At 40.8% G+C, this 72089-nt stretch overlaps 1 protein-coding gene across 2 annotated transcripts; it reads right to left on the bottom strand.

The window, feature by feature from the left end:
• Positions 1 to 22452: 22452 nt before the first annotated feature.
• On the bottom strand, positions 22453 to 57708 carry rhbdd2 (rhomboid domain containing 2). 2 transcript variants are annotated; one of them, XM_059972988.1, is made up of 4 exons: positions 57331 to 57708; positions 54351 to 54749; positions 50577 to 50733; positions 22453 to 30232 (listed from the first exon to the last, which is right to left on the bottom strand). In XM_059972988.1, the coding sequence occupies exons 1-4, from the start codon at positions 57539 to 57541 to the stop codon at positions 29635 to 29637; spliced, it is 1365 nt and encodes a 454-aa protein (XP_059828971.1). In that variant the 5' UTR covers positions 57542 to 57708; the 3' UTR covers positions 22453 to 29634. The 2 variants fall into 2 exon arrangements, with proteins under 2 accessions (XP_059828971.1, XP_059828972.1); XM_059972989.1 differs by lacking the exon at positions 22453 to 30232 and adding an exon at positions 47212 to 48607.
• Between the last annotated feature and the right edge of the window lie 14381 nt (positions 57709 to 72089).

The raw sequence follows: 72089 nt of genomic DNA, 5'->3' as shown, positions 1-72089 counted from the left end.
TACCTTCAGAGGCTGGTAACCCCATTACGACGTGGAGCTGCTGGTTTATATGTGTGACCTGTACAAATAAAACCTTACAGGAAGGTTTCGTAGTAAGCAGCAAACACTAGAATGTCTGCAGATGTTAGAAATCTAAAGCAACACACACAAAGTACTGGAGGAATGCAACCTCTGCGGAAAAGAGTAAACAGTCGACATTTTGGGTAACTAGACGTTGACCGTCTACTCTTTTGCATAGGTGAGGCCTGGCCTGCTGAAGTCCTCCTGCATATTTTGTGTATTGCTTCTGCAGTAACCAGCTTCTATAACCAATCCTAAGGAGCAGCTTTGTGTTGGTACAAGTTGAAAATTGGCCTTTTTATGCCATCATTTCCCATTGAATATTTTGGTGAAAATACAATGGCTGATGGAACTTCCCTTTTCCCAAATTTTTCTGCCACTTCAGGAAGATTAAGCAATCAGCCTGTAATGTCCCTACAGCATAGGGATGATAAGGTGGATGGGGGTGGGGGGTGGGGAATGGGAAGGCATCAGAGACTGGAGCTTAGCTTCTCGTTTAAGTGAAGTGACCTTCCCTCACCCCCCTGCATTCCAGAGGCTAACTAACTGCACTGGGAAGGGGCTCGTCAAATCATTGGGGATGTTTTCTCCTCTTAGGCTGTCCCTCTGTTTCAATCGGTTTATTACTGTCATGTCTTAGAGGCACTGAGTGACACAGGCCTTTCGGCCCATCTTGTCCATGCCAACCATGATACCCACCAAGCTAGTTCCACTTCCCAGTAGCTCATATCCCTTTAACCACCTCTTATCCATGTGGTATTCCCAATCTCTATTAACAAAACGTGTCCTGTGATGCAGTGAAAAATATTTGTGAGCATGCCAGCCAGAAAGATCACATCATGAGCATATCCAGGCAGAAAAAAAAGAGAATGGAAAGCAGAATATGGTGCTGCAGAGAAAATACAGTACAGGGAAATAAAGTGCCTAACAATAGCAGCAAGGAGAGGGTATGACTCATTTGGTTGCAATCCTTGATGATTGGAGTTGCCTTCTTGAGGCAATGCCTCCTATAGATGCCATCAATGGTGAGGAATGCTGTGCTTTATCCACTACACTTTGCAGCATCTTGCATTCTTGTCTGTTTGAATAGCTGTACTAGGTCAAGTTCAAACTAATCAGGGTATTTTCAGTATAGCATATGTCAAACTTAAGCATAATTGGTGACATGCCAGATCTCCTGGATGACATCCACGACCAACATGAATTGTTCACTTGACCAAGACATTCACAATATGCACACCATTTTGCACAGCTTCATAGCAGCTGGGAGTCCATAAACTTCTTGCATGGATGGATGTTTCCACCCTCTGGAGCTTTTCGTGGTTTAGGAGACTGTAGACATTCCCTTATTAGCTACTTTTTAACTAGGAGACTGATACAAGATTTCAAGCATTTACCATAGATAGTCTTAACCCAGTTCCAAAGTAAAGCATCTATTTTCAGTGAAGATTACTGCAACAGATGACACTTCATCTAACTATTCCTGGTAATTAAATTAATTGCTGAACATAGTCTTTGGTTAATCAGTGTAACGGAGTCGTGGGCACTCTATTCAAGACAGTCACCTTGATGTAATTGGTTGGGCAGTGAGAAATGTAATCACATCATACTCACCTCTGCTTGAATCTAGTGAACATTCTGAAGATGACACAATCAGATACAACAAAGGCAATGCTAGCTCTGTAAAGGGCCTGGTTCATTAATTTCACTCCCCACTCTACAAATATTCACATTATTCCCCTTTTAAAAGTCGTTCTTAAATTTGCTTCCTGCAAACTTTCATTTGCAAACAATAAAAAAAATCAATGGTAAAAATGTTCCATTATCCCCCACAGTGGTCTGACTTGAAAACTGAATTGAATTTCTGACCTGTTGTTACTGACCCAGAAGGAACAAATACTCCCTTGTTTGAAACTCCACTCTTGGCACAACTAAAACAAGGCAATGACTTCCCGTGGTGCTTCAATTCTGTACGATGTAAAGATTGATTCCCTGTCTGCCCAAAGAGGATCACAGAGCTATACAGCATCAAAGAAGCCCTTCAGCACAGTACATTCATGCCAGCAATCAAATCCTCACCCAGCCCAATCCCATTCACATTTGTCCCTCCACTCCAGTTCGCTGACTCTCCTGCCACCCACCTACCAAGCCTTGCGATGTCCAGGTCACCATGTAGTCACAGGGCAAATGTGCTAACTCCACAGAGGTGGCACCGCTGAACCTGGATCGCTGGAGCTGGGAGATGGCAGCACACACAATCACACTATTATACCAAAATCTAGCTGTCCTAATACTGCACACTCATAAGCAGTATTAATATAATTGAATATTTGGAGGGAGACTGTTTAGGATGTTTTAAGTTTCTTCTATCTTCATTGTCTCGTAGACATTCTTCCAGCAGAAGCTACTGGAAAGTTGCCTTCCTGGACCCTCACCATTACCAGGATGGGGGGATGCAGCAATCTCCCTGTCTGGGCTACATAAGGTGACTTACACTGGGCCAGGCCTCCAATGCAACAACTACTACTCAACATAGAAAACCCAACCTTTAGCAGAAGTAACAGTTGCAAAACGTTCTGTTGGACTGACAGAAGAACATAAACCATTGCAGAAACTGACAGAAAGCACAGATCTATTACACAACTGGCTGGGAAGCTGAGCTCTAATCCCAGAGAGCTCATGTCACACTGCCTCAGCAGGCCAATGGCTTGAAAATGGCAAAACCCCAAACAAACTTCAGCAAAGCAATGAGCATGGTGAACAACAATGTCAATAACCACTCCATGACCAGAAAAGTTTCTGCTCCCTCAATGTACGGGTTGAAGTAAATCATGCTGTGAATTCCTGCGTAGTTGATCCCACACTTCCAGAAAGATTCAAGATTGGTTATTGTTCTTCTTCAGTACACTAGTGTAAAGGACTGTTACACTGGGTCTCTCTATGTTCTTTGTTTAATCCATGGTAACCCAGTTCAGAGAAGGATGCTACCGTATCCACCCTTCTCAAAACCATGCAGCAAATTGTCCGGGGATCAGTGAGGTTCGAGCCGGAATGACACTGACCCTGTTTCAGCAAATCGTCCGGGGATCAGTGAGGTCCCAGCCGGGATCACATTGATCCTGTTGCAGCAAATCGTCCGGGGATCAGTGAGGTTCGAGCCGGGATCACATTGATCCTGTTTCAGCAAATCGTCCGGGGATCAGTGAGGTTCGAGCCGGGATCACATTGATCCTGTTTCAGCAAATCGTCCGGGGATCAGTGAGGTCCCAGCCGGGATCACATTGATTCTGTTTCAGCAAATTGTCCGGGGATCAGTGAGGTCCCAGCCGGGATCACATTGATTCTGTTTCAGCAAATTGTCCGGGGATCAGTGAGGTCCCAGCCGGGATCACATTGATTCTGTTTCAGCAAATTGTCCGGGGATCAGTGAGGTCCCAGCCGGGATCACATTGATTCTGTTTCAGCAAATTGTCCGGGGATCAGTGAGGTTCGAGCCGGGATCACATTGATCCTGTTTCAGCAAATCGTCCGGGGATCAGTGAGGTCCCAGCCGGGATCACATTGATCCTGTTTCAGCAAATTGTCCGGGGATCAGTGAGGTCCCAGCCGGGATCACATTGATCCTGTTTCAGCAAATTGTCCGGGGATCAGTGAGGTTCGAGCTGGAATCACACTGACCCTGTTTCAGCAAATCGTCCGGGGATCAGTGAGGTCCCAGCCGGGATCACATTGATCCTGTTTCAGTGCTGCTTTCAGGGGTAAACCATCCTCAAGTCCTCCCAGTCTAAAGCTTGGCCAATATCATTAATTTTCACCAGCCAGCTGGCTCTGCTTTCATCCTGAGCAGAGCCATTCTTCAGGGCACAAGAAACGAGTGCAATCCAACCCGTAGACTTTGGAGAGCTGCTGCCAGACAATGAAAAGAAAAGTGGAAGATGCCACACACGTCTGTGTGCTCAAGTCACTGCATTCTTGCCTACACGAGGTCCATATCCCTTCATCATCTGCACATTCATGTGCTTATCTAAGAGCTTCTTAAATATATCTAATTTGTTTCCATTACCATCGTAGGCAGTGTATCTCATCAGTCTCTGTGTAAAAAACTGGCCCTCCACATCTCCTTTGAAAATACCCCCTCTCATCTTAAATGCATGCCCCCATATCAGAAATTTCAACCCTGAGAAAAAGATACTGCTGTCTATTCTAGCCATGACTCTCAAAATCTTACGAACTCCTATCAGATTTCCCCTCAGCCTCTGCAAGTCAAGAGCAAACAACCAAGTTTGTCCAACCACTCCCACAAGACTTCTAATCCATACACCACCCTGGCAAATCCCTTCTGCACTCTCCAAAACCTCCACCTCCTTCCTATAATGGAGTGACCAGAACTGCATAAACTATCCTCCAGATGTAGTCTAACCAGAGTTTTATAAAAACTAGCATAGCCTACTGATTCTTGAACACAATTGGCCAACTAATAAAGGAATGTGCTGTGTGCCTTCTTTACCATAGGGTAAAGAAAGGGTATCAGCCAGTGCAGCCACTTCCAGGGAGCTATAGACTTGGACCCCAAAAATCCCTCTGTACATCAGTGCTGTTAAGGGTCCTGCCATCAAAAGTGAACTGCCCTTTTCACTTTTGTGAACAAAGTGAGCAAAAGTTTTCACAAAGTTTTTCAAAACAATGCCCTTTATAACCAGGTTCCTGAAAAGATATGAAGCACAGTGTGGCTGGGTTTGATTGGCTTGGTATGACTGGCTCCTCAGGGAAAGCTTGTTAATTTACATTTAAGATTAGCACCTTACAAAGGGGACAAGTGTTTATGTGGTGACAGATCATCTTTAGCCTTATCAACATACGCTCTCATTTGTCAGCTTAACATGGAGAGTCAGGCTTCCTCTCATTCAGAGTGACCGGACTCCATCCATCAGAGAGTGAGTAACAAAACAATGCATGCTTGGAGCAGCTGACCTCCATACCTAAAGGGTGTCCTTGTCCTACTGAAAGGCTTTACGTGATAACTTTCATTGTAGGTAGACTGGCCTGGATGTGGAGAAACATCACCATTTTATTCCCCACATCTGCTTAAAGGCCCGTTACAGAGCTGGGGGAAGCCGGCTGTGGGGACTCACCCCGAAAAGAGGTAGCTGCCATACGCACTTACCTACTTTCACAGTGAGAAGTCCTGTAGGCAGAGTACCCCTGTCCAAAAGTCTCTCTCTTCACAATGGCACCAACTGACCATGTTACAACAGACTGTGTGAGCTTTTCACTGCCAGCTTTCCAAAGGAGATTTGAGTGATGTCCTCATACTGCAGTGAGCTGTCTATCTTATATCCAGAAGTCTGTAGATAATCCTATTACTCAGTTAGGGAGTTTCACCCTGTCTGGTAGATATTAGACTCTCACCACTCATTGGGCATTGTTCGTCACACCAGGACAACAACACTTCTGGCTGAGTTGCTGCTGTGCTCCAAAACTTGTCTCCTTTCACCATAGACATCTCACTATCCTACTCTTATTGTACCGCAGTGTTTGCTCTACTCTCTGCCCCATGGTGCATCTCTCACTGGTGGACCTTTGAACAGTCAGCACTGCAAATCTTTGGCTTTCAGTAAACACGCAATTCTTTGTCGCTGAAGCTATGTTCTCGGGCACACTATGGTTCTTGATTTCACAGCTTATCTCATCATGGCCCTTGTGCTTTATTTTCTACCTACACTGCACCTTCTCTGTCACTCCAACACTCTATCATTCTATCACTTCCTCTATCTCTCAACATTCTATCACTTTATCACTATGACACTCTATCACTCACTTCCTCTAAAACTCCAACACTCTATCATTCTATCACTATCTCTCAACACTCTATCACTTTATCACTATGACACTATCATTCACTTCCTCTATCACTCCAACACTCTATCATTCTATCACTTCCTCTATCTCTCCAACACTATCACTCTATCACTTCCTCTATCTCTCAACACTCTATCACTTTATCACTATGACACTCTATCACTCACTTCCTCTGTCACTCCAACACTCTATCACTCTACCACTTCCTCTATCTCTCAACACTCTATCACTTTATCACTATGACACACTATCATTCACTTCCTCTATCACTCCAACACTCTATCATTCTATCACTTCCTCTATCTCTCAACACTCTATCACTTTATCACTATGACACTCTATCACTCACTTCCTCTATCACTCCAACACTCTATCATTCTATCTCTTCCTCTATCACTCTATCACTTCTTCTATCATTCTTCCACTTCCTCTATCACTCCAACACTGCATTCTTCAGCCTGGTTTTTGTATTTTGATACCACTTCGATCTATCTAAGAATTGAAAGATCTGTCTGGATGGCACGCAGATAAAAATCTTTCCAGTGCATCTCAGTACATGTCACAATAATAAACCAACTACAAATTACCTCTGATAGTATAGAGTTTTGTACAATTTCCCTGAAGCCCTTGACACCACCATTCAATCTCCTAGCAATCTCTTATACACATAACCTTTACACACACTGATCCAAATTCTGATCTTCCTACTCTTGAAAAACTCTTTTGTTAGCTCATTTGTTTATTTTCCTTTCAAGCTGTCCCAAACTAGCCTCACCACTTTAGGGGGATGGGGGAGATCTTAGATCTGTTCACTGCCACCTGTACTGCTGCCTGTTCATCACCGCCCATACTCTTCACTTACTCCCATCCCTGCTTTCCTTCCCAATACACATTTACTTGCCTTGCTGAACTACATTGGAATGAAAGCTAGGGCAGGTTTGGAGAATTGTTGCTGCAGGAGAAACTTTGTGAACTGTTTTCTTTGGAAGTGCAGAGACTGAAGGGAGACATGAGGGACCTAGATAGGATAAATGGACGGCATGCTTTTCTCTTTATAGAAGAGTCTAAAAGCAAGGCACATGATTCAAAGTTATTGATAGGAGAGATGAGGAGAGTTCTTTCCACTCAGATGGCAGAAGGACACTGCCTTAGGAAAAAATCTACAGTAAATTACATGGATCAGCATTGAAGAAGTGTTTCTGCATGTTCTGGCTTGGACAGTGGCTAAATGGCCTCCTTCCATGTGATGAGTATTCTATAATTCTAGGTTCTGTAATGACCCTGAGCTTTCAGTTTCTGTGCAGCAACTGTAGCTGTTTATTCTGATTTGGCCTTGTCTGTGAGTTCCACTCTTCTTGATGCCTCTATGGAAAGGTCAAGAACCGGAAATCACGGATTTGAGGTGATTTATATTGAAGCGATAGGCAGGTTTCCCGTCTTTGTCAGTACTATTTTCCTGCTAAAACCTTGCATAGAATTTATGTGACTCAGTCTCATAGTGGGCAAAGCCACCATTACCATTTCCTTTGTTTGCTCCATGCCTGTCCTTCAGAGTTAAGAATTAAATTAAACAATTTACATACCTTTGACTCTTCTGCACACTTACTCAAATGTCAGAACTAATGGGCCAATTAACATCAACACACACAAAATGCTGGTGGAACACAGCAGGCCAGGCAGCATCTATAGGGAGAAGCACTGTCGACATTTCGGGCCAAGACCCTTCGTCAGGACTAACTGAAAGGAAAGATAGTAAGAGATTTGAAAGTAGTGGGGGAAGGGGGAAATGCGAAATGATAGGAGAAGACCGGAGGGGATGAAGCTAAGAGCTGGAAAGGTGATTGGCGAAAGTGATACTGAGCTGGAGAAGGGAAAGGATCATGGGACGGGAGGCCTTGGGAGAAAGAAAGGTGGGGGGGGGGGGGAAGCACCAGAGGGAGATGGAGAACAGGCAAACAACTAAATATATCAGGGATGGGGTAAGAAGGGGAGGAGGGGCATTAACGGAAGTTAGAGAAGTCAGTGTTCATGCCATCAGGTTGGAGGCTACCCAACCTGATATATAAGGTGTTGTTCCTCCAACCTGAGTTTGGATTCATTTTGACAGTAGAGGAGGCCATGGATAGACATATCAGAATGGGAATGGGACGTTGGAATTAAAATGTGTGGCCACTGGGAGATCCTGCTTTCTCTGGTAGACCGAGCCTCTTAACATTACTTGATTCCACTCGTTTGACATCTGAAATGTCAAATTATGCAAAAAGATCCAAACATTGCACCTGCTAAGCATTATCCTCAGCTAGTGCTGATCCGTGTTGGAACCATACAGGATATACCCAAGGTTACTATGGGAAACGAGGGAAGAGATTGTTGCATCATTGATCCATTGGTGATGATCACTGGCCATAGTAGTAGTATCAGAAAACTGGAAGATGCCAAATGTTATTCCTTTGTTCAAGAAAGGTATTAAGGATAATTCTGGTAATTATAGACCAGTGGTGGGCAAACTATTTCAGAAGATTCTTAGAAAAAGGATTTATGAGCATTTGGAGAAGCATAGTCAAAGTGGCTTTTTGAGTGGCAAGTCATGCCTCATGAGGTTGAATTTTTTTGAGAAAGTGACAAAATAACTTGATTAAAGTAGAGTGGTAGATGTGGTGTATATGGATTTTAGCAAGGCATTCAACAAGGTTCCCCCTCCTAGGCTCATTCAGAAAGTCAGGAGGCATAGGATCTCAGAAAACCTGGCTGCATGGATTCAGATTTGGCTTTCCCAAAGAAGGCAGAGGGTGAGTGCAGATGCAACGTATTCTGCCTAGGGGTCCGTGATGTTCCGCAGTGATCTGTTCTGGGATCCCTGCTCCTTGTGATTTTTATAAATGTCTCACGTAAAGAAGCGGAAGGATGGGTGAATAAGTTTGCTGATGATGCAAAGATTAGTGGCATAGTGCATGATACTGAAGGTTGTCGTAGGTTACAACAGGGCACTGACAGGATGCAGAACTAGACTGAGAAGTGGGAGATGGTGTTCAATCAGCAGACTGTGTATGATACATTTTGGAATGTCAAGCTTGACAGCAGAGTACAAAAATAATGGCAGGATTCTGGTAGTGTGGAGGCACAGAGGTATCTTGAGGTCCAAGTCCTCAAAGTTGCTTTGCAAATTGACTGAGTGGTTAAGAAGGTATATGGTATGTTGCCCTTCATTATCTGGGGATTAAATTCAAGAGCCATGAGGTGATACTGTAACTCTCTAAAACTCTGCTTGGACCACTCTTGGAGTATTGTATTCAGTTCTAGTTGTCTCATTATGGGAACAAGATGGAAGCTACAAAGACAGTGCAGCAGAGATTTACCACGATGCTGCCTGGATTAGAGAAAATAACTCATGAGGAAAGGTTGAGCGAGGTAGAACTATTATCATTAGAGCAAAGGAGGATGAGAGACTTGATAGAGGTGTATAAGATTATAAGAGGCATAGATAGAGGGGTCATCCAAAACCTTTTATCCCAAGGGAAGTATAGGGGAGGGATGTCAGAAGTAGGATTTGTTACACAGAGAGTGGTAAGTGGATGGAATGCGCTGCTGGGGCTGGTGGTAGAGGCAGATACATTAGGGATATTTAAGAGACTCAGATGAGCACATGGATGAAAGGAAAACGGAGTGCTCTGTGGGAAGGAAGAGTGAGAATGACTTGAAGAAGTTTAAAAGGTCGGCACAACATTGTAGGCTGAAGGGCCTGTACTGTGCCATATGGTCTATTTCTATCTGTGCCACTCCCTGCATACCATATGTGCACCACTGAAAATTCTTTGCTGGCAAGGTTAAAAGGTCCCATTAAAATATGTACAATGTTCTTTGAGGATAAATTTTCTCTGCATTCATGGGGTTAATCAATGTATTAGAATTAAAGTTTCTAATTTAACTGATTTAAGAATTTAACTGAGATTAAGAATCTCAGTTCTCCTCTTGTCCTAGTCACCTTCCTCTTTAGAAACACCAAAGGCCTCGAATGGAAAATCTTTTGAAAAGTAGTGGGTACGGCTCAGTCCATTATGGGTGAAGCCCTCCCTACCATTGAGCACATCTACCTGAAGCGCTGTTGCGAGAAAGCAGGATCATTCACCACGGACCCCCACCACCCTGCTCTCTTCTCGCTTCTGCCATCAGGAAGAAGGTACAAGAGCCTCAGGACCCACACCACTAGCTTCAGGAACAGTTATTACACTTCATCAGGGTCTTGAACCAAATGGGATAACTTCACTCAATTTTATTTGCCCATAATTGAAATATTCCCACAGTTTCAATTATGGACACACTTTGAAGGATTCTTCATCTCACGTTCTCAATATTATTTATTTATTTGTTTGTTTGTTTGTTTGTTGTTGTTTTTTCTTTTTGCCATTTCCACAGTTTGTTGTCTTCTGCACTCTGGTTGAACATCTAGTTGGGTGGTCTTTCAGTGATTCCATTATAGTGATTATTATTTGATGTGTTAAGTATGCCCACAAGAAAATGAATCTCAGGTTGACATGTATGTACTTTGATTATAAAATTTACTTTGCACTTTGAACTTTTTCCGTGTAATGCCATGCTGCTCTGTTTATCTTTCCCCAGTCCTTTACATAGAAACATAGAAAACCTACAGCACAATACAGGTCCTTCAGCCCACAAAGCTGTGCCAAACACATCCTACCTTAGAACTACCTAGGCTTTACCCACAGCCCTCTATTTTTCTAAGCTCTATGTAGCTATCCAGGAGTCTCTTAAAAGACTCTATCATTTCAACCTCCACCACCATCGCCTGCAGCCCATTCCACACACTCACCACTCTCTGCGTAAAAAAACTTACCCCTGACATCTCCTCTGTACCTACTTCCAAGCACCTTAGATGGTCTCCTTTTCTCTCTGGAACATCTCCATCCATTCCATCCATTGAACAAGCAGCTGTAGGCTCTCATAACTCTCCACAACTCACCAACATATCCATCACATACACTGCTTGCCCCCAATGCTGTTCTGTCCAGAGAAATCTGTTTTCTCTCCTTTGTATTTGATCGCTGCCTTATTACTTCCTCAGTTATGATATCCCAAACTTGTGGCCAATGGAGTATCCACAGATACTTCTTAATGTTAGCATTTAGGAAGGGAAATAACAAGAATAGCGCATCTAGCCAAATGTTCTTTATTGGTGGTAAACAACTTTCAAATGACAGCTCTGGCTCATACTACCATGTATTTAGAGTCATTCCATATGGAATGCATAAATCTTTAGGGCGTATACATACTGAGTATATCATGGTAAACAGTTGAATGAAAATTTAAAAACTAAAAGCACAAATCAGATCCACTGGTGCTATGTAATAACGTCAGACATCTCCAACAGAAAACAATTCTAAACTCGTTTTGCAGCACAGATTATTTTTACTTGTCTAGCAATGGTAAACACATTTTTTGGGAATGGGGGAAGATGTTTAGTGATATTTCATCAGGATTGCTTCTGGGAAAACTGCTTCTCCCGATATTTATTCACACCATAGGTTGGGGTGTTAGTGGAATATTTTAAAATCTGCAGTCGACTTAAAACTCAAAAATGTAAACGACCGGCATCCTGTCGCACTCACCTCAATAATAAGCAAATGCTTTGAGAGGCTGGTCAAGGACTAGGTCAGCAGCATGCTACCACCCAAACTAGACCCCCTGTAATTTGCCTACTGACACAACCGATTGACAGATGATGCACTGGCCACTGTTCTGCATACTGTCTTTACATACCTAGGGAAGAAGGATGCTTATGTGAGAATGCTGTTCTTGGACTACAGTTTAGCATTCAACACCATAATTCCCTCCAGGCTCGACAAGAAGCTGAGAGACCTCGGCCTTCACCCTGCCTGTGCAACTGGATCCTGGACTTCCTGTCAGATCACCAGCAGGTGGTAAGAGTGGGCTCCCTCACCTCCACCCCTCTGACTCCCAACACAGGAGCTCCTCAGGACTGTGTACTAAGTCTCCTTTACTCCCTGTATACTCATGACTGAGTCACCACTCACAGCTCCAATCTGCTAATTAAAACTGCCGACGACACTACATTGATTGGCCTCATCTCAAATAATAACGAGGTGGCCCACAGAGAAGAAGTCATCACCCTGACACAGTGGTGTCAAGAAAACAACCTCTCCTTCAATGTTGCAAAAACAAAGGTGTTCGTTGTGAATTACAGGAGGAATGGAGACAGGCTAGCCCCTATTGACATCAATGGATCTGGGGTTGAGAGGGTAAAAAGCTTTAAGTTCTTCGGCATCCACATCACCGAGGACCTCACATAGTCTTTACACACCAGCTGTGTGGTGAAAAAGGCACAACAGCACCTCTTTCACCTCAAACAGTTGAGGAAATTTTGTATAGGCCCCCAAATCCTAAGAACTTTCTACAGGGACATAATTGAGAGCATCTGACTGGCCGCATCACTGCCTGGTATGGGAACTGTACTACCCTCAATCGCAGGACTCTGCAGAGAGTGGTGCGGACAGCCCAGCGCATCTGTAATTGTGGACTTCCCATGACTCAGGACATTTACAAAAACAGGTGTGTAAAAAGGGCCTGAAGGATCATTGGGGACCTGAGTCACCCCAACCACAATCTATTCCAGCTAATTGCAAAGTGGGGTGAGAAACTTAGAGAGCTGGTTGCAGAGGTTCTGAAGTGGCAAGGCAGGCTGATAAAGAATTGAAAACAAACCATATGGAATCTTGAGCTTCTTGAATGGAGCATCGAATATAGAACAAATAAGTAATGTCAAAGTTCAAACTAAATTTATTATCAAAGTACATATACAACCCTGAGATACATTTTCTTGTGGGCATACTCAAGAAATCCATAATAGAATAATCATAATAGGATCAATGAAAGACCACACCAACTTGGTCATTCAACCAAAGTGCAAAGGACACAAACTGAAAATGCAAAATGAAAGAAATAATAATAATAAATATATAAACAATTAAATATTGAGAACATGAGATGAAGGATCTTTGAAGTTCAAGAGCCTGATGGTTGAGGGGCAATAACTGCTCCTGAACCTGGTGGTGAGAGTCCTGAGGCTCCTGTGCCTTCTTCCTGAAGGCAGCAGTGAGAAGAGAACATGGCCTGGGTGACGGGGATCCGTGATGACAGATACTGCTTTCCTGTGACAGCGTTTCACGTAGATGTGCTCAGTGGTGTTGAGGACTTTACCCGTGATGGATCCATCACTTTTTGTAGGATTTTCTGTTCAAGGACATTGGTGTTTTCATACCAGTCAATATACTCTCCACTACACACCTACAGAAGTTTATCAAAGTTTTAGACATCATGCCAAATCTTTGCAAACTCCTAAAGAAGTCAAGGTGCTGCTGTGCTTTCTTCGTAAATGCGCTTACATGCTGGGCTCAGGACAGGTCCTCTGAAATGATAACACCAAGGAATTTAAAGTCATTGACCCTCTTCATCTCTGATTTGATGAGGACTGGTTCATAGACCTCTAGTTTCCTTGCCCTGAAGTCAATAAGTATTTTCTCAGGTTGCATTTAGTTCCCTTGTTGATGCCCATAACTCACTGTGTCCCTTGGTTCTTGGTCCTCCCAGTTTCCACTGGTCTTGCTGACATTGAGTCTTTATAAAAATTGGTAGTATTGTGTCCAATTCTATTCTCATTTCCCAGGGATGTGAAGCCTTTGGGGAAGATGTGGAAGAAGATTTGCTGGAACTGTTCCAGATGCTGGAAACAGGAAAAGACCAAAGAAACAAGGCAGATTGTACTCCAGGGAAATATGAGTTATTCAGAAAACATATTCAAAAATTAGAGACAGTGCAAAATGTGTGAGAGGACAAAGAACCGAGGGACACAGTGAATTATGGTCATTAACAAAGGAACTAAATGCAACCTGAGAGAATACTTTTTAACAGGCTAAGTGAATCAGCATCTGGAATGCATTGCCTGACAGGTAATGGGGAGTGGATTCAATCACTGCCTTCCGATTGGAATTTCACACATGCCTTAGAATGGATTTTCATCCATATGTCTTTGATTTTCTGTTCTTTAAACACTTCTGTTTTGAGGCTTTGGAAATATTGGAGTTGGGAAGAAGGCTGTTTGACAGAATGAAGCTGTTAAGGAGGGGGGTCATGTGATGGACCTGCAGAATGTGTAGCAGCTGTGGTAACTCTAAATCATTCTGAATTGCACCTAACTTGATCCAGGTGATCTATTATTCCAGACACAAATCACTCGTTGGAGGGAGGATTTCACTTAAACTTACTGGATACTGAAAGGTCTGGATAAAGTAGATGTGGAGAGGATGTTTCCATTAGTAGGAGAGTCTAAGATCTGAGGGCACAGCCTCAGGATAAAGGGGTGTCCCTTTAAAACCGAGATGAGGAAGAATTCCTTCAGCCAGAGAGCGGTGAATCTACTATAAGGGAGCTGTCGAGTCTAAATCACTGGCTGTATTTAAGGCAGAGGTTAAAATTAAGATGGGGGAGAAAAGCATGAAAAAATCAGCTTTGACTGAATGACAAAGCAGATTTGATGGACAGAATGGCCTGATATTTTGTTCCTATATCTTATGATCGTATCAGATTCTACTTATTGAAATCAGGTTGTGTCTCCAGTGAGGTAGTTTGTACTGGATGTGGTGGTAACAGAGACTGAGACAGTTATAATGCCTGTCTCTGGTGATTACTCTACCCAGACTGCTGAGGCTCATCTTGAGTACTCCAAAACAAAGAGGATGTAAGTTTCGTCTCCATGATGAGAATGGGGAAATACTTCAGAAATCTTCGTACTGGATGGGATGTTTCAGCACACAACAGACCCTCAGGGTCAACTGAGGCTTTCCCTGATCACTTCCGTTAGCCTGACAATCTTCATGGTGCTTACCGTTGATGGAAGAAGTCAAGCTGCTTAGGTGCCAGTAGTGGGTCAGGTGTGGCACTATGCCTCTGAGCTCATCGGCTCATGGGTTCAGGACGTGCTGTGAGTCTTGAACAGAAAGGTCTGCACTGATTCTCTGTGGCGAACTGCACTATCAGGGGTTCAGTCATTTACGTGAGGCATTAAGCTTGAGACCCGGGCATACGTCTCGGGCGTACGCAACTGTGTTGAAGCCCACATGGTGGCACAGAAGGTTACGCCGCAGCATATCCTGGTGCAGTGGTAACTTCCAGAGCTGGCTACGCTTCCCGGTGTGAACACATGGATCTCCTCCGGCTGCTCCAGTTTCCTCCCACATCCCACAGACAGGCCTGGAGTGGGAATTGACCCTTACTGCAGGCTAATGGTAAAGGAAATCTAAGGGGCATAGATGAGCCTATATGGGAGAAGTTGCAGAGCTACAGGGGGATGAGGGGGAATTGGGCTGAGGGGAGATACCTGCTTGGAGCTGGCATGGACTTGATGAGCCAAATGCAGTCCTTTTACATCCTAATGAACCTGTTTATTTCCTAAACACTGTTTATCCCTCACTTAACAGCATTATCTGCTGTTTGTTGGAACTGCTGAACACGTTCTGCTGTTATCTACCTTACAGTTGAATAGTAATTTTAAAGCACTTTCTAAGATGGGGATTGGGAAAGACATCAGCCAAGCACCCCTCTGTGTTAGGGACCCCTGTACACTTGCTCATTTATGCAAATATCTAATCAGCCAATCATCTGGCAGCAACTCAATGCACCAACGCATGCAGAGGTTCGATTGCTGTTCAGACTAAGTACTGTATCACAATGGGGAAGGAGTGTTATCTAATTGACTTTGACTGTGTAATGATTGTTGGTGCCAGATGAGGTGATTTAAGTACAGTATATCAGGAGCTGCTGATCTCCTGGGATTTTCATGCACAACAGTCTCTAGAATTTACGGAGAATGGTGCGGGAAAAAAAACATTCAGTGCATGGGCAATTCTATGGGTGAAAATGCCTTGTTAATGAGAGAGGTCAGAGGAGAATGGCCACACTGGTTCAAGCTGACAGGAAAGTGATAGGAGCTCAAATAACTATGTGCTACAACAGTGCAAAGAGCACCTCTGAATGCACAACACATCGAACCTTGAAGTGGATGGGCTACAGCAGCAGTTGAGCATGAACACTGAGTGGCCACTTTATCAGGTACATGAGATATCTAACAAAGGCTAACAAAAGATATCTAACACCTAGGCTACTGGGTGTATGTCTATCTTCTATCTTTTAACTTGGTCTCCAGAGCTCAATGTTAATGCATGAAAGTTCCCAGGGTCTGAACAGTGACATTAACAGAATGCAACAATTTAAAATAAGATGAGACAGCAGGGTAAAGCAGCGGTCAACGGAACTCAGAATGGCATCAGAGCAGGGAGTGGCACAAGGAGCACAGAGAGAGGCAGACAAGGGAAATCCTGGGCCAGACTCAGGATAATCCTGAATCCTGTGTCTTCTGGTCTTAATCCATGGGTCTTTGCAGATGGATGTCCATGAATGGGGGCCTGCACAATTTTTAACTGCACTGCGAACAGCTACTGTATCACAGCTATTGGGTGCTCAATAGGCCTTGAAGATTGGCACACATTTTTGGAAGCTACTTTGCCATGGAAGTTGTAACTATGTAGATCAAAACAAAGCTACGTTCTAGCTTGGGTCTCTTGACTTCAGCTGTAAGGTACAATTAGAATCAGCATCCTACAATCTGAGGGGTTTGGCAGGAAGCTAGGAACAAGTTGGCTAGTGCTCCTATGATTTAGCTCATTGCTGGTTGATATAACTGCACCCAGGTAGACACCAGGTAAGATGAGGCTCTGCCCTGATCCTAGGATCAAAACACCACCTAATGGTGATTCTAGACAGCCAAGGGGAGGACAGGGTTGACTACATCTGTGAGCTCCTCTCTAACTTCCACAGCTACTATGTTTCAGTTCAGCTTATTGTCATAAGCACAAATACAGCGAGGTATGGTACAATGGAAAACTTGCTTGCAGCAGCAAAGAAACATGGATCCAGACAATACACAGAATATAAATTATACATAAACTATACAAGACAGTGAAGAGAGATAGTGAAGGTGTGCAAAAACAGACATTAGTGCAAAAAACAAGACCCCACAAATGATAATACAATTGCAAACACAATGAACTCATTTTACCTCAGCTTGGCATTACTGAAATTTGGTTTTGCCAGCATTGCTCTGAATCATCACAAAACCCACTGAAATGTAAATGTGACTCCTGCCCCTTCTGCTCAACTCACAGTGAGCAAATGGTTCACTTTGAACTCTCTCTACACTCTCAAAGTGACAATGTTTGTGACAAGGTCATTGAAGGAAAAAGTAATGTGGACACAAATGCAGGAAGTCCATTCCTGCCCTGACTGGTCTGCTTTCTGTTTTCGACAGACACCCTCCCCCGACTCTTGACAGCAGAAATTAAGCCACTTTGAGCCTGATGATATGCCTCAGAGGCAACAGCCTGACAGGAAGACAGGGCAAGGCAGATGAGACTGGTTCTAATAAGTCAGCTGAGTGCGATGAGACTTCAGGGATATTTCCTAATGGATGATTACTTATGAGCTTGTTGGGGCAAGGCAGGGGATGACAAGACAATTACACATAAAGCATATGTTCTGAAAGCCCAATAACTGAGACAAACCTGTCAGTACAGGAGGTGATCACCTACATCTGTCTGAATGCAGCTCTTTACTTCTCTCATTTAGAAGCAAAGTCCCCACCCATCAGCTTGTGACTCAGGTGTCTATTAGAAGGCACCCATTACACAAAACAAACAGATTTCAAAACAAAATCACCACCTATGCTGCACCTAGGACAAGTATTGTTCTTGCATAATAACATAGTCATGCTGAAGTCTTGAGTCAGCGCTGTGGCAGGTGTGTAATTGATGTGACTGGGGAACTGACTCACAGAGGTGGGCCGTGACTTCATACGTTGCAAAAACAAGCTGCTGGGGGAACTCAGCAAGTTGAGCAACTTTCACAGAAACAAAGCGGTGGTTAATGATTTGGGTCTGAGTGGATGGAAGGAAGATAGCCAGTAGGGAGAGGTGAGAGGGAGGGGTGAGTCTGGAGCTGGTAAGTGAGTGGTGGAAGAAGGTGAGAGGGTTGGAGGTGGTGGGCAGGGGTAGGGGATAGAAAAAAAGTAGAAGCCAAGGTAAATCTGTGTGTGGGTGATGGCAGATGGAGCCAGGTGGAGGGAGGAGATAGGAAGTAGAAAGGTAGGTCTGTTTGTGAGTGATGGCAGATGGAGCCAGATGGGGAGGTTACAAATCTAGGGATTGGTGGTGGGGAAATGGTAAAGGTAAACAAAGTGACAACGAATCTGGGTGGACCAGTAAAAGTGGGAATGGAATTGATGGGGGCAAAATTAGAAAATTCAATGCTATGGGTGAAACAGCTGCAGCATGAGGTGTCATTTTCCTAGTCCGTATTTGTCCTCTCTGTTGCAGGGGAGAAGGCTAAGGACAGCCAGGTTATTGTGTAACAAACCGTCTGCTAAGAAACCCAGTGGGCATGTTGATGGGGCAATTGTTTGTTGCTCTGGGTTCCAGCATTTGCAGTCTCCTGTATCTTTACATTGGTGTAGGAATGGGGAGAAGATTTGAAATGACAGGCAGATGGAGGATCAAGACAACCATTGCAGATAGAGAGCTGGCACTCCACAAGATAGTACCTATCCTATACTTTCTCTCACCAATGTAGGAGAGCATATTGAGAGTACTGAACACAATAAATTAGGTTAGGGGGATACATGTGAATCTCTTGTCCCTCATTTGGTTCCACCTCCCCAATATTCTTGCTTATCTATTTTACCTGACACCTGAGCGCCCATCTCTTACCTGGCTTCATCTGCCCATCACACCACAACTCACCTACTTCCATCCAACCCACCAGCTTCTTTCAACCCTTTTACTGGCTATCTTCTCCCTCCACTGTCAGTTCTGATGCAGGTTCTTGACTCAGTATGTCAGCCATCCTTTTGCCTCCACTGATGCTGCATGACCTTCTGTGTTCCTCCAGTAGTTTGGTTTTTCTCTGAATTCCAGCATTTGTTGTCCCTTGTGTCTCCATCCAGAACAATTTCCAACACAACCGTACTGATATCTATGGTATTGTGGTCTTTCAGAGCAGTTGCACATACTGTGTCCTTGGTTACCAACCTCCCTGCCCTTCTCAAATTGTCACGAAAATACTGGCATGCACTTGAAAACATGATTGACCCAGAGAACATGTTGTACCCAATTCTGGACCTTGGTGCCCAGCAGGCATTTCACCCTTGACTTGCCTGTGAGCTTTTGTGCACTTGGAATATTGTGAACAATTTTGAGGCCCATATCTAAGAAGTGATGTGCTGGCTTTAGAGAGGGTCCAGAGAGGATTTACAGGAATGATCCCAAGAATGAAAAGGGTAAACATTGGTGGAGCATTTAATGGCTCTGGGCTTGTACCGACTGGAGTTTAGAAAAAATGGTGGTGGGGGGGGGGGGGTGGAATCTCATTAAAAGCTATCAAATATTGAACGGTCTAGATAGAATGGACGTGGGTGGAGAGGATGTTTCTATTAGTGGGAGAGCCTATGACCAGAGGGCACTGCCTCAGAATAGAAGAATGTTTCTTTAGAAACAGATGAGGAGGAATTTCTTCAGTGGTGGATCGGTGGAATTCCCTGCCACGGACAGTTGTGGAGACCAAGTCATCAAGCATATTTAAAGCGGAGGTTTATAAGTTCTTGATTAGTGAAGTCATCAACAGTTACAGGGAGAAGGCAGTAGAATGGGGTTGAGTGGGAAAATAAATCAGCCATCATCAAATGGCAGACCATACTTGATAGGCCAAATGGTCTAATTCTGCTCCTATGTCTTATAATCTTACGGGTTTTTGTCAATATTAGAAACATGTTTTTCAATACACAACTCTCTTGAATGATGTCAATGAAAGTACCAAGCAAAAATAATTTCCAGGGTGTTACTTGACCTCACATGCCTGAAGCAATTTTTGTGTATTAACAAAACAACCAGTTTATACCAATATGCTTCTACTGAAACCATGCTATTGGATCATTGAATCACAAAAAGCAATGGAAAGGGGTCAATTTTTGGATCATGCCTGTAGTGATCTAACCCACCTTCCAGAATGGGCCTGAAGCCTTGCAGATCATACCTCTGCATAATCACATCAAGCACTGTTGAATGTGATGACGGACTCTGCCCCTGGCGCCCTTTCCAGCAGCAAGTTTCAGACCTCATGAACCTTAGAATAAAAAAAATCCTTTGAACTCTTCCACCGTTTATTTTACTCTCTGCCCCTGGTTTCTGTTCCCTCTACTAAGGCAAACGGTTTCTTCCTATTTATTTTACCTAGCCTTTAAAATTTTATATACAGTTGGTTCTCTCAGACTATTTGTGCATCGCAGCCTGAACATTTTTGTCCTTGCTACAAGTCTGGCAACATCCTCATAAAACTTCCCAGCACTCACTCCAGTCCAGGTGCATCCTCCTTGTAATGTGGTATCTAGAACTCTAAACCACATTGGAGCTGCGGAATGGTTAGTGTTGTATACAGGTTTAACAGAAGCTGCCTGCTCTTATATTCTATGTCTCAGCTAAAAGAAATGGAAAGCATCCAGATGCCTTTTTAACCAATTTATTAACTAGTCTTGTTACCTTTAATTATACGTTGTCATGCATTCCATTGCACCAGTCAATATCCTCGCACTTACTGAAAATTCTTTCAGCTTGCTGAGACTCCTGAAGTACATTTCTTTCCTTCACCTTATTAACTTCCAGTAGCCAACATACTACCCATCTAATCAAATGATCTATATTTTCCTAGTCTAAAACCTTATTATTATTATTATTATTTAATTATTTATAGTTTTATATTGCTATAACTCTACATTATTCTTGGTTGGTGCGACTGTAACAAAACCCAATTTCCCTCGGGATCAATAAAGTATGTCTGTCTATCTGTTTTGCCTTACTGTCAAACCTACAACCAATTTCTGCACCTTCTGCAAATGTCTTTATCACATCCCTTACATTAGGCCTAAGGACACTCAACAACCACTTTATTAGATATACCTGCTCACTAATGTAAATATCTCATCAACCAATGCATAAACACATGCAGACATGCTCAAGAGCTTCAGATGTTGTTCAAACCAAACATCAGAATGGGCAAAAAATGTGCCCAAGTGACTTTAACCATGGAATGATTGTTGTGCCATACAGAGTGGTTTGAGTATCTCAGAAACTGGTGATCTCCTGGGATTTTCTCGCACGATAACAAGGAAAATGCCTTGTTAATGAGGGGTCAGAGAGGAACAGTCAGACTGGTTCAAGGTGACCTTAAATCAAAAATTCACACATTATAACAGTGGTGTGCAGAGGAGCATCACATAACACACAACATATTGAACCTTGAAGTGGATGGGTTATAACAGCAGATGATCATGAACATAGAGAAATATGATCAGTGACCACTTTATTAGGTACAGGAGATGGCTGATGCACAATATTAGATTTACTCCACACATACCACTTAGTGTTGAGACTAAAAAATTCCACTTTAGTCTCATCTGACCACAAGACCTTCTTCTACATCTTTACAGTATAGTTTAAGTGATGCTTTGCAAAGTCTTTATGGGCAAGAATATGTTTTTTTAGGCCAAGGTTTCTTCCTTGCTACGCTTCCATAAATATCCTTTGTTATGCAAAACCTTGAGAGATTGTGGAGCCATGAACTTCACCTCCAGTTGCAGCCACTGACTTTTGCATCTCACTCAGAGTGACTGTTGGCATCACAGTAGTCTCTCTTACAAGTGCCATTCTTTTAGATTTTAAATTCAGTTTAGAGGGGTGGCCTGACCTAGGCAGTGCGGGCACTTTTTTCGATGGACTACATTGAGCTCCCAGGTATGTTCAGTACCATTGAAATGGTCTTGTAATCTTCCCCAGATCTGTGCTTCTCTGTTATAATTTTCCTGACTTGCCCTGAATGTTCTTTTGTCTTCATTTTGATTTGATCTGTTGCATATCAACCATACACAGAGAAGGATATTCATTCTTCTGAATTCATTGAAAACAGTTGATCTCCAATTTTGTACATCAACAAATGTGAGTTAGTAAGGAGGGAAAATTAGCACAGTAGAAAGGGGATGAATTTTTTTCAGTCTCAATTTTCTTTTTTAATTTTTAGTAAATTGTTAACAGGATTTGGATTTTTTTCTTTTGCCTTGACATGATGCACAATGTTGTGTAGATTAGCTCAAAAATCCTACTTCAATATATGCTAAATTTAGAAAATGAGACAATAAAATGTTAAAACAGTTGTGGGGATGCAACACTATTTTCTAGGCACTGTACATTGCAAATTCAATTGCAATGTCTTTTTCTAACAGCACATTTCATTATTAGAGAAACTGATCTTGTAAAATCCAATAGTACAATAACAAAACCAAGACAAAGGCAAGAAATGCATGATTTTATTACAAATTCAAGTATTTGTAGAATAAAGCAATTACTGAAATAACAGTTTGAAAAGTGTTCCATTTTATTTTAATTGATTAATAGTTGAATGACAAAATGCTTCCAAATGTAGATAAACTCTTTCAGGCTATTTGATTGAAAACCATTGATTATTCATTACAGCAATGTTCTGCATATTTTATTTTGCAGTAATTGTTCATCACTCTCATTTTGCCTTTTTAAAAATTGATCTGAAATTATAGATGCGACTGTTAAGGCCACATAATCACTTCCATCAAAATGTCAATGGCGCTTCTAGACTAACCCTGGGTAGATAATTCCACTCCTCCACTGACAGTAAAGTAATAGTTGACTTAGTGTGATAGTGTAGCATAGCTGATAATTTTCATCACTCCCATTAAATTTAAATGGAAACTAAAACAAGTGATGAAAAGCAAACTGACTGCAGTGTATAATATATGACACTTAATGATCAAAAATAATTGTCTTCTGAAAAAAAAGTACAGTCAACTGTACTTTATTTCCATAGATGCTGCCTGGCCTGCTGAATTCCTCCAGCATCTTGTGTGTGCTGCTTGCATTTCCAGCATCTGCAGATTTTTTCTTGTTAATGATACTCTTCCCTCTGGTTTGTGGCTTGTAATTGTTGAGGACTATTTGGGGATCACAGACTCTTCTATTGATGGACAAGTGCCCCATGATGTAAGTGGCTGAGTAGTTTGAGAGGCAGTGTACTCTTACCCTTTATGTCCAGCTTCTGTGTGTTTCCATGTATTGCCTCGAGATTAATACTATCCCAATTGCTTTTCCACCACTTTGAGTAATCATAAGCCAGGGACTGCCCACTGACTGGGGGAATGTTGCATTCTTTTTAAGGAGGCTTTGAATACTTTCTTGAATCAGAATAGAGCACCTGCTCTGGGAATCTGATGTAGCCCAATAATGAAATGGCAATATGTGCCCACATTAGGTAGTGTATGCCTTGAGAATGTCTAGAATTCCACAATTCCACTGCTTATCTTTGTTTTAGGAGCAGAAGACAGAGTATAAGCCATGACTAATGGTCCTCCACAAAGATCATTGTTTTTATTAATGATTTAACTGATTTGGTAGAAAGCTACACATGCTGAACTGTTGACTCTGCAAAGACAAAATAGTTAGAAACATCTGACAGGCAAAATTACAAAATGGATTTCAAATTAATCAAGCGAAATTATCCAACATGGTCCTAAAATGGCACATCAGAGAATTTTCTAATAGGGAAAAAATACTAGCAGTGATGTTCTAAAATACTTGATGTGGACCATGTTAGTTTTACGCCCTGCGATTTCAGAATATTAATATGGGTTTTTTGCAAGGACCACTTTGTGTGCCTAAAAGGACAAAGTTTTCAAAATAGGTAGAGAGGAACTACTTCTATTGGTTGGAAATCTAAGGTGAGATTTAGAATATTGCCTAAAAAATTAGAGGCAGGCATTTTAAGATCCAATTGAAAAGCACAGATGGAAGAGATCTAAAACTCTTACACAAATGGCAACACACAAAATACTGGAGAAACTCAGCAGATCAGGCAACATGAAAATGGACAGTTAGCATTTTGGTTTGAGACCTATGCAGGATCTTGATCTGGATCGTTGACTGTCCAGTTCTCTCCACAGACGCTGCCTGGTCCACTTAAATCCTGCAGGATTTGCTCCAGATTACAGCATCTGCTGTCTCTTGTGTTTCCATAAATGGTAATTGTGGGCCAAGAGCTCGTTTTTAATTTGCCATTGATTTCTATTAGCCAAAGGTAATTAAGTGCAATACCGAAAAAGGAATATATGGAGTGAGATTGCATTTCAACTGGATGGCAAAAGAACAGCAAAATTAATTACTTCCAATCACAAGTTCTATGATGATAGAGATCATGGAGTGCAGAGGCAGCAGTTAATCACTGCTCTAAACTGTTCATACATCTAAAAATTGAGCCCATTGCCATCTTTGTCCAGAATCATGTCAAGCCTCTTATGTACTGGAGAGACTGACTTCCCATTTTGCAAAGGGGTAGTAGTAGGTATGTAAAGAAGTTTTGCTACAATCTACATATGTTACAGTGACAGTGACCCAGGTTCAATTCAGCCATAGTCTGTTCAAAGCTTGTATGTTCACCCCATTGCTGCATGGGTTTCCTCCCACATTCCAAAGATGTATGGGCTAGTAGGTTATCTGGTCACATGGATGTGATTGAGCCAGAAGGGCCCATTACCGTGCTAAATCTCCAAATTAAAAAAAATAAAATGCTTCTTACTTGCTAACCGAATTCAACTCATTTCTTGAAAACAATTGGGCTTGGGAACTGTACTCAAGACCTTCAAGTCAATAAGGTTCAGATTCTCAATGAGAAACTATAGGGGAGTCTGAAAGCTATTTTATCTGCTGTTGTCTACTGCTTGGGAGTCAGTTCCAAAAATCACCAGCTTATGTTCAAAAAAGGCTTCTTCAGAAAGCTTCATTTTTCCTGGATCCTGTTTTTCTGTAAAAACTCTTGTTTTAAATATTCTGTTCAGCATGTAGTAAATAACCTATGCATATAAAAAAATCCTCCATGTAATCAAAATGTTCTCTATTACTTCATGATCAATATTCCTCAAACACCAATATAACAATGGCCAGGTTATTACTGTTAAAGCAAAAGTAGGTGAAACATTAAGATTGATCAGGACACTGGGAAAAACACATTAGCTCTGTGTCTACATTTTGTTCAGTGGGACAGATGGAGCACTAATTTAATCTTATCTCCAAGATAGTACTTCTGACTGTGCAAACTTCTTGAGTATTGCATAGGACTGACAGCCTAGATTATGCAAACAAGTTTCCAGAGTTTGATTCTGATTCAATTAAAAAAATCCAGAGAAAAATATTAGGATAAGCAAGTCCCTGCAGCCAAACAGGATATACTCCGGGTTATTTTAGGAAGTAAGGGAAGAGATTGGTTCACTTTTAGCAGATATCCTTGAGTCCTCACTGGCTACAGGAGTACTGCCAGTGGGTTGGAGAAGATCAAATGTTACTCCTTTGTTCAAGCAAAATAATAGGAATAACCCCGGGAATAATAAACTAGTCTTATGTCAGTGGTGGGAAAACTATTGGGAGAAGAATCTTAGATATTATTTATGATCATTTAGAGAAGCATAGTCTGATTAGTACTGGACAACATGGCTTTGTAAGGAGCAGGTCATGGCTCTCAAGCATGACTGAATTATTTGAGGAACTGACAAAACATTTTGATGAGGGAGAAGCAGTGGATGTGGTGTATATGAATTTCTGTAAGGCATTTAACAAAGTCAAGAGGCACGGGATCCTGAGAAATTTGGCTGTGTGGATTCAGAGTTAGCTTGCCAACAGAAGGCAGAGTGGTAGTAGATCAAGTGTATTCACCCTACTGGTTAGAGACCAGTGGTGTTCCACAGTGATCACTGCTCTTTGTGATTTTTTAAAAAATGACTAGGATGAGGAAGTGGAAGAATGGGTGATTACGATTGCCACTGCACAAAAGTTGGTGGACAGTGTAGAAGGTTGCTGTAGGTTGCAACAGAACATTGATAGGATCCAGAACTAGGCTGAGAAGTGGCAGCAAAATATTATCAAAGTGTATCAAGTTCAATCTTCACTTTGGAAGGTCAAACTTGATGACAATACACGGTTAATGGCAAAATTTTAAACGATGTGGAAGAAAAGGGTTTTTGGGGTTCATGTTAGTAACTCCTTCAAAGCTGCATCACAAGTTGATTGAGTGGTTAAGATGGTGTATGGTGTGTTGGCTTTTATTAGTCAGGGCATTGAGTTCTAGCATTGCAAAGTGATGTTGCAACTCTAGTTAGACCACACTTGGAATATTGTGTTCATTTCTGATCTCCACATTACAAGGAGGATGCATTTAGAAGTTTAGAGAAGGTGCAGAGATTTACCAGGAAGATGCCTGTATTAGAAAGTGCATCTTATGAGGGTATGTTGAACAAGCTGGGGCTCTTCTCTTTGGAGAGGATGGGAGGTGACTTGATGAAGGTGTAAAAGATGATAAAAAGAGCGTAATTCAAATGAACATTCAGAGTTTTTCCCGTGGTAGAAATGTCTAATACAAGGAAGCATAACATTAAGGTGCTGGGAGGAAAGTATAGGAGAGGATGTCAGAGGCAGATGCATTAAGGACATTTAAGAGAGTCTTAAAAAGACACCTGGATGAAAACAAAATAGTGGGTTTTCTGGGTGGGAAGGGTTAGACTGACCTTGTTATAAGTTAAAGGGGCCCACAATGCCGTGGGCCGATGGGCCTGTTCTATGTTGTACTGTTCTACATTCTTAAAAATGTTACAAAATTAATATAAATATCAGGCAATTTAAATATATACTTTGAAACAATAGACGTGAAGTAGTAAGTGATGCAATTAAAGAGGATAGTAACTACTGATGAGATTTAACCTGTCCTTGGCAACTTCTGTACTTTTCAGAAAAAAAATAAAGAATTGAAGACAACAATGGCAATCTGTGTTTTTACTGCTCTTCTAATATTGTAACAGAACCAAAAAATAGATTCCGAAACCACATCAGGAAATGTTGCATCAGAATTAGAGGTCAGAGGTAGACTGACAATTCACCATCAGTCTGAAAGAAAGTTCTCGTAACTTTTAATCTGTTAATGCTCCTTCTGTGATCCCTGCTGCTGACAGACTTTAATTCAAGGTAGCCCTTGGTGTCCACCAGCTGATAACATCAAGCTGGCTGAGTAGACAATCACATTAAACATATTTCAGAATGCAAAATGCAGTTTTAATTTTTTTAAACATAGAGTTCTACACAATTACAATATAAAATAGTAGATTCTTGTTTTATAAAAAACATTTTTAAATTCCTTACACTTTGAAATAGTCATCTGAAGAAACAATATAAATGGATAAGATGATTTTAGAGCCAGTTAACTCCTAAATTACTGCCCATCAAGTTAAGGTTTTCAGGGTACTACACAGCAGGTGTTACGAATTCTGATCATTTCAAGTGATTTCCCAACTTCCTTCCAAGGCTGCAAAACACTGTAGCTCTGGAGGCGATCTCTATCATTGATAGCAATGCCATCGAACAGTACACGTGCTCTAAACAATGTAATGTGAATAGAGGTAACTCATTACAAAATCTGTTCAAGAAGTCTGATTGAAGAGGTGGGTTGTCAGATGGTCTTAAAGTAGGAGAGGTAAAGGAAGATGAAAGTTTAGTATTTAGGCACCCAAAGCCTATGGTAAAACTGTACATGAAACAGAACCAAAATTCAAGCTACATGGAGATCTGAAGTTATAGATCTGTATAATACAGAAACAGAAAGACAAGATACTAAAAGATCTTTAAAAGACCACAGCAATCTAAGGCTACAGGGTTGATGGGTGAATGAGAACTAGCAGGGATATCAATTTCTGAACTCAAATGTATGTTGGAAGGTAGAAAGCTAGACAAGAGACCATTGGAATAGACACATTCAGAGATAACAAAATTATTTCTATTGTTAAATTATTGGCAGAATTTCAGCTGATGACGAGGAAGCTTACGGAGAAGGCAGGTTGAGTGGTGTCACAGCAAAAATGCAATCAACATCAGTAAGACTAAAGCATCGGTAAGACTTCAGGAAGGGGAAATTGATGGGGGACACACCTGTCCTCATGGATGGATCAACAGTAGAAAGGGAAAGCAATTTCAAGTTCCTGGTTATCAACATACCTATAGATCTATTCTGGCCCAACATATTAATGCAATTACAAAGAAGGCACAACAGTAGCTATATTTCATTAGGAGTTTGAGGAGTCTTGATATGTCAATAAAGACTTTGGGAAATTTCTACAGATGTACTGTGAAAAGCTTTCTAACCAGCTGCATCACTGGCTGGTATGGAAGGGCCATTGCACAGGATCGGAAAAAGTTGCATCAAAGGTACTAGTCTCCCCAGCAGAGAGGCATCATAAAGCAATGCCTCAGAAAAGGCAGCATCCATCATTAGGACCCCATCACCCAGAGCATACCCTCTTTTAATTGCTACCTTGAAGGAAGAGGTATAGGAGCCTGAAATCACTCATTCAACATTTTAGGTTTTACCTCCCCACCACCAGATTTTTGAATGGACATTGATCCCCCATACACTACCTCTTTTTTTGTTTTGCTCTCTATTTGCACTATTTAATTATTACATATAATTTCTGACTGTAATTCATAATTTTTTATTATGTATTGCGATATATTGCTACTGCAAATCAACAAATTTCAGAACATATGCCAGTGATATTAAACTTGATTCTGAAATATTGAATAAGGTTTTGGCAGAACAGGAACTGAGGAAGGGGGTGAAAGGAACACAATTATGGAGTTAAAAGTGGACAGACTTTGCATTGGAGCATACAGATCATCAGCAGCCTTAGTAGCATGTTTACAGTCTCTAGTACTACTAAGCTAATGGTATCAAAACAATGAAAACTCAGCCTTACATTTCCCCACCTCACTATTGAAAGAAAGTCTTGCCATCACTCCTACCTACCATAAAAGGTGGCAAATATCAAGCTGGACTGACAGTAAGGTAGGTAAAGATTGTGTTATAATCTCCTTGCCCATTACCTCTGTCACTCTGTAACATGCATGGAGGGCCACGTCTCCTTTTCTCCAGTACTTTACCTCTACTGTACATCTCTTGGTCTAAGTGAAATGACGGTTATTCCATAACAGTACAAATCAGGTTTCATCATACTGCAGTCTCAGGTCTCAAGCTAATGGCCAGGATATTTCCAAAGTATGCTGTTTACAAAACAGTTATTAACAATAAGCACGTTAAATGAATGAAAAATTGAGCCTGCTGATCATAGTTGCATGGACATTGTAAATGGTAAGCAGAGACAAATTTCTCAAAGTAAAAATGTAGCACAACAAATAAACAGAATAAAGAATTACTAAATATATGACTTTTAAATTCTGATGTTTGACAAATATACAGATGCAGACATTTTAAAAAATCTTTCACAACTTCAATTGCATGCCAATGATAGGATTCACTATATCTACATCCACTTTGGTGCTGTCTCAGAAGACTGAACTACAACATTGTAACTTAAAATAGCAGCTTTGATATGGAATGATGTTCCCTGTGATAGTGATGGCCTGGTGCCTCATGTGTGCAGCTGCCTGCTAAAAAAAAATCCCAGAGCAAAACTTAGCCCATTAGCACAGAAAAGGAGTCTTGTTCAGAAGCAGAACTTTCAACACCCTGTGGGAGCCCCGGAGAACTATATTGTACGTCTTCAGAATACTGATAACTGGGTTTATGGTCACAGGTATGCCCATGTTCAGGATTGTTCGTGCGCCCAAGATCATGGCTGTGTCCAAGGTCATGGGTATCTCCATTTTTAGATATAAAGACATCATGACTGTGTCCATAACCAGATGCAAACCCATGATCATGGCAGTGACTGTGCCCAGATGCCAGCCCAAATTCATGGCCAAGTTCATGTCCAGGTGTGTGTCCAACATCATGGCTGTGTCCGTGTCCAAGTGTCTCCCTGCGATTATGGTTGAATACATGTCCAGATGGATGCATAATATCTTGACTGTGTCCATGAACAGATGCACGCTCAGCATCATATCCAAATCCAGGAGTGCGTTCAAGATTATAACTAAGATGCGGTTGCTGCACATTTCCATGCAAACTAATTTGCTCTTTTAATATTGCTGAATAATAGCTGTATGCTGGGTCAGTGGATGGAGGATAGTAATAAGTCTGAGTTGGGTAGGACCCTGGTTTAGGATTACACCTAAAATAAAAAGAAAACAAAATTCCCAAGTTGAATTGCAATTTAAACACAAAGTACACTGAAGATGCTGGGGTCAAAGCAACATGTACAAACAGGCTGGAGGAACTCAGCAGGTCAGGCAGTATCCGTGGAAATGAGCAGTCAACGTTTCAGGCCCCTTCCTCAGGACTGAAGGAGGGGGCAGGAGCCCTATAAAGAAGGTGGGAAGGAGAAGGCTGGTAGGTGCCAGGTGAAAAACCAATCAGAGGAAAGATCAAGGGGTGGGGGAGGGAAAGCAGGGAGAGAATAGGCAGGAAAGGTGAAGAAGGAATGTAAGGGGAATACACTATGGCAGGCAGAATCATGAGAGAGGTGATAGGCAGCTGGAAGAAGAGGCAGAGGGAAAGTGGGATGGGGGAAGGGAGGGGGAGGGAATTACCAGAAGTTGGAGAATTTGATGTTCAACTGGAACTTTGATCTTTCCTCTGATTGGTTTTTCACCTGGCATCTACCAGCCTTCTCCTTCCCACCCTCCCCCCACCTTCTTTATGGGGCCCCTGCCCCCTCTTTCTTCAGTCCTGATTACAAAGGGTCTCGGCCCGAAACACTGACTGCTCATTTTCACAGATGTTGCCCGACCTGCTGAGTTCCTCCAGCTTGTTTGTACGTGTTGAATTGCAATTTACATTTCCATCAAATAACTTTCCATCAAATGACTTGCCAGTCAGTGACATTATGTTTCATACAGTGAAGTTACAGAAACATCTAAGGTTAGAGCAACGAGGTCACATAACATCTCTCACTTCCAGGAAATGACTTATGATGAAACACTTTACATTCCAATTCTATTGTGTCATAGCTAGATGTGCAAGAACCCTTGTCAGAAACTATTCCAGTAAAAGTAGTACAGCCAATACATTCAAAATTACTGTACTGATTAACTAAATGTATTTCAGTGCAAGGGTCAAAGTAAACAGCCAGACATTACATCAAGGAGAAACAATACAAGCATATTTCCTTTAATCTTCTAGACAGCAACTACTTTGAAATAAAGTATTAAAACTTTCTCAAGGATTTGCAGATTTTCTAATCCAGGGATTGCTGAGCCAGTTCAGGAGGGGAAGGAGTGAAAGGGACAGAGGTCAGCAGAGCTTGCTATTAGCTCAAGATGATACTTCATCAGTCTGCTCCCTTCGTTGCCTCATTTGACTGAAACTATTACTTCAGTGTGTCTGAATGATATTTGACACCCACCTGGGACTAGAACTTATCAAGAAGTCTTACAATTACAAGTTTCTTTGGCATCTGGCCCAACCTCCAAGCTGCCACCCCCTCTCCCACTTTAAGAGGATATGGTGGATTTTGGTTAATTGTCCCAATTAGGACAGCAGCTTATTTGGCACAAGAGTTACTGCAGATGCTGAAGGTCTAAAGCAACACACACAATGCCCTGATTGGGCCTTGGCTCAAGACATCGACTGTATATTCCCATTCATTGATTCTGTCTGACTTGCTAAGATACTCCAGCATATTGTGCGTATTGCAACCGTTCATTTGAGACAAGTCTTAAAGAACAAAAGCTATCGAGAAGATAACCAAAATTTTCTTCAGTTATTTGAGATGCTGTGCAGTTTAATTGGGATAGGAGACCGTTGCCAGTTTCTAACTAGCGTCAGTCACGTGCCTTGTGTGGCTGTTAGACATTACACTGAACTTGGAGTGAAAATGTTTTAAATAGCTTCAGTTGCAAATGTTTGTGTGAAAAAGTAGTGATTTTTGTCACTGATAGTTGGCGAGAAGAAAACAGTAAGACAATTCAGAAATGTTCTGCTCACTGCGGTTCAAGCACTTAGGCTTGGAGATGCCAGAAATGGTTGTGGGTGAAAATAAATTGATTTCACTACATCAACAAGTTAGAACCTATAAAGAATTTGCAGGTATGAAAAATCATCTTCGATGTTACAATTAAAATGAAGATTTGGAGGCAATCGTCAAAAGCATTGTATGGAGCCAGTCCATTATCTATACTAGGTGTCTACACTGAGTTTGTTCATGTACAGTCAATCAAAAGAACACGGCAATGTATGTAGATGGATTCCACAGCTGACAACCATTAGGAAATAATACAGTTAAGTGGTAGTTTGTCTTTTTTATATTGTTTTAGTGATTTCTATGAAATTTTGTAAAATGGAGCAATGGCTTAATTGGGCCAAAATGTACTGGTCCTGATGGATCTAAATTAACCAGAATCCACTGTGTATACGAATAAATACCAAAAATCCAACTACACGAACAGACACTGCTTTCCTGCCTGAATCCCCTCACCCAAATCAAAACGATTGCCAGCGGCATCCCTTTGGATCGAGCTACACCTTAATTAGACAATGAAGATAGACCATTTTACTGGCATGCTCCCTTCACAAATTCAGATGCCAAGAAATCCAAAGCTCAGGCAATATACAATCAAAATACACAAGTTCTTAACATGTGACTAAATGTTGAAATCAATTAAAAATAAAAAGACATTTGGTCATATGAAAACAAGAAATTTACTGCAAAGCTTAGCTGATACAGAAAGTCTATGCAAGGCATTTAAAATTAAGCATGTTCCAGGGTCAATCACAGAAAGTTATTACCAAATGAAATGAATACAAAAGTTGGAGGTGATATTTTAAATACGTTGATTTGGTGACACTGCATCTGCACCACTGTGCATGATTTATTGCCTCCTTTAATAAGGAAGAGTGTAATTGAGTTTGAAGCAGTTCAAGGACTAGCTACTGCACTGAAATCGGGAGAGGACAGGCTCCATGCGTTTGGCATGCAACTGCTGCAGTTCCAAAGAATACGGTTGTATCAATGGCACTATCAAGCAGAACTAACTGAGCATTAATATCCAGCTTAGATTTTGTCAGGTCTATTCGACTCCAAACTCCATTCACAGCCTTGTTCTACATATGGATTACAAGAGCTGAATTCCAAGGCGAGGTGAGGGCGAATACCCCTGACATCAAAGTACCTTAAATGGAATCAACAGCATCATGGGAAGGAAGATGAAGGACTCCACTGAAGTCATACCTTGAATAAAGATGGCTATGGTTGCTGTGGTCTATTATCCTAAGCAGTGCCTTAGTTCCAATTATTTTCAGCTGCTTCATCAATGAATTTCATTTCATCAAAAAATATATAGTGGGCATGTTTGTGATTACACAAAATCCTATCCTCACCTCCTCAGCAAATAAAGCAATTCATGTTTTCACTGAGCAGGATTAGACTACATTCTGCCAGGGGCTGACAAGTGGCTTTAAAGTGTCAGGTAATTAACATTTCCAACAAGAGAGTCTAACTACCTACTCTTGACATTCAATAGCATTACCGCTGCCAGGTTTATGATCATTCAAAGGCTGGAGGTCACCACTGACCTAGCTCAGCTGGCCCAGGTGCCAAAGTATGGCAGCTACAGAGCAGATCAGAAGCTGAGCATCCTACAGCAAGGGATTCAATCTCTGACCCCGTCTTTTCCACTGTCTACAGGAAACAAATCAAAAGCAGACACAATGATCTGGATGAGTGCAACTCCAATAACCTCTGAGAAGTTGACATTCTCTAGTACAAAGGAGCCTGGCTGACTGGTACACCATCCACCACCCTAAACATCCATCCCCTCTACCGTAGTTGCAAAAAGGAATGCAACTTCTAGCTTAGACTAATCCAACAACACCCTCCAAACATGCTCTCCAAAGCCAAAGAACAGTAGCAGATACACAGATATACCACCACATGCACATTCTTCTCCACATCTCACACACTATCCGATTGTAAACATTATTAGACCTCTCTCATCACTGTGTCCAAATCCTAGAACTCCCTGCTCACAATATTGTCAAGGTCTCTCCACCAAAGGGATTGCAACTGTTCAAAGCGGCAACCTGCCCACACCTTCTTCAGGAAAATTAGAGGTGAGCACTAAATATTGAATTTATCAGGAATGCCCGATTACCAACAAAATAGCTGAATGAAAAGATTGAGGTACTTTGTAAGATTGGGAACCTTAATGAGGGATCTGATTGATTGAAACATAAATGATACCTGGGGTTCATTCAGTTTTCCTCAAGAGATCTGGAAGAGGGGGAGTGGGTCACTGCTAAAAAAAAATCATTATTTAGGATACAGATGAAGTGAATTATTATCTGTGAGGTTAGAGAATCTTTGGAACTCCTTTCCCTGATGGGAAGTGGAAGCAGGGTCTTTTAATACTTTTAAGATAGATTTAGATAGATTAAGAAATAATAAATGAAACTTATCCATGGGTAGATGGAAATATGGAATTCATTTTACAGGGAGATGACCACAATATTAATTAACTTACTGAGCAGACAAGAGGGATTGAGTGACCTAGTCATTAGATAATTTGGATATTCACTATCACTACCTCACTGCAAGTCAGCTGATCTTAGGCGAGCTGCTATTCAGAACAGTACAATTGATCTTAGCATTCTTTGATTTGGAATGAAGAAATTAAGCAGGATCTCTCAAGCACCAGTGATTTTGCAAGTAGCAAAAGCTATCGAGGACTATCAATGTAGCTTCTGTCAAAATTTATGAATTATTTATATTTCAATAAAATATTAAAAACAATTAATTTAAAAATACCTAATCCATATTGCAATTGCCCTTTTCCCTTCACCTACACTGAAGTGAATAGAGGTACTATTCTAGCTCCAGATGCTGCCGATCAATGGTCAGATTTCGCTGGGTAGCTACTGAGGATCTGCAGTGACCTCATGGCCCAATAAATGTATTATTTGATGTCAATGAATGCAATGATGTACTAGATGGTTTGTACTTCCTAGTAGAAAATTTTCATAAATACAGTTGAATTTTAAAATTAATAAAATCATGTTCTGCATTCAGAACCATAGAACGTAATGACAAAGCTCAGCTGAAGAATTGCCAAAGATATGTGAGCAGGTTCAAGCGTTTTCCATTTACACTGAGGCAATTGCAGGGGTTTCAGAGTATGTCCTATTCCAATCAGACTGATAAGCTAATTACATGCTTACCAACAACAGTCCACTTGTGCCAGACACAACATACTAAAAAAAAATGTTATAGTAGAATAAAAAAACAAAGCAGCTGTGGAAGGCGTCTGATTTCTATGGTTGTTTGGCCAATTGTGATGACAGAAGGTGGCTGAAGTACACTTTATAACTTGAGCTACTTCCCAGAACCCTCATAACAAAAACAAAAAGTGCTGGAAATACTCAGCAGAGCAGCTGTGTGTAATGAAAGCAATGATGGATGGGCAATCTGAAACATAAATGATGTTTCACTCCCACATAAGTCAAGAGCTGCTAGCACTTTCTGGTTTTGTTTCTAATTTAGCATCTCCAGTACTTTGCTGTTTCCCAACACTCTTCATATGTGTTCTTTGCACAAGTTTTCTTCTACAAATAAAGCAACATGAATAAATATGACCCTTGAGCTTCTTCCGTCATTCAATTAGAATGTGGCCCTTCACAACTTAACTGTTGTGGTTCCCTCCCTAGAAAAACACTCTTAAAATCTAAAGTTTTAAAAGTTTCAATTCACCTAACTTCAAAGATCTTTTAGGGAAAAATTTCCTGTTTCATTTTGTGTAAAATGAACTGTACTTCAAAAATACATAGCCTAGCCTTATATAATTACCTTCAGATTACATATTCCAAACTGATCTCTCAGATGACTTTATCCAATTCATCAGGCTCATTCTGTTCATCACGTCTGCCCCACTCTTAGCTTTCTATCCCTTGATCCAATGGCAATCCAACTATCCTTTTGGATTTCCATACTAATTGGTATTATAAGGATAGTAGAAGTAGGAATGAAGAATGGCTTAAAAGAAGTTGGATAAGAGACCAGAAGGAAATTAACTTATGGCTCCGAAAAAAAATTAGCAGGGGAATTAGAGGACTGGACTACTATAAAGAGAGCCAGCATGGACTCAATGGGTTGATAGGCTGATTGGTTTCCTTCTGTGATGTTGTGACATTATGATAATGTGAACAGAATGATGACCTCTATAACAGTTTTGGTCAAGAATTTTTATTTTCTCAATTCATGTTTAATACTTCTACTTAACATTAATATCTGATAATCTACTTGCCAAATGTTCTGAAATCCAAATGCTGTGTTTTCCTACAGTCCTTTTAAAAATCACCAGATTCCCATTTCCTATGCTCCCTTTAAATGAAACTGGCCCTGTTTTCTACACTCCTTAAACCCACTGGGTTCAATGGATGATTTATTATGCTAATGCCTATCAGCAGTGGGTTGAAATATCAATAGGAGTAACATCGAATAGTCAGGAAAATTTGACAGTCCTACACCAAAGACCTGAGATTCTTGGAGTTCAACTGTACTTTAAATTCTTAACCTCTCTGTGAAGAAACGAATATCCTTCCTATCAATTGAACTAAGTCTTCATAACTCGTAACATCTTGGTTCAGGGGTTCCCAGCCTTTTTTCTTGCTATATACCCTTACTATTAACCAAAGGGTCTGTGGATCTCAGGTTGGGAACCCCTGCTTAGTTAAACAATATACTTAACTTCTCACAATGCAAAGAAAACTTTACATTTCTCTGCTTTTCTCATTGCCAATTCTTGCAAATTGGAACTATGCCCCTGTAAATCTGTCTACACTCTCTCTCCAGTGCAAACACATCTTTTTCTGTCATGTCTTCAAACAGATCTCAAGCTGTAGATTACTGGGTGAGCTACATACTTCTAACAATATCCCCCTGCCTTCTATATTTGTGTCTTCACAAATAAAGATAAGCATTCATATGCCTTTTAGAACATGTTATTGACAATTTAAAGATCTGTGCATATACACTATTAACACTTTTCTTCATCAATATCATGCCATAAATTGACACTTACTAAATTGCCTCGTTGAATGTCTTCAAATGCATTACTTCAGACATCTCCAGATTATTTTCATTTACGTACCACCTTTCTGTTTAACCAATCATCTGCACCTACCTGCGATCTGAAACTCTCCTATTACCCACACAACTGACTTTTCGTTGAATTGCAAATTGTTTTTTTAAATCACTTCCCCAACATTCAAGTCTAAGTTATTAATATACAGTATAGAGTTGTAAGAAAAAATTTGCAAATACTTTGCAATTGCCTGGTTTACTGCATTAATTACTCATAAAATGTGTTCTGATCTTCATCTAAATTACAATAATAGACAAACACAATCTGTCTAAACTATTAACACAAACAACTGTACTTTTCGACAATACTGAGTACACCATTTAAACAATCACAGTCTAGGTTCAAAACAGTATGTGAACTTCTGGGGTAATGCCTTCTACAAAAGCTATTTGGAGTCCAATGTTCCAATCAACAATGACACACAAAGTCAGATTACTGGCAGAGCCTACTTTTCTCAAGAAAGATCTGATTATGTACACCATACCTCAATAAAAACAATTTTCAGAGGACCTTAGAAGAACTGCAGAGAGGCATGAAGCTGGAAAAGGCTATAAAAGCATTTCTAAAGATCTTAGTGTTCATCAGTCCACAGCAAGAGAAATTGTCTACAAATGGAGGAAATTCAGTACAATTGCTACTCTCCCTAGGAGTGAATGTCCGGCAAAGATCACACCAAGATCACAACATGCAATGCTGATGATTGAGGTGAAAAAGAAACCAAGGGTAACAGAAAAAGACCTGCAGAAATCTCTAGAACTTTCTGAAGTCTCCGTTCATGTATCCACAAGAAAAACACTGACCAAAAAATGGCATTCATGGAAGGGCACCCTGAAGGAAGCCACTGCTCTGCAAATAAAAAACATTGCTGCACATCTCGAGTTTGCAAAAGACCACCTGGATGATTGACAATTCTTCTGGGACAATGTTCTGTGGACAGATGAGACAAAAGTTGAACTTTTTGGTGTACACACCATAATGTTTGGACAAATAGGGCACTGCACACCAACACCAAAACCTCATCCTAACTGAAGCACGGTGGAAAAAGCATCATGGTTTGCTGTTGCTTTGCTGCCTCGGGGCCTGGACAGTTTGACTAAAAAGGGAAGAAGGAGTAAAAAGGTGACCTTACAGTAAAGTTGATAATATGCCTATTGCCAAAATTATATTAACTTTACTGTAAGGTCACCTTTTTACTCTTTCCTCCCTTTTTAGTCAATGACACTATGCTCACAGTCTTCTGTTATCACCAGCTCAACTGGCTCCAAAAAAAAAGTGGTTAGCACTTTCATTCCAGGCTTAATAGCTTAGGATAAACTTCACCTGATCTACTCGCATTCCAGTACTCCCTTAGTACTTCCTCTTTTACCAAGTTTAATCCATCTCATGCCATCCACAGCTGACAATGATTTACTTTTAGTTTCCAGTCCAACCTTAATACCAAAGATTAATTCCAACACCATTTCCATCTTTTGTGGTGGGCCTATTGCACACCTGCTATTCACCAGAATTCAGTTTTTGGAACTTTGTGCCTTTCTTACCTTTTACACTGACTGTATCCCTTTTAACAGCAAGTAAAATCTTCCAGTGTTAATGCCTTTGTGCTTTTGACTTCCCACACATTTACCAACAATATAATTTTGTACCTGCCTGATTATTTGAATATCTATGGTGTATAATGAACAATGTGGCTGCCCCTTTTCCTTCTTCAGTTCAAACCATACAATGCCACTTGACGATCTTGCAACATATCATCAGTTCCCAGAGTTGTAACCGTATACTTTTTAATCCCAACTCAATCTTATCCAAAATGCTGTAAACACCAACACTAACCTTTCATCCTGGCTGTCTTTAAACCACCCTTGAGTATTAGCTGAAATATATTTCCATGTGTCCATCAGTGTTCTCAACAGGAATGGCTTATTACTATGCATTTAGATATATACCTTTAAATATGGCTGGATTCCATGCTTACTAATCATTTTTCCTTAGCTTTCAAACCTAATTTTCTACTTTCCAGTCCCAGTTCTGCTTTTCTCCCTTCTCAATATTTGTTCAATTTCACCTCACAGCCAAGCTACTTTGAAGCCAAACAACGCTTAATAGTGCTGTAGAATTTTAAAAGGAGCTTAAAAAGTTCTTGAATGAACAAGTAAAACTACCAGCACAAGTACAGCTATTAGGAATGGGTAGCATACTTCTGAAATCTTGCTCAACCCTACTGCAGGTTTGATAATACTCCATTGTTAGCTCCTCATTTCATCTGAACTTTAAACCACATCCAGAAGGTGTCTTTGATCATTACCACAAACTTGTTTTGTAGCTTGCATTCAGTTTTGCACTATTTTATCTTACTGCTAAAACTGTTGCAATTTCAGTCCTGTTTTGGTTTGTAAGACCATAAGATATAGGGGCAAAATTAGGCTATTTAGCCCATTTAGTTTGCTCTGCCATTTCATCACGGCTGTACAATTTCGCACTCAACTTCAATCTTGTTCCTTCTCTTCGTATCCCTTCATGCCTTGACTAATTAAGAATCTACCAACCTCTGCTTAAATATATTTAATGACTTGGCCTCCACAGCCACTTGTATATTTCACATATATACCTACTTCCATATTTTTTATCATAATATATTTCAGAACAATATCATTGCACCACAAAATGTTTAAAAGCTCACCTATTTTGTCTTCCAAACATCCCTGACAAGTAAAAGGGAAACAACAGAATAACAGATCTATCTGACATGTACATATCTTGTAAATGCTCATAGAAATGAAGCCTGAACTGTAATTTTTATAATCTGGCAATAAAGAATGACAAAGATCTTCAAAAGTTTCTTCAAAGTATCAATGCTCTTCTTTCTTAGAAAACAGTGAAAAGAAAAAAAATGCACTAGATCCATACTGATTTTGCATTTGTTCTCTTTTCACTTCAGACATCTTTCGAAACTAACAAGCCTATGGATTAGACCATTATACATTTTTAAATTAGATTTGCAAATAGGAGACTAAATATTCTTTTAAAAACAGTTCTTTTCCCACACAAACAACACATACAAAATGCTGGAGGAACTCAGCAGGCCAGACAGCATCTACATGAAATTTGACGTTTCAGGATGACATTTTGTGTGTTGCTCAGATTTTCAGCATCTACAGATTTTCTCTCTCCCCACACAGCTAGCATTTTTCACAAAACATGCAATATTAATAAACAAAAGCAAATTGTTTGCAGATGTCACAAAATGTAGCCAATTATGACATGGCAGACCCACATCTGATTTAACTAGTCTCAGAATTCATATTTGCCCATGCACATGTACAGCTCAGAAATACTACATCTGCATGCAACACTATTTTTCTACACATTGAACTTCCATTCAAAACAGAAGCTACCTGTACAAAGGGTCACATTGGACTTGTACTGTCTTCCAGAAGAGGTCCAACAATTTCACCGTTATTGACAAGGTAGCAATTATCCTGAGGTAAATTTTGCAAATTTTCTACCCATAAATGTGAAATAGTATGAAAATTCCCCTTGTGTACTTTTGCCTTTTCACAATTTACTTTGTTGATTTAGTTTTGGAAAACTTCAGTTTCCCTGTAAAAGGTCTGCCTCTACTTAGTATTAATTTTTGAACTTCAATTTCACACAGAAATTAAGCTTAAAGTCAAGATTGATTCAGATATGCAAGTATTTAAAAGAATGAAAATGGGCTATGCAGAAGATGCTAGAAAATCTCTCTACTTGGGAGGTGGTTCTTGAAAGCACAACGAAAGCAATTATCCCAAGGTAAATTTTGCAAATTTTCTACCCATAAATGTGAACTTAAGGTCCTACGTGACAAGGACAGAATACAGTACTGAGCAATGGGGAACAAAACATTACATAACTCTCATTTATACATTTATGTAGAGATTCAGCGCAGTGTGGCCCTTCCAGCCCAGTTCTATAGCCCACAGGACAATTTACAGAACAACAAACTTACTAACCAGTATGTCTTTGGAATGTGGGAAGAAAGCGGAGAACCTGGAGGAAACCCATTTGTTCACTGGACAGATGTAAATTACCACAGATAGTGTCGGAAATGAACTTCGAACTCTGCCACCCTGAGCTGTAATAGCATTGCACTAACTGCTACATTACAATGGCAGTATCACACAACTTCTAGACAGCATACAGAAGTGCACAGTAGAGATGCACATGACTCCACTGGTGTGGTTCAACTGTGACCTCCAGTGTTGCTTGTGTGGAGTTTGCATGCCTTTCCTGTGACTATGAATAGGTACTTGAGTTTCATCACACATCCCAGACACGAGTTGTAAATTGCCCTTTGTGTGCATGAGTGTTGGAACCTGGAATGGGTAGAAGGCAAGGGGGGGGTGGGGGGGTTTGTGGAGAATATGGAAAGAATACAATGGGATTAACAAAGAATGTTTGTTATGGACTTGGGAGAGCAGAAAGGACTGTTTCCATGTTGTATAATTCGATGAATTCTCTGACTTGATCCAATTCTGTGCACTTACCTATACATATTCTTACAAGCAAAAAGAAATTATGCCTTCATTGCGATGTTGTGAAGAGAAAATATACACTAAAGGAGACCTACTTTCTCTCAGCAGCTGAATCACAAAATACTTCAGATGACTGACATGATTGAATGGAAAGGTTCAGTACACAGTTAATGGCGGGATCCTTACAATATTTTTAAAGAGATCTTAGTGTCTAGGTACATGGCTCTCTAAAAGTGGCTGCAAGGGTTAATAGGGTGGTAAAGAGAACTTCATTATTAGAGGCATTGAGCCCAAGAGCTAGAAAGTTATGTTAAACTAGGTCAAATACAGTTTGGTTTATTTAAGAGGAAATCTTGCCTGACAAATCTTTCAGAATTCTTTGAGGAAATAACAGGCAGGATAAACAAAGGAAAGTCAATGGACATTGTTTACTTGGCTTTCAGAAGGTCTTTGGCCAGGTGCTACACATGAGGCTGGTTAACAAGATAAGAGCCTATGGTATAAATATTAACATGGATAGAAGATTGGCTGACTTACAGGGCGTAAAGAGTAGGAATTAACACGGCCTATTCTGGTTAGCTGCCAGTAACTAGTGGTGTTCTGCAGGGATCAATATTGGGACCACTTCTTTTCATGTCAATGATTTGCATGACAGAATTGGTGGCTTTGTGGCTACAATGATAGTGTTGAGGAAGGAGGGATTCTGCAGAGGGGCTTGGAGAGATTAGGAGAATGGGAAAAGAAGTGGCAGATAGTGCAGTGAAGTGTTTGATTATGCACTTTGGTAGCAGGAATAAAGGCGTAGGCTATATTCTAAACAGGGAGAACATTTTTAAAATCAGAGGTGCAAAGGGACTTAGTGTTCATTTCAAGAGGACCAGAATATGAGAGTGAAGATGTGACGCTGAAGCTTTATAAGGCACTGGTGAGACCTCACTTGGAGTTCTGAGGAGCTTTGGGCCCATTATCTAAGAAAAGTTATGCTGGCATTGAAGCTGGTCCAGAGGAGGTATATGAAAATGATCCTGGGAATAAAAGGGTTAACGTATGGGGAGCACTTGATGGCTCTATGCCTGTACACACTGGAGTTTAGAAGAATGGGTGGGGGGGAATCTCACTGAATTATATTGAATAATGAAAGGCTCAGATAGAGTGGATGTGGAGAGGATGTTTCCATTGGTAAGTGAGGCTAGGACCAGAAGGCACAGCCTCAGAATAAAGGACATCCTTTTAGGACAGAGTTGAAGAAGAATTTCTTTAGCCAGAAGGTGGAGAACCTGTGGAATTCATTACCACTGATAGCTTGGAGGCCAAGTCATTGAGTATATTTAAAGCTGAGGTTCACAGGTTCTTGATTAATCAGGGCACCAAAGGTTACAGGGAGAAGGCAGGAGAATGGGGTTGAAAGGGATAATAAATCAGCCATAAGGAATAGCGGAGCAGACTCAATGGGCTGAATGGCATAATTCTGCTTCTCTGTCTTATGGTTACAGCTTTATAAAACTTTGATTAGGCACCAGAGTATTGAATTAATTTCTGATCGTCTCATTGCTGGAAGGCTGTGAAAGCTTTGAAGGGAATGCAGAGGAGTTTCAACAGGATGCTGCTATGTTTGGAAGACGCATGTTATGAAGTCAGGTTGGAAAAATTTGGTGGGGGGGGGGTTCTCTAAAGCAGCAGAGACTGAGTGGAGATTTGACAGAAGTTTGAAAATTTTGATTTGTCACATGCACATCTAAATATACAGTGAAATGCATTGTTTGCATCAATGGCCAACACAGTCTGAGGCTATACTGGGAACAGCCTGCAAGTGTCACCATGCTCTCAGCACCAATGTAGTACGCACACAACTTACTAACCCTAACTGTTACAGGTTTTTTGGAGTGTGGGAGGAAACTGGAGTACCCGGAGGAAACCTACATGGTCACAGGGAAAGTATTCAAACTCCTTACAGACAGTGCAGGAATTAAACTCCAATCTTACACTAAACAGTACACTACCATGCCTCATTTCAAAAATGTGAAACATTGACAGAGTAGACAATTTGTATTTTTTTTCCCCAAACACTGAAATGTCTAGAACTAGAGGGCATGTATTTAAGGTGAGAGGAGGAAGTACAAAGGAGACGCGTGGGAAGTTGTTCCTTTTTTTAAATGCAGAGTGCAGAGGGATGTATTGTTAGGGTTGATGGTAGAGCCAAACAGCATATTTAAGACAATCATATGGAAATACACATTAATATGCAGTAAAGGTAGTCAATGTGTGGGGAAGAGGGATTACTTAGGAGTCATAAGTAATACAGTACATCATGTTAAATGGCCTGTCCTATGCTATACTGTTCTATCTTCTGACAACTTGGTGACAATTCATTCATTCTCCCACTTCTATGAAAGAACTGACTGAACATTATTAGGCCCCATTTTACAGACCACCAGCTTCTCATATGGGGGATCAATGTAGGTTTCATAAAAAATAACAAACAATTGACTCTCCATTGATGTTAAGCAGATATAGCATGGTAGGATCTTCATAAGGTGCATCCACAATGTATAAATAGGATTCAGAAATACAACTGTTAGTCGTTAATCTTCTGATGTCTGCACTTATACAAAAAAAAGCTAGATCAGAAATTGCAATTATGGAGTGTACTCCACAGCCTCATCATATTCTGAAGCATCTCATAAGCAATACAGTAATGGAGCAACTACTCTGCAGGTGAAAATAAACCTTCAGTGTAAGTAAAATCCAGCTTTCCAAAACTAATTTTCTGAGTTGGTATGGTTTAATTTATTTCAGGCACTGGGAACATCTCAGCATGATGATTCTTATGCTGTCAACAGATTTAATTGCCACCTATTGTGCTGCAAACTTACATACTGTGTGGTAAAGTGTTCCAAACATTCAATAAAAGCAAAATTAAAATTAGTCACTGAGCCACAACAAAGATTAGGGGAGGAATGAATAAACAGTCAAAAGGTAGATTTTGAATAATAAGAATTAAAATATCAATGAATTAGCAGGTCATGCATTATCTGTTAAGAGAAAACAAATTTCATAACTTTATACCAAAATGAAAACAAGTGTATTTTCTTAATGGACACTGCAAAACCTGTTGACAATTTCCAGCATTCAGATTTTTAACAAAATCCATTTTCAAAATAACAAATGAAGCAGAGAAATGTGCCAAAAGTGATGAGCACACCTTGGCCATTGATGGTTGCATGGTTGCCTTAACTAACGAGCAGATGCTCAACATGCTACATTTGTGGGGAGATATGGATGGCACTTTGAAACTAATACAGTGAAAAACTGAAACGACGGGCCAGCAGAGTTAGTGGCAAATTTTGGAAAAAGTATTTTGGCAAAGCTGTTTTGAAAGAAAAAAAACTATAAAAATGGCAGTAATGTAAAGTTTGTGGAGTTGACAACACAATTAGAAAAACAGCTATCAAGTCTCATTGAAAATAAGAGAAAGGGGCAACATGGGAGAATTTAGGAAGTATTCTGAGATTAGAGGATTTGCATTGTTAGAAACTGCAGAGTAAGCAGGCTCTGCACCTTGTTAAAAATAAGAGTCTGAGAAACACATTTGAGGCTAGAAAAGCTCTTCACATCTGACAACAGGTGAGAAGAAATAAGGGAATGTGTGGTGGTCACATTATTCCATACTCTATCAGCAGAAAGACAAAATAATTTAATACAGATGGCGGCAATAAAAAGAGAATGCAGAGCAGCCTGTTGAGCAGGATGACATAAAAGCAATAGCATGGTGAATGAAGTTGGTGGAACAGAGGCGGAAGAAGGAATGTGAGTCGTACACTATTCTGATTCAGAAATATACTAAGACTCCTCTAATAGTGTAGATTAATACTCTGAAGATCCCTACTGGTTCCACTTTAACAGTAGGATGGATTACAACAATTTAAAGCACCTCATACCTATTCTAGGCAACCTGGAGTGTGCAAAGAAAAAACTATTAGAAGAACTCAGCCTGTCAGCTAGAAGTTGTGTAGAGAAATGGGTAGTGAAAGTTTTGGGTTGATCCCGCTTCATCTAGACTACTAATAATAATTATTATTACTTTATTGATCCCGAGTGGGAATTATTTTGTTACAGCAGCAACTTTTAAAAACGCACTTAGCAATAATCAGTAAATTAACTAAAGTTCATAATAATATACACAATAATTTACCAATGAACAATAATAATGTATGAAATAATAAAACAGAGACTATCACACTATGATGTGTGTTCTTTATTAGAGGGGAGAAAGCCAGCATACAAAGCTGGTTCTTGCCTAACACCTTCCCCTCACCTCTCTAACCAACTTTATTCAAGCATTTAACTTTGCTGCCATTCAGATACATCTCATTTTACCGAATTCAGTGATTATTGCCTGTAAAGTACTGAAACACTTCTTCAAAAACAAACTCGTCAGTGCTTCAACCAAATTGTCATTTTAACAAGAATCAAGGGTAGGTACAGTGTCTAGATCCTTTCTCCCCTCTTCCTTCCAGCCTAAGTAGTTAATCACTCATGAAACTACAGTTTAGATTATGATTAGCTAACTCAAAGGCGATCAAGAAATAATGTAAACAGTACAAAAGCACACTAAGTAACTGGAGAAGACAGGTCTAAGTAAAAGTCATTCAGACCCTCTGAACCTGTTCATCTGTTCATCACCATCTGCTGCAAGTTCAGGGATGAAGGCATAAGAGCTATTTGTCTTCGTTAATCAGAGCAAAGAATACAAGAACAGGAAGCTAAGGCATAATTTTAGTTAACGTTCATTATAAAGACAATAATGAGTACTGAGTACTGCTCTGATCACTTCAATAAAGGTAGGACATTATTGTACTGCAGATGTTTCAAAGATGATTCTCCAGACCATGTCCTGATTATAGGGTGAGTTAGAGTGAATTGGCTGGGTATTTTCCCTACAGGTGGAGGAGGCTGATGTGATAGAGGTACACAAAATTAGATGGGCATAGATAGAGCAGATAGTTGTAAACATTTCCTCACTTCAGAGGTATCTGAAGCATGAGGGCACAGATTTAGGTAAAGTACAAGAGATTTAGAAGATATATTTTGAGGTGTATTTTTCGCACTCAGTGAGGTTAGAACCAGAAATAACTCTTCCCACCAAGTTACTTGTAAAAATGCCATTCCCTTCTCTCAATTCCTCTGTCACCACTGCATCCACTCTCAGGTTAAGGCTTTTCATTCCAGAATGAAGGGAATGTCCTCCTTTATTTAAAAGGGGCTTCCCCTCCTCCACCATCAATGCTGCCCTCAACCACCTCTCTTCCATTTCACACGCTTCTGCTCTTACCCCCATCCTTCTGCCACCCTACCACAGATATGGTTCCTCTTGTCCTCACTTACCACCCCACCAGGCTCTGCATCCAGGAAATAATTCTCTGGAACTTCCACCGTCTTCAACAGGATCCCACTACAAAGCATATCTTTCCCTCCCCCCCCCCCCCCCCACTTACCGCAGGGATTGCTCCCTAGTCCATTTGTCCTACCCCACTATCTCCCTCCTGGTACCTGCCCTTGCAAGTAGAAAAAGTGCTACACCAACCACTACACCTCCTTCCTCACTACCATTCAGAGCTCCAGTCTTTCCAGGTGAGGCGGCACTTCACCTGTGAGTCAGTTGGGGTCATATGCTGTATCCAGTGCTCCCGGCATGGTCTCCTGTATATTGGTGAAACCTGATGTAGATTGGAAGACCGCTTCGTCAAGCACCTATGCTCTATCCGCCAGAAGAAGCAGTATTTCCCACTGGCCATCCATTTTAATTCCACTTCCCTTTCCCAGTCCCATATGTCAATCCATGGCCTCCTCTACTGTTGCGATGTAGCCACACTCAAGTTGGAGGAACATCTTATGTTCTGTCTGTGTAACCTCCAATCTGATGGCATGAACAATGATTTCTCAAACTTTTCTTTCTTCCATGGTTTTCTGTCCTCTCAAATCAGATTCCCCATTCTTCAGCCCTGTATCTCTTTCACCAATCAATTTTTCCAGCTCGTTACTTTATCCTGTCTCCTCCATGTTTCACCCATTACCTTGTGTTTCTCTCTTCCCTACCACCACCTTTTAAATCTACTCATTTTTTTTCTCAAAACCCTGTTGAAGGGTCTTGGCCCAAAATAGCAATTTTACTTTTTTCCATAGATGCTGCCTGGCCTGCTGAGTTCCTCCAGTATTTTGTATGTTGCATAGCTTCACATATCCCAAGCATCACTGATTAAACCCGAGATTGGTAGATTTTGTTGAAGTCAAGTAATCATTCGTGCACTCAATTACTCCTTGCTGAACAGAATTTCAGCTTCCATCACTGTCTGCATGTAGATTTCATTTCCAACCTCATCCCTGAAAGGCCAGGTTCTAATGTTTGTGACAATACCCATCATTCCTCGACTCCCTAAAAGAATAGAAGTATTTTCTCCATCTTGACACTAACAGGTCTCTTTTTTCTAATATTCTGAACAAATCACCCCTTAATAGGCTTCCAAATTTGTTTTTACTAGTTTCATATTAGATTCAAATTGTTTTCTGTAAAACGTAGAAATATTGTAAAAGTTAACCAAAAAATTAACACTATGGGGAAGGTATATAATGTAAAAAAAACTAGAAAGCAGACCCTTAAAAGTACCTAAAATAACAAAAACTATAAAGTGATTGTCTTAAGTTTTAATTTTCCTGAGAGAAAATGTTTAACAGATGGTTCTCATCATAGAACATCACTGAAAGCATCTGGCCTGTATAAGCTTCACATGGTTCTTAGCTATCTAAAGTGCATCCGATTCCAAGACAAAATGATCCCAGATTCATTAATGAGACATCCTCTCTCTGAACTTATGCAACAGTCAGTCCCACCTGGCAAACCACCTGCAAACAAAATATTTTCATTAGGCAGGTTCTGAAAGAACTTAGCATTTGGACAACAAATGAATGCTTTCATTTTCAATCAAAGGAGGACCCAACAATATAGCAGTTGAGACAGAAACTAAAAATTGACATATTCTGGTGGCATCTTTTATAAATTGCTGTGGATAGTCACTTTTACATAGGTACATTTTAGTTAGCATTTTGCAAACTTGTTATCTAGGAATAACCACCCTCATCTTACAATATGTCTCCATTATACTGTGTGACAGAACCATAAGATCTAAGGCGTAAAGCTAGTTCTATAATTCCAACTAGTGTGGATAAAAGGTACTGGATTTAACCTATATTCAGAGATCACAACACACAAAGGAACTGGAGGAACTTGGTGGGTCAGGCAGCATGTATGGAGGGAAATGGCACAGTTGACATTTCATGTCAAGATCCTTCTAATGCTAACAAGTTATTTAACAAGAAATGGTCCAACATAACATCAAAAAGCACTGGAAATGTGAAATTTAACAGAAAATCCTAGTTCAGAAAAACTGTCATAAAAAATTAATTATTTTTCTCAATCACAGATGCTTTTAACATGCTGCATATTTCCAGCATTTTCTATGTTTTCACAGTATTTTGTGTAAAAGTTAATATGTCATCTGTTTTAAAAGCTTCATCAAAAAATTGACATTATCAAGAGAATGTTAAAAAGAATTACCATATTGATCAAAATTGATCATATATTGAATTTTGGATTTGAAATCTATTCACATAGGTGAACAGTAGGGAGTTACCAGTCCCGCCTGCATCTCAGTATGCTTTCAAAGAGAACTCCTGTTAAGCATTAATTGGTGGATCATGAAGAGGCATTAAATAATTTGATTGGTGTATCTAAAATTCTGTCCAACAGCACCTCCATCATTGTGACCTTACCCAGAAAATAAGAACAGCTTGCAAAGAAAAATGCGAACTGTAAAGCTATAATGAAAATATACGGCTAAAAAAAAGATCACCAATTGTACAGACCACATGCAGAGAAATTTTTAATAAATACTATCTGGTATTAAGTTGGCTTCTACAAAAAAAAATAATGGGAATTTAGAAGTAAAAATGAATTAACTCGAATCTTCAAAATATTTTGAGTAAAATAATGATATTAACAAGACCCTGTGGAAGATCAACACTATTGTGGAAATGTATTAGGAAGATAAAGCTACACACACACAGAATGCTGGTTTGACACAGCAGGCCAGGCAGCATCTATAGAAAGAAACACTGTCGACGTTTCGGGCGGAGACCCTTCGTCAGGACTAACTGCTGTTTACTTCATTTGATAACATCTAAAACTTCATAAACATGTCCCCTCTGCAAATTTATCTCAAAAAGATTGGAAGGGGGTGGAGTGGATTCCTTGAATGTAACATTTCTTTTTCCACAGCAGTGAGCAGCTCAAGTGGGAGCCATGGGGAGCTATTTTCCAAAGGGGTGGTTAGAGCACTTTGTTCCAATGGTTTTTCATACAACATTTGACATTAAATGAACATTCCAACTTGAATACAACAGTAAGTAACTCCCCTTAAAGCTTAGCATTTTTTGAGAATATAATTTTAAAGTATATTTTTATCACTACACTAATGACAGTCCTCTGATGCTCATGTCAGTACATCAGTTTAGAGCAGAAAGATACCTACCTGTACTGCATATTTACCAAGTACAGCTTATGGTCAGGAACGGAATGCTTGGGGAAGGGCATTACACTACATTTGATCATGTGCAGGCACAATGTATCAGGCAATATCAGTATTAACTCTGCCTACACTTGCCCAGTAATCAAAACATCAACATTGACTGCTCATGACTACAGGAAGACCTACTGGAGCACATGGAAAGATATCCATGGAGGGAGCAATGAAAATGAAAAAGGAAGAAGCACTTTGATTTTTCCTAAAGTAACTTCAGCCAAAAGGATATTTACCTGTTTGTTGTCTCGACATGTCTCACTTCCCATAAGGCAGAATAAAATGTGATCCCTGGTAATTTCTTCAGATTGTTGAAAGGAAAGTACCTCTCCAAGGAAGCAGCAGTCAATTCATGCATATCCAAATATGGAAAATACTTTCGGCCATAAGCATCTAACAAAGTGGGCTTCATTAAGGTCAAATATGATTGTTCTGATTACACACGGTTTAAATTAATTCATTTCATCATAAAATAGTTAACCATTCCTACAAAGCTATACAAAAAGACTTGAAGTAAAGACTAACACGAAAGTATTATTTTGATAGCTTCAACATGAAGCTTGTAAGTATTGGTAAAAAGAACATAAGAATTACATTAAAATCCCAGTTGAAGTTCATCCAAGTAAGAGCTGGTAAGGGGCTTAGAAGACAGTTCCACACTGTACTGCTACTACAGAGAGTACAAAAGGCAAGATTTTGGTAATTTGGTGCACAAAGGGGTACTTTAATAGGAGTTAATTTAATAGGGACATGCAGGGCACCCAAAATCCACAGAATGAACACCCAGTGCTACATGACAACTCCTGGGTCTCTCAGTACCCTGGACAATCTTTGCTGCAAGAAACTGAGGAGATCAAGCTCTGACTGAGCAAAAACTGATGGATGCAGTCCGGATATAGTCTATCCAGAGGTGAATATTTTATGGACAGCTTGCAGCACAAGTGAGTACTGTAGCTACCAGAAAGTATTTTTTTTTTAAAAAGTGGCAGATATTTGAGTTCATGAGGATAATCAGTATTTGTTTCTGATGGAGCTCCTGGGGAGTGCAGCTGCTGCCAAAACCATCCTATCACTGGACACTGGACACTCAGCTGTACTGGTTTGCGGGAGAAAGGTCTAAAGACTGATTAAGTCTAAACTTTAGGAAGCAGATTTCTGCTGTCACATATACGGCTCCATGATGGTTGGGTTACTCCCCTTAGAGGTTGAATCAAGGAGCAAGTGACAACCACCACTGTTAGGAGCATACTGTGTACCTGTATTTCCAAAAACTCTGAGGGATATAAGGAAACAAAGCTGAAGACAAATTTATGACATGCATTAATTTCAGTAGGTAATTAACATGAAAGGATTTAAAATGCTCTCATATAAACTGAGATATAGTCAGTGTAAAAGATAAAAGACACAATTTACAAATGGTATGTTTTGGCCAATATGTAGTAATTCCAGATTTATTTCTAAGGAATGAAGCTGAGCTGGTGAAAGGAGCATTAATAGAAGAGCACTTCTGCAATAGTGACAATAATTTTGAAAAGTTAGGGCTGAGAATGAAGACAAAGTAAGAAAATAGGGTCTAAATTGGGATTAGGCCAATTTTTCCCCACAGAGAAGTGATAGCAAAAGTAGAACAGCTACTTTAAGGTAATTCAGTCTCAGAACATTTAGAAAGCATTCAGAAGCATTTAAGAAAGAAATTAAAAGGGTTTTGAGCAACATACCCCCACACAGGTAAGATGGAGTCCCCTGAATGACAAGGTTAAAAAACAAAGCTTAGATGAAGCACTGAGGACTCATTACTGCTGAAAGCCTGAAAGAGGAAAGAACGCAGAGAAGTAAAATTATAAAGGAAAATTAGGAAAATGGGAGTGATGCATAAGAGTATGGTTTATAATTATATTATCAGCAAAATAGAATAGGACACATGAGGGACCTTCAAAGTGATCTGGGCATGGAGGAAGGCATGTATAAAGGTCTTCAGGAATACTTGTGTGTCTCTCTTCACAAAAGATGGTGCTGGTATTGTAACAAATACAAACGTGAACTATAGACTGGGATAAACATTGTAAAAGAGTAAGCATTAGAGCTTATCATTCTCAAAACTGGATAAAAGTTAAACCAAAATGAAATATATCCCAAGCTGTTGAAAGAAGAAATTACAAAAGGCCTCTAGCTTTTCAAACCTCCACTTGTGATGCCAGAAAAATGAAGTATGTTAATATTATACCATTGTTTAAAATGAACAAATGGATTAAACAATCCAGGCCAGTTAATTCAACTTCAGCAGTGGCTAAATTATCGGAATCTAAGAGACAATTTAAAGCTTTGTTTAAAAAATAGGAAAAGATTAATCAGGAACAGCATGAATTTATTAAGGATCAACAACAAACAACCAATGAGTGCATTTTTGAGGATTATAATGAAGACTTTTGATCAGGGCAATGAATTTTGTGAAACCTACAATGATCATAGCACAATTTCTGACAAGGTCCCACATGACAAGACAGTCAAAAAATATAGAAGATCAAGATATCTAAAGGGAAGTGGTAAAATGGATCCAAAACTGTCTAAGCTGTAGAAAGCAAAGGGTCATGGCTACAGGTGATTATTATTATTAAAAAGATTGTTCCCATAGGCCTAGTACTTGATTGCTTATTTGTTATAACATTGATTTTGATGCAAATGTAGGGAACATGATAAAGAACTTTGCAGATTATACAAAAGTTGGCCCAATGGTTGACAGCCAGGATGGGAGTTTTACATACCATGAACTGTTGGTCTGAAATTAAGCAAATGTAAGCTCATCCAGAGAAGAGTGAAATAATTAACCTGAGAAAGTAAAACAAAGTAAAGGAATAGATATGCAATGTTTGGCTACTGAATGGCTTGAAGGAGCAAAGGATCTTGAAGAGTCACTTCACAGGTCCTTAAAGTTAGCAGGACAGATTAACTTTGCCATAGCCCATTTACCAACCTATGTTTGGATGGTAGGGTGGAGATATGTCTCTACCAAAGAAGATGCAAGGTATTCCTTCCTTCAGCTAGCCTGTAATTCACTCTTGGGTAAGATGTAGCATCCGCTTACCACCCCCCCCCCCCCAAATCAGGGTCACATGAAGCAACAGTAGCAAGTGGTGGATGGTTGTATGAGCAGCTGGTGCACATCATAAGTCCTGGTTATGTGACCACTGACACCAGGCAGACATTTCTTAAAAGCAACACACACAAAACGCTAGAGGAACTCAGCAGGCCAGGCAGTATCTATGGAAAAGAGTACAGTTGACATTTTGGGCCAAGACCCTTCATCAAGACTGGAGCAAAAAAAAACTGGAGAAAATCTCTTAAAAGTATTGACAATGGCTGGGTTCACCCGTCTTGTGAAGACACTGTCCAGGAAGCAATAGCAATAGCAGTTCTGTAGAAAAATTTGACAAGAACAATCGTGGGCATGGAAAGACCACAAACACCTCATTCATACAACGCAGCACATAACAAATGAATGATGATTCTATTGCTGATCTTGATTTCATAGGAAGCAGTTTAATAAAACAAAGAGAAATTTAACAGTGTCATGAATCAATGTGAAACTTTCAAAAAAGGTGTCAAGACACCTGAAAAAATATTAAACATCATTTGGGAACTAGAAGTGAGAAGGCTGCTGAAAGATAACTAATTTAGTGTCAGGGGGACAAAAACATAAGATCAGGCATGAAAGGTGCTTCCGAGCAGTAAATTGAGCTGCAATAATGACAAAGTTTCAATGCACAATGATAATACTAAGTACAGCATGGTAATAAATAACTCAGACATTTCACTATAAGTCTCCAGCTTCATTTCAGCTTTCCACTGTTTATCAAATCAGAAACAAGCAATTTTTTTTAACTTTATAGTTAGCTAGGATTTTCTTGACAACTCTAAAAGTAAACATTAAAAACACATAATTTTACCAAAATTCTATATTAGAACCAATTTTAAGGTCAACTTTTCAAAGCTTTGGAGAAAATAAAGGATACAAGCAACTCCTGCTGCAATTCCACAAATGTTACCCAAGATCGATGACTCCGGTATAAAAAGCGAAAGGATAAGTAAAACGAATGGGAGATAAATCACCTTGATTGTTGTTATAAACACAACAGATTTCATAGGGGACAGAACTACAGACATCCCCGCAAAGGCAAACACGACTACAGTGAATCCCTGAATTTCTTTTAGATTTTCCAGTCCAAAAAATATTGAACCAATAATGACATAGTTAATCCCAGAAAGAATTGTAAGTAGGAGTGTGAGGTAGGCAAATTTTACAGTTCCGATGTCCTTCTCCATGGCACCACCAAAATACCACAGCATGAGAATATTGCACACTAGTGCACTCATACTTCTGTGGATGAACACATAGCTGAGCACTTTGTACACTATAATTAAAAAAACACAACATTAGCATATGCAAACAAAATAATTTACACAACAGTTGATGGTAATAAATACTTCCATTTTCTCTACATTCCCAAACAAGAGCAATTACTTCACACAAACCTTCAATTTGGAAATGAACACTGGGGCATTCAGGTGAGGAATACCCACAAATACTATTTTTATGGACTTCAAAAGAGATTTTGATAAAGGCCCATGTGATAAATTGAAGGCCGAATTAGATTTCTCAGAACTTAAGACAAATTCTTAAAAGGCAAGATATTCTTATTTTGCAGCCAAATTTCTGTGCTTGAGTCAGAAGAATTTAAATTCAAGTAATAAATAAAATAAAAATAGGAAAGTAAATAAGATACTTGAGTAATGTTAACAATAAAACTGTTGGACTGCCATAAAACCACAAGCTGGTTCACTAATGTCCTTTACCTAAGCTACTATTTTCACCTGGTCTGTCCTATTTGACTGAAGAGCCACCAGTATGAATTCCTCCCCTAAAATTCAAGGACAGCAAGTGATGGACAATAAATGCTTTTATAAATTATGAACGTCATACAAAACCAAGCTGAGTGGCAGGACAATGCAAGTGGGAATGAAAAAGTACATTAATTAGCAAAGGGGTGGAGTGTATGGAGTATCTAGGGAGGGGTAGCACTTCTGGTGGGAGGGCCTGCCGTGCCCTTTTTATAGGACAGCTCATCCACCTTTGGTCCCCACCTGGTGCTCAGCTCTCACCCGTGGCTCCAAGTAGCTGTCGTATGTACTGTGGCCACATCCCAGTAAACCGTCTCGGCAGACGGGCCACCCCAAGTCAGGGTAGCCGATACGAGCAAACACAAGGAAATCTGCAGATGCTGGAAATTCAAACCACAACACACACAAAATGCTGGTGGAACACAGCAGGCCAGGCAGCATCTATGGGGAGAAGCGCTGTCAACATTTCGGGCTGAGACCCTTCGTCAGGACTAACCGAAAGGAAAGATAGTAAGAGATTTGAAAGTAGTGGGGGAGGGGGAAATGCGAAATGACAGGGAAGACCGGAGGGGGTGGGATGAAGCTAAGAGCTGGAAAGGTGATTGGCAAAAGTGATACAGAGCTGGAGAAGGGAAAGGATCATGGGACGGGAGGCCTCGGGAGAAAGAAAGGGGTGGGGGGAAGCTCCGGAGGGAGATGGAGAACAGGCAAACAACTAAATATGTCAGGGATGGGGTAAGAAGGGGAGGAGGGGCATTAACGGAAGTTAGAGAAGTCAATGTTCATGCCATCAGGTTGGAGGCTACCCAGCCGGTATATAAGGTGTTGTTCCTCCAATGTCTTTGACCCTCAGTGAAGTAGGGGATCTGCCTGTCCCAGTGTGTGAAGTCTGGCCATGGTGAATTGAGTGGAAGAGACCAATTAATAGCCCAACGGTCAAGAAGGCAGACCAGCAGGCGTGATGGACCACTAAGAGCACAACAAGGCACTTAGATGTCCTGGTCATCCACTGCAAGAGGTCTGTGCACAGAAAGTAATCAAAGCTTCCATGAAATGTTGCCCTTTAATCTAAAAACCTACAATAACAAATGTTAGAGGTCATGCTGTGGCTGTGCATTCCTGGCACAAATTGCTTTCAGTTCTATTGGCCACTCTTCAGAATACTTTAGTCTTGGACAGCAGGCAGGATTCACCAGGATAACATGGCTTAAATTTTGATGAGAGACTACAAAAACCATAAATCGGTTCTGTAATTAACTTCCCTTGATCTTATTAATTTATCTTCTTGCAGAGGATGGTGAATGTCTGGAATTCACTACCACAGAGGATTAGATCCAAGTGGATATTTAAAGAGGAAGTGGATAAATTTTGTAAGATCAGGGAGCTGAGGGCTACAGCGAATGAACATAATAACATAAACCTGGAGCTGATCAGCCATAACACTGAATGCTGGAGCAAGCTTGAGGGCCAAGTGGCCCACTGATATTTTCTTCTGTTATAAGTGAGAGCTGATAGTATTGAGGGAAACCCCTTCTTTTTTAGCTGAAAACTGGATTGGAAATGTGGTTCAAATGTTGAAGCCAGGCCTTTTAAACATGAGTGTAATGAGCCACAAACACAAGAAAGTCTGCCGATGTTGTCCATAGCAACACGCACAAAATGCGGGAGGAACTCAAGTCAAGCAGCATCCATATAAAAGAGCAAACAGTCGACGTTTTGGGCAGAGACCTTTCTTCAGGACTGAGAAGGGGGAAGATGCCCGAATAAAAAGGTGGGTTTGGAGCTGGAAGGAGTGTAGTTAAGAAGCATTTCCACACAAAAAGGATGGTAGCTGGAAAGTCTCTTCAGTAAATAGTACAGACCCCTTATCAAGCAATGTAACTACCCATTGAATAACATGCCTGAAAGAAATATAGTAATACTACTGGTTCTATCATCAGACTACACAGTTACCCAGGCCCACTGCCCAGGGAATCAGACCACCCAGCTGCCCAGCATCACTGTTATTGCCTTGGTCATCACATTACCCGGCTACTCAGGGAATCAGAACGGCCTTGGTCATCACACCACTCAGGTGCCGGTTACCGCACTTACCTTGTAAACGGCTCTGGAAGTTGCCTAGAGTAAAGGTGTGCTCGCCTAGTAACCTGTATCTGCAGGTGAGATAGAAGAGAATCCAACCGAGCAGAGCGGTGGAAACGGTAGAACAAGGCAACACGGGTATGAGCGACTTCACCGTGCGCACCAAGCTGGGCGGCTCGGTGCGGTTGCCGCCCAGCAGCTCCTGCTGCCTCCTCACAGCCATAGCAGCCCCGAGAGTAGGTGTCCTGGAATGACAGGCCTGGCTACAAAGAAGGACGCGAATTCTTAACTCTTCCGATGAGACGAACACAAGTCTCCCAGCGACATTTCCTAACTCAGCCTCAAACCTAACGGCGCCGCGGCCCACAGTGACGTGCGGTGCACAGTGCGCCTGCGCGTCACCATGGCAACTGGCCGTAGTTACACACCTGCGTACTGTTAGGCACAAATACAGTTTATACCCTCGTGGTGCCAAATCTGATTTTGTTCAACTTTAAACCGGATTATTACTTTTCAAAACATATTTCTGAGATTAAAAACAGAAAATGCTGGAAATGCTCAGTAGCTCATTTAGCATCTGCAAAGAGACTCAGAATTGTTTGCCTCTGAATCTATAGATGCCACATAACCTGAATTGAATTTTGAATTGACTTTATTACTTACATCCTTCGTATACATGAGTAAAAATCTTTACGTTACATCTCCGTCCAAATGTACAATTTATAGTAATTTATAAGTATGTACTACTTTTTATTAACCTACTGTGAATATTCTATATTTTTCTAAGATTTCCAAGATCTTAAGTTTTTAAAACATTTTAAAATTTTCTGTTAATTTCTGCTTATTTCTGGAGCTTTCAGTCGTCACTGGTTTACACAATGCTAGTGTAGCTTTTTGCCCTCTTATGTGTACGTTTCTATAATGTGCTGGTATATTTAGGATCGAGAGATTACATGGTGTAGGAACTCGTTATATGATGAATCTTCTTTTTATGTTTGGGCCTGCTATCCAATTAGTCCACTTCCTATTCTTTTGCCAAATAATTGCAATAGTATCTTCTTCAATATACCTTATTCCTTTTTGACAATTTGCATTAAATAATTTCCCTCTACTTTTCCACACTGTACACTCATTAATATAATCCATTCTGCAAAAACAAACACTGTCTATTGTTTCATTTTTAATGTTTTCTGAACTCTGACCATAACAAGGTTGCTGGTCCTCCCACTTGTTCTATGTGTGTACAAGCGGACGCTAAAGAACAAGGCACCAGAGATTAGGACAACAAAGAGGTGGTCATAGGAGACAGAGAAGTGTCTACAGGATTGCTTCAAGTCAGTGGACTGGACTCTGTTCAAGGATTCATTTGCACATAAGTAACATTTCAAAGAAGGCAGCACCTCTACTTTCTTAGAAGTTTGCACAGATTCGGCATGTCATCTAAAACTTTGACGAACTTCTCTAGATGCACAGTGGAAAGTATCCTGTCTCTTTACATCACAGCCTGGTATGGAAACACAAATGCCCAAGAATGGAAATTCCTAAAAAAAAGTGATGGACACAGCCCAGTTCAACACAGGAGATGTCCTCCACACCATTGAGTTCATCTACAAAGAGTGCTGCCACAAAAAGGCAACATCCATCATCAAAGACCTTCACCATGCAGCCCAGAGTCTTCTTGCTGTTAACTTCAGGAAGGAAGTACAGGAGCCTTAGGTCCAATACTAACATTCAGAAACAGTTATTACCCTTCAACTATCAGGCTTCTGAACCAGAACAGACAACTTCACTTACCACAACACTGAACACAATCTACAGCAGTCTTTCTCAACCTTTTTGCCCTGGAGGAACCCTTGAAATAATTTTCAGGTCTCAGAGAACCCCTGCGTAAAAATTATTTAATCTATAGCTCAAGATATGTTAGCATGATCAGTAGACTATAGATATAATAATCCAAAAATAATTGTCTGTGTTCTTTTGAGTAGAGAATGAATTCTTAGCCAACATTTGATAAAAACAGGTAAGCTTATCTTTCTTCCTCTTTCATAAATTTTAAAAACATAACAACTGTCTGTTAAAAACTGGTTTAAGCCAAAATGTGATCTAATTTTTCTAAAGGTAGGCTGTAAATTGATTTTGATTAATGCTAATTACAACAGGAGAATTTATTTTCAATGTTCAAATAGTGTGGTGTGATAACATCAGAATTTTCTTTTTTTACAAGAGAAACGAGACCTCTCATGACCATTGATGAGAAACCATCACTACAGATTCCAACACAATTCTTTCAAAACAGACCTTTTGTTTCCGGATATGAAGATCAAACATTAAAGATATCTTAACCTTTGCTTGTTTTTGCAACAGAAAAAGCTTTCTTGAATTTCACCATGATTTACAAATCTTACAAATGCTACTGTGGTAAACTATGTATACCTGTCTGGACACGCCCCTCTGCTGACTGCTCCTGTGGCTCCTCCCACAGACCCCTGTATAAAGGCAATTGGGGCACTGGTCCTCCCTCAGTCTTTGACATGGTCGTGCTCCCTTTTCGCTGTTAATAAAATTGATGCACCATCAATAACTCTAAGAGACCGGAAGTGAACGATAGGCTCAGTCACTTGAGCTACAACATGACATTTATTGGTGAAGTCAACACGTACAAAAGCTGGATGAACTCAGCAGGTCAGGCAGCATCCGTTGAAATGAACAGTCAACGTTTCGGGCCGAGACGTTTCAGGATGCTGCCTGACCTGCTGAGTTCATCCAGCTTTTGCACGTGTTGATTTGACCACAGCATCTGCAGCATACTTTGTGTTTGTTTATTGATGAAATCTGTTGACTCATCAACCTGGATAGAGAATCTGTTGTTTTCAGTTTATCACACAAAACCTCTTCAGCATCATGTGACATGTTATCAATATGTTGACTTATTGTACTGTTAGAATGAAACGTTTTCAATTTCTTGTATTGCATCTTGTCCTACCATTTTACCCACTATAATTTTCACCCACTATTAGGTTCTCAAACACTGTGTGACTGTCCCTTTTTTGGGGAAATAAGTTCTGCCATTAAATAACTTGCTTCCTGATATTTTTAATGACTGTGACTTTATTAACAAAAGCTTTACTCAGTTTGTTCTAAGATTCCAATAGTCTTTCAAAATGATCAGAACTTTTACATGCCATATAGCTGTGATTTGTAGTTATTTGTAGTTGTCTTTTCAATTTAGCTGGAGCTTTTGCTACATTTGAAAGTTATTTGTCACAGACTAGGCACAATGGATAAGGCCAACTTGAATCACTAGACCACATAGTTGGGCGAGTCTATCCAATGTTTGGAAATCACACTTCATGCTCCTTATCAGTCTACCATCCTCCTCTCTGTGCAATTCAGCTCTCACCAATTATCAGCCTACCGTCCTCCCCTCCACTCACCAATTATCAATGGCCTCCCCAATCTCGCAACACAAACAAAGAATGGACTCAACCAAATAAACATGGTCCTACTGTGCACTGCCATACTGGAGTGAGAGACCTCTAACAAGGTTGCTAATGGGGCTGCTCAGTCACTGCCCACAACTGCAAATGCCAGCATCACGTGTCGCATTGTTCAAAAGATGATGTTATTTTATTATTATCTTTCGCAACCCCCCTCCAACCTCTTGCGGAACCCCAGATGAGAAACCCCGATCTGCAGACTCACTTTCAAGGACCCTTCAACTCAAGGCTCTGTATTTATTTATTTGTTGTTTGTTTATTTATTGTATTTGTACAGTTTGTCTTGTTTACACATTGGTGGCTTGTCAGTCTTTGTGTGTAGTTTTTCATTGATTCTATTGTCTTTGTTTTACTGTGAATGCCTGCAAGAAAAGGAATGTCAGAATAGTATCTGGTGATATATACATAATTTGATAATAAATTTAAGTTGAATTTTGAACTTTGTAGCTCTGAATCCCCAGGTAATTCATTTGTTAGTTTCATATTTAAATCCTGGAATTAGAAGTTTTTTTATACTGATAAATACTGAAGAATAAATTGTAGACTTCAGGAAGGAGAGGTTGAGGGAACATGCACCAGTCCTCATTGAGGAGTCAGCAGTGGAAAGGGTGAGCAGATCCAAGTTCCTGGGCATTGACATCTCAGAGGATCTCTCTGGTATAATGAGGACAAGGTGGTGGCTAAACTTCATTAAAGTTTGAGGAGATTTTATGTGACACCAGAGACTCTAGTAAATTTCAACAGCAGAGAGAATTCTGGCTGGCTGGTTGCACCACTGTCTGGTATATCGGTTCTATTACAAAAGATCATAAAAAGGCTTCAGGGGGTTGTAGACTCAGCCACTACCATCACGGGCACAAACCTCCCCATTGTCCAGGGCATCTTCAAAGCGTGATGCCTCAAGCAGGCGGCATTCATCATGAAGGGGACTCACTATCCAGGACCTGCCCTTTTCTCATCAGGGAGGAGATAGAGGAGCCTGAAGACCCACATTCAATGCTTCAGGAACAGCTTTTTCCCCCTCTGCCATCAGATTTCTGAATAATCCATGAACTCACGAACACTATCTTGCTTACTCATTTTTTATAGTAACTAATGCAATTTGTTGTTGTTACTGTACTGATGCCACAAAACAACAAATTCCACAACCTAGATCAGCCTAAATCTGATTCTGATTCTGATTCTAATGAAAAACTAAAGAGAAGATTTTTTTTTTGAATTGTGGTTTGGAGAACTTACTCTCTATCAGCAGAGTTTCAATTCAACAAGGAAGGATTGTTGATACTGCATTCAGCAGCAACAAACAATCCACTGGAGGAACTCTGCAATTTGAGCAGCATCTGAGGTGGAGAAGAGAAGTGTCGATGTTTCCAGTTGAAATTTTGCAGCAGAATTAAAAGCAGAGTGGGGAGATAGCCAGTATAAAAGTAGAAGGGAGAAGTGAGACCAAGGACAGAGAGGACTGGTGAATTGAGGGGGGTTGAAGGATGAGGGGCAGCTCAAGCCTGGCAGGGGAGTAGGTGAGGGTGTAGTTGATAGACATAGATGAGTGACAGATGAAGGCTGATGAAGAAAAGAGGAAGATGGAGCGGAGGAGGAGAGGAGAAGGTGAACGTGGAGACAACTGCTGGTAAAGATTTGCTGGATCTGGCTCCAGAGAACAGGTGGATGGCTAGAGCAGGTAGCAGTGAAGGAACAATCAGATAACAGTGATTGTTGAAGTCACCAGTTGTATGTCAGAAATTCAACTGTGTCTGGGGGCAGAATCAGAATCAGATTTAATATCACCGTCGTATGTTGTGAAATTTGTTGTTTTGTGGCAGCAATACATTGCAAAACATTAAAAATGCTATAAATTACATATGTAGTGCAATAGTGTCATGTAGTGGGTTCTTTGTCCATTCAGAAATCCAATGGTGGAGGGGGAAGCTGTTCCTAAAATGTTGAGTCTGTGTCTTCATGCTGCTGTACCTCCTCCTTGATGGTAGCAATGAGAAGAGGGCATGTCTGAGGTTACAGGGGAACTTAAGGGTGAGCAGCCAGAAGTCGTGGTACATAATGGGACCAACGACATATGAGGGGTGATTGATAATTCCGTGGCCTACGGCAGAAGGAGTCAATTTTAGAAAACCTAGCACATTTATTTTACAACATAGTCCCCTCCTACATTTACACACGTAGTCCAGCGGTCGTGGAGCATACAGATCTTGGATCTCCAGAAAGTGTCTACAGCAGGGGTGATTGATAAATTTGTGGCCTAGTGTAGAAGGAGATGGGTTACACAGCTCTCATTAAATGCACATGCAGTTCAACTCTTCGAGTGTTATGCAGAAAGTTTGAAATTAATAACTCATCCCCTTCTACCTTAGGCCACGAACTTATCAATCACCCCTCTGTGGACACTTTCTGGAGTCCCGTATGCTCCACAACTGCTGGACTAAGTGTGTAAATGTAGGAGGGGACTATGTTGAAAAATAAATGTGCTAGGTTTTCTAAAACTGACTCCTACCTTAGGCCACAAACTTATCAATCACCCCTTGTAGGTAGAAAAATGAAGGTAGTCCTGAAAACAGAATACGGGGAGTTAGGAAGGAAGTTGAGAAGCAGGACCTCAAGGGTAGCAATCTCGGGATTACTGCTTGTGCCGCGTGACGGTGAAGATAGAAATAGAATGAGGTGGTGGATAAATGTGTAGCTGAAGAATTGGAGCAGGGATTCAGATTTCTGGATCATTGGGACTTCTTCTGGGACTGGTGTGACCTGCATTAAAAAGACCGGTTGCACTTGAATCCGAGGTGGACCAATATCCTTGCGGGCAGGTTTGCTAGAACTGTTAGGAGTGGCTTAAACTAATATGGCAGGGGATTGAAACCATATCATAGAGCTGAGGTTGCGCCAACAGGTCTACAAGTAGATGATGTAATATGAATGTAAAGAAGGACAAGCCAATGTTTGGGTACAACTGCAGACAGAGAGAAGAAATAAGTCGTACCATAGAGGCAAAATTCATAAGGGCGAAGAATGCAGGACGGAAGGTAAATTTGTGTAGCATTTGGAATAAGGTGGACAAACTTCTGGCACAATTAGAGGACCTACCGAAGGGTCTCAGCCTGAAAAGTCGACTGTACGTTTTTCCATAGATGCTGCCAGGCCTGCTGAGTTCCTCCAGCATCTTGTGTGTGTTGCCTGGATTTCCAGCAACTGCAGATTTTTTCTTGTTTGTGAAAGTGAGTGGGAAGTTGGATGATTGGGAAGGTTTTAAAATACAACAAAAGGCAACTAAAAAGTTCAAAGAAGGGAAAAGATTAAATATGAGGGCAAATTAGCTGAAAGATTTTTCAGTTATATAAAGAATAAAGGGAAGATGAGAGTTGATATTGGACCACTACAAAATTATGTTGGTGAGGTAGTAATGTGGGACAAAGAAATGGTTGATGAGCTTAATGGGTACTTTGCTTCAGACTTTACTGTGGAAGACACTAGCTATATGCCAGAGGCCCATGAGTGTCAGGGTGCACGAGTGAGTGCCATTGCTATTACAAAGGAAAAATTGCTAGGCAAACTGAAAGAGCTTAAGTAAGTCACCTGGACCAGATGGTCTGCATCCCAGAGTCTTGAAAGAGGTTGCTGAAGAGATAATGGATGCATTGGTAATGACCATTCAAGATCATTGATTCTGGCATGGTCCCAAAGGACTGGGAAACTGCAGATGTCACTCCCCTCTTTAAGAAGTGAGGAAGACAAAAGAGAGAAAATTATAGGCCAGTTAGCCTAACCCTAGTGGGTGGTTAAGTGTTGGAGTGTATTATTAAGGATGAGGTTTAGGGATACTTGGAAACTGATGAGTCAAAGTCAACATGGTTTCTGTAAAGAGAATCTCGCCTGACAAATCTGTTGGAGTTCTTCAAAGAAGTAAGAAGCAGGGTGAACAAAGGAGAGGCAGTGGATGTCATTTACTTAAGTTTTCAGAAGAAATTTTCATAAAATCTTATCGTATTACAATAGACAATAGGTGCAGAAGTAGACCCGGCCCCTCGAGCCTGCACCGCCATTTTGAGATCATGGCTGATTAATTACCATCAATACCCGGTTCCTGCCTTGTCACCATATCCCTTGATTCCCCTATCCATAAGATACCTATCTAGCTCCTTCTTGAAAGCATTTAGAGAATCGGCCTCCACTACCTTCCGAGGCAGTGCATTCCAGACCCCCACAACTCTCTGGGAGAAGAAGTTTTTCCTTAACTCTGTCCTAAATGGCCTACCCCTTATTCTTAAACCATGCCCTCTGATACTGGATTCTCCCAGCATCTGGAACATATTTCCTGCCTCTATCTTGTCCAATCCCTTAATAATCTTATATGTTTCAATCAGATCCCCTCTCAATCTCCTTAATTCCAGAGTGTACAAGCCCAGTCTCTCTAACCTCTCTGCATAAGACAGTCCAGACGTCCCAGGAATTAACCTCGTGAATCTATGCTGCACTTCCTCTACAGCCAGGATGTCCTTCCTTAACCCTGGAGACCAAAACTGTACACAATACTCCAGGTGTGGTCTCACCAGGGCTCTGTACAAATGCAAGAGGATTTCCTTGCTCTTGTACTCAATTCCCTTTGTAATAAAGGCCAACATTCCATTAGCCTTCTTCACTGCCTGCTGCACTTGCTCATTCACCTTCAGTGACTGATGAACAAGGACTCCGAGATCTCTTTGTATTTCTCCCTTACCCAACCCTACACCGTTCAGATAATAATCTGCCTTCCTGTTCTTAATCCCAAAGAAATAAACGGAAAATATACTGACATGGATAAAGGAATGGCAGCATATGGGAATGAAGGGGGCCTTTTCTGGTTAGCTGCCAGTGACCAGAGGTGTTGCTCAGGGGTCAGTATTGGGACAGCTACTTTTCACATTGTTTGTCAATGATTTAGATAGTGGAATTGATTGCTTTGTCCTAAAGTTTGCAGATGATAGGAAGGTAGGTGAAGTTGTAAGTACTGCTGAGGAAGCAATGCAATTGCAGCAGGACTTGGACAAAGTGGAAGACTGGGCAAAAAGTGGCAGATGAATACAGTGTTAGAAATTTTCTCCCCATTTAAATAATAGTCTGCACTATTGCTCCCTTTACCAAAATGCATTATCATACATTTCCTAACATGTATGATAATGCATTTTGGCAAAAGAAACAATAGTGCAGACTATTTTCTAAATGGGGAGAAAATTCAAATATCAAAGGTGCAAAAGGACTTAGGAGTCCTTGCGCAAGACTTCTAGAAGGTTAATTCACAGGTTGAGTCTATGGTAAAGAAGGCAAATACAATGTTGGCATTTATTTCAAGAGGAATAAAATACAAAAACAAGGAGATAATGCTGAAGCTTTATTAGACACTAGTCCACTTGGAGTATTGTAAACAGTTTGGGCCCCTTATCTCAGAAAGGATGTATTGTCATTGGAGAGAGTCCAGAGGAAGTTCACAAGAATGATTCTGGGAATGAAGGGGTTAACATATGAGAAACGTTTGGCAGCTTTGGACCTGTACTCACTGGAATTTAGAAGAATGCGTGAGGATCTCATTGAAATCTGCTGAATGTTGAAAGGACTAAACAAGGTGAATGCGGAAAGGATATTTCCTCTGGTTGTGTATCCAGAACTACAGGTCACAGCTTCAAAATTGTGGGGTGACCTTTTAGAACAGAAGTAAGGAGGATTTTTTTTAGCCAAAGGGTGGTGAATCTGCGGAATGCTGTTGAGGCCAAGTCCGTGGGTATATTCAAAGCTGAAGTTAATAGATTCCTGACCGGTTGGGGCATCAAGGGATATGGTGAGGGGGCAGGTGTATGGGGTTGAATGGGATCCAAGATCAGCCATGATGAAATGGTGGAGTGGACTTGATGACCTGAATGGCCTAATTCTGCTCCTATGTCTTATGGTTTTAAAGATGTCTGCCATCTTTTTGAGGCATTGTCTTTGAAAATGTCCTCAACGCTGGGGAGGCTAATGCCCGTGATGGAGCTGCCTGAATTTGCAACTTCCTGTCGACCTTTTCGATCCTGAGGAGCAGCCTCTTCATACCAGATGGTGAAGTGACCAGCTAGAAATATAGCCCCTGTCATGCCTTCTTTGTGATTGCATCAGTATGTTGGGCTCAGGATAGATCTTCAGAGAGGTTGACATCTAGGAACTTGAAAATGCTCACCCTTTCCATTGCTGATCACTTGATGAGGCCTGATGTGTGCTTCCTCAACTTCCCCTTCCTGAATCCTTGGTCTTACTGACAATGAGTGTAAGGCTGTTGTGGTGACACCACTCAACCAGCTGATCCATCTTACTCCTGTCTGCCTCCCCATCACCATCTGCTAACAATAGTTGTGTCATTGGCAATTTTAGAGATGGTGTTTCAGCTGCGTCTAGCCCGGGGGTCGGCAACCTGCGGCTCCCGAGCCATTTGTGGCTCTTTCACCTCTGTGCTGCGGCTCCCTGTGGCTTTGGGAAATAATTGGTCAGTATTTAATTAAAATGTATTTTATGTTAGTTTGTTAGCTTTTGAAATGTAATTCTAAATTTGAAGATTATGGTGATCTTGTACAATCTAAGTGTGGCGACACATTTCCTCACAATTAGCCAGCATTCCGGCTAAGGGAGATAGCCTACGGGGGTTTGTGAGTACGCGTCTTTTGCAGCATCTGCGTCCATGGGGGCTGGGTTGAGGGAGGCTTAAAAGCAAGGCTGTTTAATTCGAATAAAGTTATTCGACTGCAGTTTACTGACTGCGTGAGCACACCGCTACAACGTGTTTTTATCGCTATTAATATACGTCACCACTGCCAATGCCTGACACCCGCCAGTGCGCGATTTCTTTAATTTTTCGATCCAAGGTAAGCCAACTATGGAGAATTCTAAAAAAAGAAAAGTGACTGAAGAAAACAGAACGTTTAATGATACGTGGACAGATTCATTTGCTTTCACTGTTGACGAGACTGGTTTACCGGTATGCTTAATATGCAATGAGAAACTAGCAAACAACAAAAAGTCAAATGTCGCAAGGCATTTCCAGAATAAACACGCAGCCTTTGCTCAAAAATATCCGGATGGAGATGAGAGAAAAAAAGCCGTTTCGGAACTGATGCGGAAGGTTGATCTGAGCAAAAATCATTTCCAGAAATGGATGAAGTCTGGAAAATCAACGACATACGCCAGTTATATTGCCGCTCAGGAAATAGTCAGGCACGGGAAGCAGTTTACAGATGGTGAATATATAAAAGAATCTTTCATTAAGATTTCAGAACATCTATTCACGGACTTTAAAAACAAGAGTGAAATTGTGCAGAAAATCAGGGATATGCCCCTCTCTGCAAAGACTGTCAAAGACAAAACCATAAAAATGGCAGAAGACATCACAAGACAGCAAATTAAAGACATCAATTCAGCTGTGGCCTACTCGATTGCCTGTGACGAGTCTAAAGACAAAGGTGATATTGAACAAATAGCGTTGTTCTGCCGGTATGTAAACTCTGCCGGGCCACAGGAAGAACTGATTGAGTTGATACCTCTAAAAGACCAAACACGGGGGGAGGACATCTGTGAGGCTGTCTTGAATTGTTTAAGAGCCAAAGGAATAAAGACCACCCATCTGGTGTCAGTAGCTACTGATGGGGGCACCGAATATGACGGGAACGCACAAGGGAATTGTGGCTTTACTGCAGAAGTCGCTGGACAGAAAGCTGCTGACTTTTCACTGCATCTTGCACCAAGAGGCACTGTGCGCTCAAACATTTCCTCCGGAATGCACAGAAGTAATGGATGTTATCATTCAGATTGTCAATAAAATAATGGCAAAAAGTTTAAATCACCGTCAATTCCGTTTGTTACTGGACGAGCTGGAAATTGCATATTCTGATCTCCTGCTGCACAACAAAGTCTGATGGTTGTCCAGGGGGGAGGTGCTGAAGCGCTTTGTCGCGTGTCTGGAAGAAGTGAAAACTTTCCTGGGCAGCAAAGGGCTCAACTTTCCTGAGCTGGAACAGCCAGAGTGGCTGGAAAAGCTACACTTCATGGTAGACATGACAGCGCACCTGAACACGCTGAACACAGCTCTTCAACGGGGTAAGGATGTACAGCCCTGCACATGTTGGAGGATGTTTTGGCATTTGAGCGCAAGTTGACGTTGCTTGCCAGAGATTTACAGAAAGGCACATTGTCTCACTTCCCCAATTTGAGAGAGTTCAAACAAGGTCACGACATGATAAATTCGGAGTATTTACATTTTGCAATCATCGCAATGCAAACATCGTTTGGGAAACGCTTCTGTGAGTTCAGAGAGGAAAAAAACACATTATCCTTCCCGGTCACTCCCCTAAGCATCGATCCATCCCTACTAAATACGACTGCATTGTCAGGTGTGAGTCAACCTGAACAAGTATGATAAATATTTTAATTGCCTATTATTTTATGTATATTCATATGTTTTCATTGTTCAGTGAAATAGTCCTTTTATTTTTCAGGTTGACAGCTGGCTGACGTTATTTTTGGTTTGCTGCTGGCGGCAAATTTAAGTTTGGCGTTTTTCATAAATACAAGAAGGACTCAAATAGACGTTGAGTATTTTACTTAAAAGTAACCTTCAACCCTACGTCTTTTTTTCGGAGTTCAAAATGTTTTTGTTGCATGCAGAAATGTAATTTCATTTTCTCTGCAGGAGTTCATCAATTTCATAAATGCAACACATTCTAGTTTGTTTATACATAGCATAAAGGCAAAACAAAACGTTGTATGCAGTGTTATTTCATTTTAAATGTCAAACGGGTTTTGCGGCTCCCAGTGTTTACTTTTCTGTGGGAAACGGGTCCAAGTGGCTCTTTCAGTGGTAAAGGTTGCTGACCCCTGGTCTAGCCACTCAGTCATGGGCATAAAGAAAGTAGAGCCATGGGCTAATCGTGCATCCTTGAGGTGTGCTGGTTTTGAATGTCAGTGAAGAGGAGATGTTATTTGTGATCTGCACTGACTGTGGTCTCCCGATGAGGAAGTCAGAGTTCCTGTTGAAGAGGGAGGCCCAAGTTTTGGAGCGTGTTGGTGTTGCTGAGTTGTCATCGATAAACTGAAGTCTGATGTAGGTACTGCTACTGTTCAGGTGGCCCAAGGACTAGTGGAGAACCAGTGAGTTTGCGTCTGCTCTACATCTGTTGTAGTGATAACAAATTGTAGTGAGTCCAAGTCCTTGCTTAGGTAGAAGTTGATTCTGGCCATGACCAATCTTTCAAAATATTTCATCACAGTATATGTGAGTGCAACTGGGTGACATTCGTTGAGGCAGCTCACCTTGCAGTAGTGTGATTGTTGCTCTTTTGTAGCAGATGGCTATGTCTGATTGCAGCAGAGAGAGATTGAAGATGCCTTTGAACACTCTTGCTAGTTGCTGATTATAGGCTTTCAGTGCCCTACTAGGTACATCCTAAGGGAGGGTTCAGCCTCTTGAAAGTTGTTTTGATGTTGGCCTCCAAGGCAGAGATCCAGGGTCACCAGCTGCTGCAGGGATTCACACAAGTGTAGTTTTATTCTCCCTTTCAAAGCATGCATAAAAGGTGTTGGGCTCATCTAGGAGTGAAGCATTAAAGTCATTCATGACATTAGGTTTTGCATCATAATGGCCTGCAAACTCTACCAGAGCAGACATTCATCTGATTCAATGGGAATTCTTCTTTGACTCACAAAATGGCCTTCTATAGGCTGTACCAGGAGTGTAGTTGTTACTACTAGAGAGAAGATGCATGGGAAGCTGAAAGGAAGTCTAAAGGAAGATAGGTCACTTGGACCAGATGGACCACATCCAAGAGTTCTAAAAGAGGCAGCTGAAGGGATTGTGAAGGCATTGGTAGTGATCTTTCAAGAATCACTAGATTCAGGAATGGTTTTGGGTGACTAGGAAACTGCAAGTGTCCCTCCACTTCTTAAAAAGGTAGAGAGGGAAAAGATAGTTAGCCTGAATTCAATGGTTGGTAAGATTGACTCCATTATTAAGGATGAGGTTTTAGAGTACTTCAAATGCTCTAAAGGATTCGAAGTAAATTTATTATCAAAATACATATGCAGTATACAACCCCTGAGAATCGTCTTCTCCGGAGGCAGCCACAAGTCAAATAAAGCTATGGAATATAGTCAAAGAAAAAAAATTCAACCTCCTCCACACACGAGGAAAAAACAAATCGTGCAAGCGACAACAAAAAAGAATGAGTGAAAACACAGAATATAAAACACAAAAATGGAAGAGTCTGTATTCAGTTCAATGTTCATTATCCACAGGCCCCCGTGATTCAAAGTTGCCCAAAAATAACAACAGAAAAAGGAGCAACCAGAAACCAAAAAAACGCATCAGAATGGGAACTAAAGTGCAATTTGCAAGCCGCACCCATTACACCTCGGTCCAGCACCATCCACTGACGGCATCGAGGGACACGGAGACCATTTGAATGCAGGTACCTTCCTTCAGGGGCAGCGAGCGAGAGGGAGAGACTGTCACATGCAGACACCTTCTCTGGCAGCATCGGGCAAGAGGTTGATAGATGGTGCTGAACACTCACTTGCCTTCTGTACTTGTCTTAATATTCTCAATCTTCCTTGACTCTTTACTCAGAGAGGTGGGCGAGAAATGAGCTTGTGCCTTGTCTCCAAGCTTCTTGGCCTCGAGGAGGCTGCTTGCCTTCCTGAAGCCTCTTGGAGACAGCAAAGTGCCAGATTGCTCAAATGGGCTGAAAACGCATCACCAAACAGCAGATCACAGACTCCACCAGTACCAGAACGACATTTGAAAGAAAACGAAGACATAAAAGAAGTAAAAGAAGCAGTTTTGTGGACCATCCTAAGGATGTCACCGATGGTTGCGTTGTTTGCTGGCACGTCCTTCTTCCAGATCATGGAGGCACATGATAAAATAGGCCAAGGTCAGCACGGTTTCCTGAAGGAGAAATCTTGCCTGACAAATCCTTTGGAATTCTTTAAGGAAATAACAAGCAGGATAAACAAAGGAGAGTCAGTGGATGTTGTATACTTGAGTTTTCAGAAGGCCTTTGACAGGGTGCATGAAGATAGGTAGAAGGAAAGGAAGTATTGAGGAAGCAGGGCTTAGACAGATTAGGAGAAAAGGCAAAGACGGGGCAGATAGAATATAGTGTCGGGAAGTGTATGGTCATGCACTTTGCTAGAAGGTATAAAGGTGTAAACTATTTCCTAAGCGGTGAAAATACAGAAACCAGAGGTGCAAGGGGACTTTGGAGTCCTTGT

Source organism: Hypanus sabinus, chromosome 6, assembly GCF_030144855.1.
Source record: "Hypanus sabinus isolate sHypSab1 chromosome 6, sHypSab1.hap1, whole genome shotgun sequence".
Classification (NCBI taxonomy): Eukaryota; Metazoa; Chordata; class Chondrichthyes; order Myliobatiformes; family Dasyatidae; genus Hypanus; species Hypanus sabinus.
The sequence above is the reverse complement of the archived record's forward strand: the minus strand, read 5'-3'. Positions and strand labels throughout refer to the sequence as shown.

What these genes read in the sequence shown, in the direction of transcription:
- rhbdd2 (XM_059972988.1), bottom strand. Translation starts at nt 57,541, where the DNA reads ATGGCTGTGAGGAGGCAGCAGGAGCTGCTGGGCGGCAACCGCACCGAG. An exon ending in CTTCCAGAGCCGTTTACAAG is followed by an intron (nt 54,750 to 57,330) that starts GTAAGTGCGGTA and finishes TTTTAATTATAG; the next exon opens with TGTACAAAGTGCTCAGCTAT. An exon ending in CATGTCGAGACAACAAACAG is followed by an intron (nt 30,233 to 50,576) that starts GTAAATATCCTT and finishes TTTTTATTTTAG; the next exon opens with GTGTAATCCTAAACCAGGGT.